At 43.8% G+C, this 72,089-nt stretch overlaps 1 protein-coding gene across 2 annotated transcripts; it reads right to left on the bottom strand.

Moving 5' to 3' along the window:
• Positions 1–2,070: 2,070 nt before the first annotated feature.
• LOC134572811 (P2R1A-PPP2R2A-interacting phosphatase regulator 1-like) lies at positions 2,071–37,378 on the bottom strand. Of its 2 annotated transcripts, XM_063432038.1 has the most exons (10): positions 37,048–37,378; positions 36,206–36,284; positions 21,807–21,863; positions 10,179–10,225; positions 10,017–10,071; positions 8,838–8,930; positions 6,453–6,541; positions 3,889–3,953; positions 3,659–3,755; positions 2,071–2,642 (listed from the first exon to the last, which is right to left on the bottom strand). In XM_063432038.1, exons 1-10 carry the CDS (start codon positions 37,146–37,148, stop codon positions 2,498–2,500), a joined length of 828 nt encoding a protein of 275 aa, XP_063288108.1. In that variant the 5' UTR covers positions 37,149–37,378; the 3' UTR covers positions 2,071–2,497. The 2 variants fall into 2 exon arrangements, with proteins under 2 accessions (XP_063288108.1, XP_063288109.1); XM_063432039.1 differs by lacking the exon at positions 8,838–8,930.
• Positions 37,379–72,089: the final 34,711 nt, after the last annotated feature.

A 72,089-nucleotide genomic window follows, 5' to 3' on the forward strand; every position in this document is an offset into this window, starting at 1 on the left:
TTTTTGGATATGTTGGTCCCCCAGATTGGGGCAATGACTTTTGTGGGTTTCCATGTGTTTGGGGGTACTTTCGGGGGTTGTTAAAATGTAAGTTTTCTGTGCTTGGAGATAAGAGTTTAGTACAGTTCTTGACTCCATTATCTCCCATGCACATAGGAGGGATTATCTTGTTTGATGTGGGAGTGTCCTGGACCTGAGAGCCAATGTAATCATGTGTATGTTTTTACTGTAGTCACTTAGGTTCAAGGGGGTGGGGGAGGGGGGTGCCCCAAGTGCCCCTAGCATGGGGACCTTAATTGGCAGCCAGTTGTGGCTGCCAATAATGAGTTCCTGCTTACCCTCAACATAGAGTCTCATCTGGGATTATAATCACTTGCTCTTTTAGGAGCATATTGCTACACCCTCTTGGAGGAGAGGTCTACCCACTGGAAGCTGGACCCTGTTCTTGGGTCCAGGGTGGGTGAAGGACAGCGAGACCCCAGCCAAGCTGTAACGCTTGAAGTAGGGACTACAGTGCTGATGGTGTCTGGTGGAGTACATGGAGTACTCAGTGAGCACTCTGAAGCATCGATTGGCAGAGGCACCTAGTTGGGGTGCCAGGCAGTCCGCCACAGGTATAATTAGGTTCATTTATAAAAGTGTACATTTATATTGAAATTTGCAAGCTTAAGTGCTTTAGTGGTCTGGATGATCCCTTTAAATTTGACAGGATTATTTACTAAAGTGAATTGTCAGGAATTCAAAGTGAATTTCAAATGTAAGGACAAAGTAGCTGAATTTGAAAAATTCTCCAAGCCAGCTATGTTTACAGATTGAATTTTAGACCCAAATAGCCCTTTTCACGATTCTCACTTTAGTGAATTCTTTAGTGTGATTCTGTTACACAATACCTAATCCTACTGGAAGCAGGAGGTATGGAAAAACTAAAATATTCGTGTAAATATTATTTTCAATAGGCCAAGGGGCAGTCATGAATTTGGATGACTGCCACTTAGACATTGGGAAAAAACAAAGCAAACCACTAGAAGGGTGAAAATGTGCAGTCTTTCATTGGCACTGCATAGGCCATATTAAATGACACTACAGTCACCCAGACCACTCATTATATATAGTGTTAGGGATAGAGATTTGTATTCATAACACTATAGAATTCCTTTAAAGTTTTTAACATATCTTACTCAGATGGCGTTTGGTCTTACCCATTAACCTGTATTCCTGAGGACATGCCAACATTGATAACAGAGACCATTTATCAGGTCCAGCTGCAAACTTTTTAATGGTGGAAATATTTTGATTCTCCTCTGATTTGTCTCTAGCAACAAACTACAAATGTGTTGAGAATTTGAAGAGAGTTTTTAGTATAACATTCATGGCACAATTTTGAAACAAAATGCATTTTTTTGCCTCCAGACCACTCATGATAGTGTGATTAGTCCTCTGATGGGTCATTAGCTGTAGTTCTAAATGATCAGTGATTCCATATGAAAAACTAATTTGGCAAATTAAGAATCTATTCTGTTGGATTACACTGCAGTTTGGCATTTCAATTAAATCTGCCTCTCCCTCCTGTCACTGATGCAGTCTTATTTATCAGATTCCCAGTTTCTCTAATACAATCGCTTAAAAAGGCACTAGAGGCACCCAGACCACCTTATCCCATTGAAGTAGTGTGTGTGTGTGTGTGTGTTACATATTACAAGGTTAAGAGGCAGGGATAAGACTGGCTCTACCAGTCAGCCATTAGGACGACACTTTTGTATTCCTACCATTAGAGTTCCTTTAAAAGCATAAATATGTACCTGCAGTGCTCCTGAACATGCATTCAGCTCTGTTCATATACAGGCAAGACTGGCTAACAAAACACATTTGCCAACTACACCCTTTTCAAACGTATTTGAACACTAAACTTGCATGCCCACTTTGCCAGCTACGTGTCTACATCCGGTTTTGATGTATTTTTAAAGTGAGGTATGTAAATTGTGTTAAAATATCCCTTGCTCCCCCCTGCTTCCCTCCAAATTAAGAATCCGATGTGCCATGTGGGTAATTTTATTAAAAACAGAATTCAAGCAATTTTCAAAAATTGTTATCCAGGTCACAACTTCAAGAGACTCAAATGATACAAATACTAAAATACAGGCTTCTGAACAGGAGAATCCAACAGTAGTAATATATTACAGTATGACAGCTTTTCAGGAACTGCCCCTATAAATAAATAGATCTTTGTTTTAGTGCAGGGGCAAAGGTTGCCAGCAGCTTAAACATGGCATGGTTTGCGATGTCACCACATAACACTTTGGAAAAGATTAAATTATCAGCTCGGTTAATGCATCTCACTGAAGAAATGACCAAAGAACATTTCAGCAAATTGTGACATGCAGAGATTCAGGATTTTCCTAGAGAGGTTATGTGTAATAGCTCAACAGAAATATTTATTGGTTTACAAGTCCATGTTTTTGTATGTCGAAGGGAGAAAAATAACTGCGGAGTAGCTCGCTCACTTAGGCAAATGATGGTCAACTGGCATGAAGAGCGAGCAGGAGTCGGATGACGGTGGAGATTCGTTGACGAGGGTTTTAGCAGGAGACTCGCATGAAGAACTGAGGCTGCTGCTACTGCAATCCAGAGTTTCGGAAGACAGGCTGCAGAAACAAGGAATAAAAAGATAATGCATTATTGTTTAATATCTTATTATATGGTCAGATCTGGATCGCAAACCTATTTTGTGCATTATAAAATATATATAAGAAATGTATCGTTTGATCGCGTACAATAATTATTCAGTACAACTATTTCTGTTATTCTAGTTTACAAATATTCATTTGTAAAGTAATATATATTTAAGATGGTCTATGTTACTATGCCAATAGTAAAGCTGTAATCTATAAAGAGGTAAAAATAACAAACCCAACTCCAAACACCAAAAACCAAACAAAAATAAAACAATTTGAACACTTCATGCACCATAAACATTTCTGCCTGTTGTAGTGGTTATGGTGCCCTGGAACCCCTTCAGAGTAATCTTTCAAACTATTTCAGAATGGTTTGACAATCTACCTGGGTCCTACCATCCATGACTGAAGTCCTACTTTCTGGATTCTTTGTGTATGTTGTAGGAGTATCTGGCTTCCTCCACTGAGCTAACCAGAGGCTCTCCTTGGCTGACAATGTCAGCCATGTGCTCAGCCAATGAACAGGTTCCTGTATTGGACCTCCATTGCTCAATTAAGACATTTGACTTCTCCTGGAGAAACCAGGTAAGTTGTCAAACATTTCTGAAAGCTACAAAGTTCTGCCTGTACTAATAATATTCAGTGAATAGCAATCTCCTCAGTATACGGACTAGTAAGTCCTCTTTTTTTGTTGTACGTGGAAATTCTCTCTATAAATCCAACAATACAACGTTTAGACCAAAATAGCCTCTTTTAGAAATTTGCTCAAATTCACATTTTATCAATTTATGACAACTTCCAGTTTAGAAGTGGACTTCTTCCAAATTTTAACATAATAAAAATACCATAAAAACATCCACTATGTGATGCTGATTTGACCAAAACCTATAAAAAGTTGAATTGGCATTGTGATATAAAAATATCAAATAATTTTTATATGCAACATTAGACAGGTGTGCATGACATTGACAGAAGAGGACACTTACCAAGCACCCAACTCTGATAAGTGAGCAACATCTGGTGAAAGGATGTTTGTAGTTCCTTGGAAAAGTCTCTTTGGCTGACTTTCAATCTCCATGTCACCTTTAAAAGAAAATGTTCTGATCAGTACACACAGGGAAACAGAAGTCTTTTGTTTCTCAGTAGGATCTGCAGAGTGAAAGATAAGGAACTTGTTGGTGAAGGAAACTTTTCAAAGGAAAATAGCTAGTCCTACCTTTTCGTTTAAGAGGTCCAAGTGAACTAGGTCGAATGCAGTTAATGGGACTCTGACTCCTCCTGCTAAAATAGAAAGACACTGTAAATCAGAGCTAGCAGTGCTAAGTGGTCAGTCAATGACAAAAGTGACGAAGGACGTGAAAGTTGATTAATGCTCCAGCCCTTGTCAACATTTGTTCACCTGCAGGTTATACATAAGGAAAAGTAGTCTGTATTTGGAAAAAAAAATAAAAAAAAAAATAAAACACAGAGCTGACCAGGGGGATATTCAACACAATATGATGAAATACATTTAAACAATAAATAAGTAAAATTGACAGAGTTGCTTTAATACTTTAATATTAACTATACATTCAAATGTGAATTCTGCATTCTACCAAATTTCCTTAGAGCTATACATGAAGTACACAATATCTACTATGAAGGATAAATGAAGCACACCATATCTACTATACAATATTGCATTTCCTATTGATACAAGGACTAATATCCCATTTACTTCCAAACAAATTTTGTTTGCAATATTTTTAGCATACAATTTGAAAGAATCTATACATCTACACCACCACCGCCAAGCCGATCGGACATGTGGTAAGCAGGCTCCGGCACTTTCAGCCTCAAACAGGGAGATCCATCTGGGCACTCAGCTTGAACACATCTACTTGTGCCCCTATCACCTGGGGGAGACCTGCTGGACCGAACAATACCACTCTTTGACTACTCCATGACGGAGAGCCTGCAACGGAGATCTGCGGCCTACCACAGACTGAGCTCAGGGGAGACGGCCGATCGCCTAGCTCCACAATCTACCTTGTGTCAGCCACGCTACAACCCTCGCCCCCCCCCACCCTTTGGACCAGTGGAGGTAATCCCTGTCCCCGATGGCCTGCTAACTGGAAGCTGTCAAGGCATGGAGGAAATTATCAGCCTCTTCAGCAAAACTTGCCAACTCCAAGATGGGGAACGTGCCCAAGCCTGAACCAAGCAACCCAATGCGGCAACAGACAGACAGCCCCGGCGGCCCTCACTGGAGGTTATGTTTGCCAAGTTCTCGGCCAAACTGAGGGTACGCATGGCAACTCCTATATACTTACCCGCGGTCCTGGAAAGCAGAACTGGGAAAAAAAAGCGGGGAGGGCCCCCTTCGGGCACCAGCTTCGAGCACACTCCTGTCTCCCCCAGAGAACGCCCTCCTGGATTGAGGGCCACCAAGGGTCTACCCCGGATGCACCGTCCACGTAAGCGGAGGCCCACCGGCGTCGCACCATCAGGACCTCACACAATCCTACTTGTGGGAAGGACTTGGACTTACAGAGCCCCTGAGTCCGGGGCTCAGTGGTGTTGGCCCCTACAATGATCCAGGGCTGGAGGGAAGCCATCCCCAGACACTACATGGCTACTCTCCTACAGACTATGCTTACCATGGAGAAGGACTCTCCCACAAAGCCTCTATGTAGAGTGGGATGAAAGTACCTAAAGGACACCCTAGCTGCCTGGTACCAGAGAGTTAGATTACTCCATGCCTACACTACCTACTCTAATGCAGTATTCAGTGGTACTTATAAGTTGTTTAGCATACTCTCTAATCGTAATCTTACCTATCACATAGTCATTTAACCCCTTAAGGACACATGACATGTGGGACATGTCATGATTCCCTTTTATTCCAGAAGTTTGGTCCTTAAGGGGTTAATCAGTCGCTCCAGCCTGTATTTCATCTGTTTATTCTTCTGTCTCTCCTCTGATTAACCCTCCTGTTTATAAAATTACTAAATTGTGCATGTCATATTGAATACCCCAATTGTACTACGTGATACTTAGCCTGAGGAATGCCGTTGGGGTACCTCAGGCCTGTGTGTACTTAACTTATGCACTGCAAAAATAATAATAATTTTAAAAAAAAATTATGATTAAACACCAATTTAAGTAAAGCATAAGAATAAAAAATATAAATTTACACTGATTTCTTTTTCATTTATTTGGTCATTTTCTTGTAAGAATATGGACAATAATAAAAGCTTTAGACTGTATACTGTATCTTGCAATATTTTACACAGGGTCTGAAAAATTAGGAATAAAGGGACACTGTTGGCACCCATACCTCTTCTGCTCATTGAGGTGGTCTGGGTGCTGTGTCCCTTTTGCACTTAGTGCTGCAATGTTACACATTGCAGTTCAAGAGAACTGCAATGTTTACACTGCAGCTCTAACTCTGCCCCCAGTGGCTCTCTACCAGACAGCCACTAGAGGGCTTCCGGATTCGAAACGGACTTTAGGTCCGTTAACTCACGCTGGACGTCCATAGGAAATAATTGAATAATGCTTTCCCTATGGGGAGGTCTAATGCGCGTGCGGACACTCCAGTAATGGCAAGAATGTTTGCATGTTTCACGAATGTAAATGAAGATGTTGAAAAGTGGGAGGAAAAAAAAAAAGTTAAATATAAAATGCATTATCAATTACTAAATACATTTTGATTAGTTGCATGAGTGAGTGTTATTGAAGATTTATTCTAAATAAATATTTCTTAATATTACGTGAAGGCACTGAATTAATACTTACTTTGCAAAACGTCTTGTTGGACTTGGAGTGGGGCTAGGAGGCAATCCATTACTGCTGACGAAAATTTGTAATGATGGCGAAAAACATTGCTACGGAGAAACCAAATATCTAAGTTATTCTCAGATCATCATTGTATACTCATGTGAGAAGTTGGATTTTTGCTTTTGTATTAAAAGGAGCACTATGACCACTTCAATGATTTACAGTGGTCATGGTGTTTGGAGTCTGGATGTGCAGCGTTTCTTACGAAAATGCTGCACATCCAGAGTGTTATTTAGTGTTGCTGCAGCAGCATCATTGGCAGCCCAAAACTCTCTGTTCATGTCAATTCTGGACATAAAAATTGTGTGGTGAACACGCATAGCTAGCTGTGGCAACGGACGACCCAGCCCCCCTTTGCTCCAAGTTCTCTCTTCGCCCAGCCTCAGGGACGTCCCTTTTCCTGCAGAGATTGGGAGTGACGGCACTTAACTCAGCACTCATGCTACATGGAGAACTTGGCATGGGGTCACAGTTTTCTGTTTTAACGGGAAAGCAAGCGTTAATGGTGTTTTAACCCCTTAAGGACCAAACTTCTGGAATAAAAGGGAATCATGACATGTCACGCATGTCATGTGTCCTTAAGGGGTTAATGAAACACTGTTTTTTTGTTGTTGTTGGAGTAACCCTTTAATCTTAAATGCAACAAATTTAAAAGTACAGTGTTGCTAAAATAATAATAAAATATTCTATGATCTAATTTTTAATCTAATATACTATCTATCTGCAATCTCATTGATGGGGATGCATCCAATAATTTTTTTGGAAGAGTTCTCCTCTATAAGCATATAATCATACCCTAAGAGTAATGAAACTAGTGGAACACTGCTTGTTCACCAAAGCTATTGCTGGGCAAGAATACTTGTTAGTAGCAATTAATTAATGATGTACAACAAAATGTTTGTGTGATATCAGGGAAATCAATTTTAATTCAATAATCAAACGTATTGATGTTCTTCTATTAGAGGTACAAATAGAGGGAGATAGCAGTGTGCTGACACTATCATAACAAAATATAGAGATATGTCCTTTTATTGTAATGGAATGCAACTTGTACATAAATGCATTCTTCTACAAGTTCTAAGGTAAAACTATTAGCAAAAAGGAAAAAACTATTTTCTAACTTTAACTGAAATTTTAAAAAGTTATTTTGTGGAAATATAAAGCAAAAACAAAAAACATAAATATTTCTAAGAAGCAGTTAAGGAGGTTTTGCGGACTAATCTTTAACATTTGTGTCTTTCCTGGGATGGGACTTGCAGGTCCTACAATGTCTTGAGTAACCCGTAAAAAACAGTCCCTGCTCAGGTTACAGAAAGCTTTAAGAACATAGTTTGGCTAATTACGAGGAGGATGGTTATGTGGTTATGGTGCCATGAGTTCCAGGTTAAAACCCCCTAATTAGTTTGAAATCTTAAAGGGACACTATAATTACCAGAACAACTACAGCTCAATGTAGTTGTTCTGGTGAGTACAATCATTGCCTTCAGGCATTTTAATGCAAACACGGTCTTTTCAGAGAAAAGGTAGTGTTTACATTTCCCCTAGGGACACCTCCAAGTTTGCACTCCTCAGATGGCCACTGAAGCTGCTTCCTGTCTCAGTGCTGCACAGTAGGAAGCTCTGCTGTTCAAAGTCCCCACGCTCGGCATGGGGACGCTGAATTTTCTTTAAAGAGATGCATTGATTCAATGCATCTCTATGAGGAGCTGCTGACTGGCCTAAACAGCGTTTGGCCCCGCCCCCTTGCCGATTTTAGCCAATCCAATGCTTTCTCTATGGGAAAGCATTGGATTGGCTAAAAATCAGCAATTCTGATGTCACCAAGGGGACGGGCCAGTGTGTGCAGACCCATGGAGAGCTGAAAATAAGGTTTGTTTTAACCCATTCTGAGGGGATAAGGGGCAGGGTGCAGGCCAGCTAAATGGTGGTTTTCACTATTGGGTCAGGAATACAGGGGCCTTAAGGCGCAGCTTCCACCTCCACTACTCTAACACCAAAGAGCAAGTTCCTAAGCAGGAATTCACATTAGCTGATCTGAGCTACCTTATTGGCTTCAGTTTGGCTAGTTTCAAATGTGGGTGCAGAGGGCCATGTACATCTACATCTGGGCCACGTGATGCATACCATATCACCTGTGGCTATGTGATGGGTTACATGTCTTGCCATTCAGGATTAAACAAGCAAATGCCTTAAAACGCACTACAAAGGGATTTCTAAATTTCATTCTTCTGTTTAGTAAAGCTATCAGCATAAAAAAGCCGCCGTAGAATCTTATAACGGCAGCAAAAAAAAGATCCCCCAGATTATATTGCTGTATTAGTGCTGAACTGTTGATATGATTACCTTTCCAATTCCTCTAGTGGGAGAAGGCGCTGGGGACACTGGGACAAAATCTATTCGTTTAGGAGAAAATGATTTTTCCAGATCATTGTCACTCTGTGAAAACATGACACGGAATCATTACTGGAAAATATAAGAGCACAGAACAATTGGAAGACATTTTCAGGTAATGACAAAAAATAAATAAAACAAAACATTACAAAAGGTGTCTGATAAGATGGAAAACATATTCTGGCAAAATGTTTTGCGATGAACAAAGTAACCAATCCTAAACCGGTCCAATTTTTTTTTTCACTTTGCAAACAATGTTATCCTATTGACACCTCAATGTTCCCTATATTTAACAGATATATATTTGCGACATGTGAAAAATAAAATGTCAATGATTGTTATAAGTGAGCTCTGTCCTTCCCCTGAAGTAACCATAATAAAAAATAAACATTATTTATTTTTGTCTTAATTTGTAATATAAGTTCTATGTGTGCCTGAATTAAAATGGATAGTAATGTAATTTGCTAAATCTTTAATACAAACTTAAAATAATACAGAGCATTCCATTAAAAAAAAAACCAAAAAAAAGTGTTATTTTCTAAGCTTTATTTAATTGTATAATTTCCAGGATAGTAACAATTCCACGTTGACATTAAAAACCTGCACATGTTCTCCTTTTTTTTTTTTTTAGAAGTACCATGACCATTATAGATGGTACATGCTAAGCATTTGGGCAGTTTGACAAAAATCAGGGGACTCCTAGTACCTGGGACAAGTGATCACAATTTTACGGTCTTATTGTTCCACATGCACTGTGTAATCTACCCTCATGCAAGGAAATATCTGTCATTCTTTATGTTGGGGCGCAATACATTTTAATTCCATCTGAATTAAATTCCTTTATACAAGTTAGATGTGTGTGTGGGGGGGTGGTATTGTTCAACCTTGCGATTTAGTAATTATTGCAGTAAATTCCCATAATATCCATGGATGGCAGAAATGTTTGGGATGTAATCCAGCAACAACTTTGATTTAAGATTAGTCGCACCTGTGCAGATTATATCGTACATTGTTTAAATGTATCCTAATGCCCTAAACTGCATAGGTATGTGTTTGAAATCCCCCATGTAGCTTAATATAGAAAAAAGCAACACCGTAACAGAAATAAATAAACCTGTGTGAAACAGTTACCAGACTCAGGCTTTCCTCCCAGGACTGGCTCATTTGCATTGCCACTTGTACCTCCCTGTAACAAAATTCACAGCAATAAACAAAATAAAAAAAATTAAAATTAAAAAATGTTCAAGAATGTGTGTGTGAATATCTACATTTTAATTCTCATTTGAGACTGACCTTTCATGTGCAGTCTCCCTGTTAATCATAAGGTCCACTCCTTCCTCCTAAAAACACAGAAAAATAAAATGAGTGCAAAAAAAACAAAAAACATACTGGGGAAAAAGTTATTCTTCATAGTTAGAGTAGTCACAACAGTCAATAACCAGAATTACGCAGTTTACATTTTATTGTGTCTTGTGTACCGTGACCAGGGGAGAGCTAAGAAAGGCACCTCAGGTGTTTTGCTTGACAATTAGGAAGCCTTGGAAGTCTATACACTTAGGGCACATTATTGAGTGTGCTACCCGTTCATATATGTGTCAGGCATTTAGGGTTCCCTTATAATTGAGGGGTGTTTATTATATTTTTTATTTGTTATTAGGGCTGCTCTTATTATCTAGGCATACCGCTTACAACCCTTATCCAGAACACGGTATGTTCATGTGACCTGTCTGATACCTCATACACTAGAGGTCTCAGCTGTTCTTATTCACTTATTACGTGCAAAATTATTGCTCTTTTGCACATGGGTATCTAAGAGAGGACACTGAAAACTTCTGAACAGGACCTCTCTCTAGGGCTATTATGTATCAGGGTATTAACCCATGATTGCTAATTAACAATCTGTCACCTTATTTATGGCTTTAGGGATCCTTTGATTGAGGTTTCTGTTCCCATGGCATTATTTGCCAATTTTTGCTAATATTATACCTGCTATTAGTGTTTGTCCTCCCTTTTTCTCCTTTTTTGTTATTTGCAACAGTGTGGAGTGGACTTCAACTCCCATCAGGCGAAACCCGGAGAGCTACTTAAGGTTTACTGGGATACTGCTGCAGCCCATTTTCCTCGTTATTACTAACGTTTGTGTTGATTTGGCTGCACCCAGTGTCTCCCGGGTATTTGCTGAAGTCTCTCTGTAACTTATCAGGAGTTTGTCACTTAGGGCACATTATTGAGGGTGCTACCCGTTCATATATGTGTCAGGCATTTAGGGTTCCCTTATAATTGAGGGGTGTTTATTATATGTTTTATTTGCGATTAGGGCTGCTCTTGTTATCTAGTCATACCGCTTACAACCCTTATCCTGAACACGGTATGTTCATGTGACCTGTCTGATACCTCATACACTAGAGGTCTCAGCTGTACTTATTCACTTATTACGTGCAAAATTACTGCTCTGTTGCACATAGGTATCTAAGAGAGGACACTGTAAACTTCTGAACAGGACCTCTCTCTAGGGCTATTATGTATTGGGGTATTAACCCATGATTGCTAATTAACAATCTGTCACCTTATTTATGGCTTTAGGGATCCTTTGATTGAGGTTTTTGTTCCCATGGCACTATTTGCCAATTTTTGCTAATATTATATCTGCTATTAGTGTTTGTCCTCCCTTTTTCTCCTTTTTGTTATTTGCAGCAGTGTTTTATTTCCAACAGGGTGGGGGTCTACAATATTGGGTTCCTATCCCTCACATGTTGGAACATCTGGCATATTATCCGTATAGACCCATATACTTAGCACCTATTTGGTGTGTGGGATACTGTATTCTATCGGAATTGTACAGATTTTATTTGTCCTTCACTTATTGGTGGTTTTTCACCTTATTTTTTACTATTTACTATTAAAAGTTATATTTTATATTGCAGGGCACTCATCCTATGTATGTTTTTTCTGTAACTACCTTGGTAGTTTTTTGAGGGTTATCCCCTACTGTCAGAGTGCCCGTCCAAGTCTTCCCTGTCCTCCCCCCTTTGTCTATACACTAAATGATGAACAGAGGTCGAATGGAATTTGGCTAATAAAATCTATATCTTTCGACCAAGAGTTTGCCAAGTGAAACACATTAAAGGACCACTATAGGCACCCAGACCACTTCAGCTTAATGCTTTTATAAACATAGCAGTTTCAGAGAAACTGGTATGTTTATACTGAGGGATAATCCAGCCTCCAGAGCCTCTAGTGGCTGTCTCATTGACAGCCGCTAGAGGCGCTAGCGTGCTTCTCACTGTGAAAATCACAGTGAGAAGACGCCAGCGTCCATAGGAAAGCATTGTAAATGCTTTCCTATAAGACCGGCTGAATGCGCGCGCGGCTCCTGTCGCGCACGCATTCAGCCAATGACGTCGCGAGGAAAGAGGAGAGGAGAGGAGAGGAGGAGGAAAGCTCCCCGTCCGGCGCTGAAGAAAGGTAAGATTTTAACCCCTTACTCTCTCCAAGGCCGGGCGGGAAGGGGTCCATGAGGGTGGGGGCACCCTCAGGGCACTATAGTGCCAGGAAAACGAGTATGTTTTCCTAGCACTATAGTGTTCCTTTAATCTGTTCACAAAAGGAAAATTTTGTTATTATTACAGATGCAATTGCCATTCGTGAATAGTTGAATTAGGAAGCTTATTTAAAGATTTGACTACTCTTAAAGGGAAACTATAGTGTCAGGAAAACAAAGTTAGAAAATATAAATGCGCCTTCTGTCACTTACCAGCACTGATTCAGGCTCCGCCTCCTCCCCCCGTCAACGTCAGCCAGCAGGGGAGACCTAATGTGCATGCTCGCCGATGGCCATGCTCGCATTCTTACTTCCCCCATAGGAAAGCATAACGCTTTCCTATAGGGTTTTACATGACGTTGGATGTCCTTATCCATAGCGTGAAGATGTCCAGCGCCAGTTAGGCGACCTAAAGTCGCCTGACATCCCTAAAGTCCCTCTAGTGGCTGTCTACCACATGGAGTTAACCTTTCAACTAAGTTATTGCAGCTTATTAAAAATTGCAATAATAACCCCTGTAGGGTTAAGGGACCTGGGACACTGCACCCTGACCACTTTAACCCCTTAAGGACCAAACTTCTGGAATAAAAGGGAATTATGACGTGTCACACACGTCATGTGTCCTTAAGGGGTTAATGAGCTGAAGTGGTCTGGGTGCCTATAGTGTCCCTTTAACAAACCAAACAGCCAAATGGCAACTAAATCTCTAATTTGTTTAATTAAATTGCATTGATAGAGAACCAACTAATTATAGTTGTGTTGCCAAGGTCACCTTTCTTCCAAATTATCTCCAGCCCAGAGATCCTGTAACAATATTTTGCTGTGGCTATTTGCAAATAAACCTCACTGCCATAATTAGGTCTATTTCAAAATATCTGGGAGCCTTTCAGTTCAGTCAGCAATACAGTAAAACAAAAGAGGAGTTACATCAGTTGAATTACAGGGAACAGAAATGAATAAACATGGCTGAACAACAAACGCATTCCTTTGCTACATAAAATGCAATGGGTAACGAAGAGTTGTGTTAATTCTTTAATCAGATTCCATTTCCCCTCCACTTCCTACACTGGAGATTCAATATCTAGGTTCTTCCAAAGCTCGTGCATGGCCCTGCTGGAATTCATCTTTAAACAGATTTGATTGACAGGATAACCTCAGTTTAATTGAAATGTAATTTACAGCAAAATCAAGCTATGTCAGCAGACAGACTGGGTTATTCACAAAAGTGAGAATTGTATCTAAAATATAAAATTACAAATTTAAGGTCAAAAGCCAAACTTGAAATAAAATCTCCGAGTCAGCTTCTTAGTCCTTAAATTAAAAGCCAACAATTCTTAGTTTAGTGAATAACCCAGTAGAGGATACGTGTATTAAAGAATTAAATTGTATGGTGTGTCAACAGAACGGGTTACTGGCTATTTACAAGCAGCTTGTACTCAATTGCCTGTCCCTGACAGGGCATGGCATCACCTGCTGCAAGTCAAGCTGTTATTTTCAGCAACATCTGAGCTGAAGGCAATCAGAAGATCTGATCTCACATTCCTAAACAGCCCTGTCACTACGCCCAGTGTGTTCTGCTCATTGGCACCTCCGCTGAAGGCGTTTACAGGATTCAATGAAACTGTACCAATTACTAGCATATGACGGGAGAACACATATCTATCTTATTGGCACAAGCTATGAGTGGTGCTGTTGCCCTGGCAAGTTACTTAATTTTAAATGATTGATCTTAAAGGGACACTATAGTCACCTGAACAACTTCAGCTTAATGAGGTTGTTCAGGTGAGAACTATAGCTCCCTGCAGCCTCTCATGTAAACACTGTAAAATACAGTGTTATCATTGAAAGCTAGGAACACCTCCAGTTGCAGTCACTCAGAATGCCACCAGAGAGCTTCCGAGTTGATTGAGGCATAAAACTCCTCAATCCACTCAGATCTGCTGTCAGCAGAGCACAGGGCAGCACTGTGTCTCCTCCCTCTGCATGCAGACACTGAACTTTCCTCATAGAGATTCATTGATTCAATTCATTTCTATGAGGAGATGCTGATTGGCCAGGGCTGTGTTTGAATCATGCTGGCTCTGCCCCTGATCTGCCTCTTTGTCAGTCTGAGCCAATCCTATGGGGAAGCATTGTGATTGGATCAGGCTACAACTTCTGATGATGTCAGCAGACTGTTTTTTTTTTTTAAGGCAAACAGCATGCAGAGTTACAGCTTCTGGCTTGAATACAGTAAGATTTTTACTATATTTATGGAGGCATGAGGGGTCCAGGGGGGTTAGATGGTGGTGTTAACACTATATGGTCAGGAATACATGTAGTTGCACTGGTGACTATAGTGTCCCTTTAACCCCTTAAGGACCAAACTTCTGGAATAAAAGGGAATCATGACATGTCACACATGTCATGTGTCCTTAAGGGGTTAATTAAGCAGTTTTGGTGTATATATTATGCCCCTGAAGTCTCACTGCTCAATTCTCTGCCATTTAGGAGTTAAATCACTTTGTACATGCAGCCCTAGTCACACCTCCCCTGGCTGTGACTGACACAGCCATCAAGAAAACAAAATGGTTTCATTTTCAATCAGATGTAAACTTACTTTAAAAGTTTTTATCTCCTGCTCTGTAAGGTGAACTTTAATCACACACAGGAGGCTCCTGCAAGGTTTAGCAAGCTATTAACAGAGCAGGTAAATAAACTAAATGTGTAATAAAGAAAGTGTAAAGATTAGAGCTCTCTTTACAGGAAGTGTTTAGAAAGGCTACGTAAGTCCATTCAGGGAGGTGAGACTAGAGTGCATAAATAAAGTGATCGAAATCCTAGATGGCAGGGAATTGAGCAGGTGCATGATCTATACAACAAAACTGCTTCATTAAGCTAAAGTTGTTTTGGTTACTATAGTGTCCCTTTAAGTCAGTCAGACACAGAATTACTTATCACACATGCTTGTTGAGAGTACAATAAATTGTTCCCAACACAATCCAAAATGTGGCTGAATTCAGGACAAAACCCTTACAGGACCCTATCCATGCCACTGGCAAATAACTGTGATGGACGGGGCTTGTGTGCCAGATCATTCAAAAAGGAGTTGAGTTGTGCGTCAGTTATAATATGTGGTTAACTTCTGCGTTAAACAGTGTAAATCAAGTCAGCCTAAGCACCATTAGCACTTTGCCTCATTGCAAAATGCATGTTTCTTAGAGCAACCAGAGCCAACTCATTTCTGAGCGTAACAAATGGTGGCAACAATCTCTAAATACAAATATAAAAATAAAAAAAACTGCTGCTATGAGACAGCTCACCCGGGCTGTCAATCAGGCAACCCAGAACATTTATTTGCGGATTTCCAGTGTCAATCTTGTCCCTATTGAGTGTGCAGCAACCCTATTCACTAAACTGTGAATCTGCCGGTGTAAAAACAGATAGCAGTTTTTGGGCTGATAGTTTAGTGAGCAGTTCCAGTCATCCAGTGTAATGATTGGAATTGCAATCTAGGGGATAGGTACTTATCTCATAAATCGCTGCTTGGCAGGAGATTATGAGATTTAGATCAGTCCCCATAGAACAGAGAGATATGATCCAGACTGTAGTCTCTGATCCCAGGATCAGGGGATCAACCTGCAGAAGACCGACAGACAAAGAAGAGCATGAAGAGAAATTTAAAAGAGGAGTAACTTTTTTTTTAAATTACGATTTCTGACAATATTTTTAATGCATTATCGATATAATGCATTAAAATAATTATGTTAACATTTTAGTAAAAAAACTTTTACAATTGGGTTAACATGGATTGACTATATGTTCATTTATTAACACAGCTAAGGCAACGCTGCAAAACAAAATGCAGGAAACAAACCTAGACCACAAGGGATTTTTTTCCTTTCCCAATTGAGAAGATATGCAAAGTCAACGAGGAACAAAACCATAGTTATTAGCAGTAAGAGAAAAGCCTGTAACATTTTAGAAGATATGGAAATAAGCTTCATTCTGCAAACTGAATTCACCCATTGAAGTCTACAGGAAGTTTGCTATTTAAATTGGAGATAATTTGTGAACAGAATCCAGCCCACGTTCTCTAACTCCTGGGGACATAGACCATCAACAAGAGACAACAGGTGCTGGGCACTTATATTTCTATCCATGAGAAGGGTCAAAGATATACAAAGCACTATTAAAAGGAGACTCTATGCAACTTAACCACCTCATCTGGCTGAACAGTGGATATAGTGCCTGCAGTGCCGTAGCAGCATTCCATTGTTCAATGTCAAACTGAGCCAGATTGGTTTTACGTTGAATGTGGGTCTCTGGGCACACGTGACTCAGCCCCCTGCTGGAGGTATGGTTAATGTGGAGTTGCACTCTGTATTGGCTATATCCACTCATACCATGGGTGTAAAACACATGACGCCTAACACTTTCAATAAATTGCCTCGTATCTGCTATAGGTCACACAATGCTTCTCCTGGAGAACTCTAGATTACTGGTGAGTTTAAAGGCTTTTAAAAAGAAAAAAAGTATATATATAGCCACATTGGCAACATTTTGAATACACTATTTTTATTTTTACTTAAAAATCCATTGAGTGCTCTCATCTTTGTCAATAAAATTATATATATATATATATATACACACACACACACACACACACACACACACTTTTAAAGGTGAGGCCCTGAATCATAACAACCAAAAGAATACTGGAAGGTTAAAAATATATATGTATATTTAAAGGAATACGCTTGCTGAATTGCTTTATGTGTCTGGAAATTTGTCTTATTTGTGACATTTTTCGATTTCCATAGAAACCAGCACACCTTTATATTTAAGTGCAGAAAGGACACGTTTCTCCTGCTTCCATTAGCTCTGTAGAGGCGCAGGCAAACTAAGCTAAAGCATGTCTGCCTTACTCCCTTGCAATACCACAAATCATTGAGAAGTATAGCAAACTCGGAAACCTATGAAAAGTCTGTCATGGGGAAAGAGGGGAGGGCAGATCTCCAGTCTTTGCAAGCAGTATTATTTTGTTTGTTTTTTTATATGCCCAAAATAAAATATTCAGATTTTTATTTTATTTTTATGCATATTTTCTTTGAAGGTACATCTACTAAAATATGAAAAAAAAAACAAAAAACAATGGAGTGTCATGTTAACAAAGTGGCATGGGTGCCATGTCTCCCCCCATTTAACCCTGCAAGTGAAAACACTGACATTCTGCAAGAAACTCTCCAAGCATTGGATAGGCTGAGCACATTGATTTCAATGATCTCAGCCAAGGAGGTGGGACTGGAGCTGCAAGGGAAAACATAAACAAACTACTTTTTTTTTTGTTTGTTTTTTTAATTCTGTGCAGGTGGGGGCAGGAAACCTAAATGGCCACCAGGGTACTAAAGCATAAAGGGGACACGATAGTCACCCGAACTACTACAGCTTAATGTAGTTGTTCTGGCGAGTATAGTATGCCCCTAGCAGGCCTTTTGCTGTAAACACTGGATATTCAAAGAAAAGGCAGTGTTTACATTTCTGCCTATGAACACCTCTAGTGGTTGTCACTCAGACGGCCACTAGAGGTGCTTCTTGGGTCAGTGCTGCACAAGATGCTGATAGATCTTGATAGAGATGCATCAATTCACCTCCTTGGATGAGATCATCAGAATTGACAATATCAGCCAATCTAGTGCTTTCCTATGGGAAAGCATTGGATTGGCTGAAATGGTCTATTCTGATGTCAGCCAATGAGGCGAATCGGGACCAGACCCAGCGGACCTGTGCAGCACTGGAATAAAGGGGAGTATTCCATTTATTTAAGAAGGATAGGTAGGATAAGAGGGGGCCATGGTGCTAAACAGTGTTTTAACCCTATAGAGTCAAGTAAACACATTTGTATTCCTAACACTTTAGAAATCCTTTAACCTTGAAGTGTTTTTACAAAATTATACAATTATTATGCTTTCCTGATTAAAACCCTTTGAGGACCAAGGGACGTATTTGTCCCATGTTGTTAATTGCCTGTATCATCTGATTAAGAACTTAAAATACTTTTTTTTTTTTTTGGTTTGAGTCAAAATATTAGTTCTGATCAACAAATGGATCTAGCTTTTTGCCAGTTATTTCATGAAATGGCTTAGTTACAGCAACTGAAGTGTACGAACTTAAAAAATAAATAAAAAAATTGCTTCTTTTGGCGTTCCATAAAAAGTGACCTAAATAGTCAGATGTAGCAGAATTTGACTCAATTTATTATGACCTTCTTTAGAATTCATTGTAAAATAAATTTAAAGTTCCAGAAACAGACAATGCTTGAAACCTTGTCTCGTGTCATAATTCCTCCCCCAAAAATGACAAGTGTGGAAATGGTTTTATTTATTGTTCAAATACATTCTTAAAGGGAAAAAAATATAATTATTTCTATATTGATGACGGTAATCTTATGGTCCTCAAAGGGTTAACAAAATGTTATTTGTTAATCTACTTTAATGATTTCAAAAAAAATCTGTCTAAATATGAATTATTTTAGAAAACAGCAGACACAAGAAAGTACAATTATTTAAAGGACCACTAAAGTCACCCAGACATCTTAGTGAAGTGGTCCTGTGTGTTTAAACGTTCAAGGTAAAACATTGCACCTTGGAGGGTAAAACATGCCTCACTAGAGACACTTCTGCTGAACTGACTGAGTGAAACTTGGTCAAGTAACATCGCAGATCATAGGAAAGTACTGGATGCATCAGTGGCTCTCGAGCACATCAGGTCCCCAGTGATTCTCTTTGAGGAGCATTAGTCTGGACCCTCACTAGAGGAAGTCACGACTTCTCGAAGACATTGTGGGACACAGACATGCCAGCAGGAACAAAGGGGTGGGCTGGGCTGAATATAACTAGTGACAGGGTCACTATAAAAGGGTGGACAGAATCGATTTTGGTAAATTCCATAATAACTACTTGGCACCCCTTCCCTTTTTTCCTGTAAAACTGTTCCTCAGCAAGGTTTGAAAAGATACAAATTTATGAAAATGACTGGGAACATCGAAAATAGTATAAGTATAAATTATTAACACCAATCAAAAAATATTGACTTTCAAATGCTATACACATGACATCCTTAAATAATGTACTAGGTATGGAAATAACACCTATATAAATTTTGCAAGTGGAAAATGGTTACCTGATCATTCTACTGTCCAAAAGATCATTCATAATATTTACATACCGTATATACTCGAGTATAAGACGAAAAAACCCCACTTGTCTTATACTCGAGTTAATGTCTGTATTATGGCAACTTATGGTACATTGCCATAATACAGACTAGGACCGCCGGGCTCATTACAAGCCCAGCGGTCCTGTTGGGGGCTGGCAGGAAGCTGTAACTTACCTTCACAGCAGCTCCTGTCAGCTCCCTTCTCTCTCCTCCGGTCCGCTCCCACTGCAAGTCTCGCGAGAGCCGCAGGGTCAGAGCGTTGCCACAGGTTACAGTGGCCACGCTCCGCGAGGCTGCAAGACTTACAGTGGGAGCTGACCGGAGGAGAGAGAAGGGAGCTGACAGGAGCAACTATGAAGGTAAGTTACAGCTTCCTGCCAGCCCCCTCCTACACAGCCCATCCACTGGACCACCAGGGAATGAAAGCCCCCCTCCCTAGCAATGTATTAAGCAGGGAGGGGGGACGAAAAAAATATAAATAAAATAAAAATAATATATTAATAGTAAAAATAATAATATAAAAATAATATATAAAAAAATAATAATTTAATATTAAAATAATAATAATTAAAAAAATAATAATGCCCACCCCTCACCAAAGCTCTGCATCAGACACACACACACACCGCATTCATACAAACACACACACACACACACTGCATTCATTATATACACACACTGTAAATAAATATTCAATTAATATAATTTTGGGGGGATATAATTTTATTTAGAAATTTACCAGTAGCTGCTGCATTTCCCACCCTAGTCTTATACTCGAATCAATAAGTTTTCCCAGTTTTTTGGGGTAAAATTAGGGGTCTCGACTTATATTCGAGTATATACGGTAGTTAGGAAAAGCTCTGCCTCTCGACTGGTTACCCTGCTAATCCTATACCACGTTCAGTGCTACCTCATCTGTTTTATCTGTCTATAGGGACACTATAGGCAGCCAACCACTTCATCTCATTAAAGTGGTTTACCCCTACCCCGTCCCCTTCCCCCTCCCGCCTCCCCCCGTTCCCGCTCGCAATGACATTGGAGGAGGCAGAGACGGAGCCAGCACTTCAAGGCTGGAATAAGGTGTTTTAAAATGTTTTTAACCCTCTAATTGCCGTGGGGGTGAAGGAGGGGGCAATTAACACTATAGCGTTCCTTTAATGGTGGTTTAAGGATATATATTACTCTCAGGTTTCACAGTATTGCATGGAATGGAGATTTAGACTGATTACGACTGTCCTGCCCATTTTGTTACACAAATTTTTTTTTATTTTTTTTTTATTATGTGCTTTCATCATTATTTAATCCTGTTTCAATTTCCTGCAATTATATGGTTGGAAATTTAATACACAACATACTTTATGTACTAGAATTATATTATAGAAATGCTCTGTTGATGCTTGTTAAGCAAATATTTATAAGGTCATTCATGTTTATAAGTGGCAGCAATGAGAATCAAGGGACTAGAAGTTGAAATTTTAAACCCTGCTAACAGAATATATCGTAAGAGTACACACAAAAAGAAGCAGGCTGCAAACTCTCATTGGTATTTCATTAAAGGGATCCCATAGTGCCAGGAAAACAGTTTTTTTCTTGGCACTATAGGGTTAATAGGCCCCTCCCTTCCTGCGGGGCTGAAGGGGTTAAAACCTCTTCATTAGATCTTCCCATAGGAAATAATTATTCAATGCTTCCCTATGGGGAAAATCTGACGCTGGAGGTCCGTGAGGATGTCCAGCATCAGATAACGGACCAAAATTCTGTTTGAATTCCGGAATCCCTCTAATGGAACTGCAATGTTTAATATTGCAGTACTAAGTGCAAACAGGTCACAGCACCCAGACTACTTCAATTACCTGAAGTGGTCTGGGTGCCTACAGTGTCCCTTTATGGTGACAATTGTCAGGAATTTAAAGTAAATTTCAAAATTAAACCAAAGAAGCTGAAATGGAGGCATTGGTGATTTGTTTAATTCTTCCAATTCAGTTGTTTTGGCCTTAAATTTGAAATTCACCTTGCATTCTCAACAACTCTCACTAGTAAATGCTTAATATTGTCTGTGTTACAAAGAAGGACATTTGTAAAAAAGAAAAACAAAATAACCCAAAAACTTGATTCAGCCACTTTGTTTAAAAAAATAAATAAAAAAAAAATAAATAAAAAAGGGGGGTGTTCACCGGTTGTACCTGCTTAATCTGGTGAAGACGACTGCTTGGGATACGCACAGGAGAAGATGGCACAACCTGTACATTAAAACAAAATACAAACAAACAAGGCGTGTGAGGTTACATAGTGCATTAGACTGATAGAGGGAGAGAGGAGGGAAAAAAAAATAAAAGCGCACACAAACAAAAACTAGTTACCTATACATCAGTTTATAGGCTGCTCTGGGTATTTATCAGACAGGAACAATGAAAATGTAGCATGCTTTAATACAGATAGATACTTTTTTTACTTATATATAGAATGATTCTACTCACCAGAACAAATACAATAAGCTGTAGTTGTTCTGGTAAGTATAGTGTCCCTTTAAAAAAAGAAAAGGCTTTAAAAAAGTAAATTGAATATAATTACAACTATTTAATTAGATCCATGACTTATGGAAGTAAATGAGCAAGAAATAACGTTAATAAAATAATATAATAGAAAGGTAGGGTACACAGTAGGGAAAGCATTAATGGTTTACCCCATACGGTTCTCATGGAAATTACATATTTATAGATGTAAAAGTGCATCTCCTTATTTCATCCATCAATTCTTACATAAACAGATAAGGCTCATCTCTCTCAAATTAGTTTCCATGGGAATGTAGCAAGTATAGCTCAGATCAGCCTTGAATGATGAATTGAATAAAATTCTTGTCAAATCTCCTGCCCCTGGTTAATGCTTAATAAAATCCTTTGAGCTACCTTGTCACATAAAAAAAAAATGTGTTCTACACAAAGCTTGTTCAGCTGTCACCTTGGTAAAGAAAGAACAGATAAAAATACCTTTGCAAGTCTGTAACCCATATAGCTTTCATTATATCTGTTGCAATAACAGTTCAAGCAGATAAAAAACAAACAAACAAAAAACCCCACAAGATGCACAATTTCAAACAAATGTGGGATATTATTTATCAGTCATCAGCAGGTTAATTGATTCCAGGGTCGGATGGGCCACATGAGATTTTTTATTTTTCTCCCTTAGGTGGCCATAAATTACACAAATGCCAACACGTGCTTCAAAAAACAGATACAGGCACATGTGTGTCTTTCTAGGTATTTTTCTATCAACATAAGTAACTGTTGCAGACACATAGGAAGACCGCCAGGCAGGTAAAAGCACACATATATTACACTGTGCGAGTTTTCACCTAGAGAGAGAGACAAAAATGGAAAAGGCCCCAAATTACTTCTTATCGGATGCCATAGAATTGGCCTTGCAGCTGTCTGAGTCAGAGGGAGGCAGGGAGAACATAACTCATTCTAGCAAGCCTCAGCAAAAACACTGCATCAGGATAATGGGGCAGTGCAGGTTACAGCCCACAGTTAGTAAACTCAAAAAAATGTTCTATACTATTAAATGTTAAATGAAATGCTAGCAGAATGCTTGGTTTTATAGGGAGAGGTATTAGCAGTAGAAAGAGGGAAGTGTTCATGCCATTGTACAGAGCACTGGTGAGACCTCACTTGGAATATTGGAGACCGTATTTCCGAACGGCACCCCCTACCCCCCCTATCCCCCCCCCACCCCCCCCAAAAAAAACTTTACTTTTTTTTTAAATGTTCTTTTTTTTACAATTTGTAAATTTTGCAAAACCCCTGTCAGCCCCTCCTACAAAACCCCTGTCAGCCCCTCCTACAAAACCCCTGTCAGCCCCTCCTACAAAACCCCTGTCAGCCCCTCCTACAAAACCCCTGTCAGCCCCTCCTACAAAACCCCTGTCAGCCCCTCCTACAAAACCCCTGTCAGCCCCTCCTACAAAACCCCTGTCAGCCCCTCCTACAAAACCCCTGTCAGCCCCTCCTACAAAACCCTTGTCAGCCCCTCCTACAAAACCCTTGTCAGCCCCTCCTACAAAACCCTTGTCAGCCCCTCCTACAAAACCCTTGTCCTTCCCCGCCCCCTCCTTTTAAACCCCTGTACTGCCCACTTCTACAAATCATGTACTGCCCCCATCTACAAAACCCCCGCAACCCCCTTCCACAAATCCCTTGCTTATCCCCCCCTTATAAAGACTCCTTTCCTTATACAAAACCCCTGCCCCCTTTTACAAAATCCCTGCAGACCCACACACACAGTCCCAGGCAGACAGTCCCAGGCAGACAGTCCCAGGCAGACAGTCCCAGGCAGACAGTCCCAGGCAGACAGTCCCAGGCAGACAGTCCCAGGCAGACAGTCCCAGGCAGACAGTCCCAGGCAGACAGTCCCAGGCAGACAGTCCCAGGCAGACAGTCCCAGGCAGACAGTCCCAGGCAGACAGTCCCAGGCAGACAGTCCCAGGCAGACAGTCCCAGGCAGACAGTCCCAGGCAGACAGTCCCAGGCAGACAGTCCCAGGCAGACAGTCCCAGGCAGACAGTCCCAGGCAGACAGTCCCAGGCAGACAGTCCCAGGCAGACAGTCCCAGGCAGACAGTCCCAGGCAGACAGTCCCAGGCAGACAGTCCCAGGCAGACAGTCCCAGGCAGACAGTCCCAGGCAGACAGTAACACGCACACAGTCACAGGCAGACAGTAACACGCACACAGTCACAGGCAGACAGTAACACGCACACAGTCACAGGCAGACAGTAACACGCACACAGTCACAGGCAGACAGTAACACGCACACAGTCACAGGCAGACAGTCATGCACACAGTCACAGGCAGACAGTCATGCACACAGTCACAGGCAGACAGTCATGCACACAGTCACAGGCAGACAGTCATGCACACAGTTACAGGCAGACAGTCACATTTACATTGGCACACACACGGCAACAGCAGACAGTCACAGACAGATAATCACACAAACGTTTACAGGCAACATCAAACAGTCACAGGCAGACAGTCACACATACATAGTCACATGCAGTCACACACACAGTTATAGGCAGACAGTTACACACACAGTCCGTTACATGTAGTCACACACAGTCATAGCCAGACAGTCACGCACACAGTTACAGACAGACAGTCACATATACAGTCACTCACACACACACAGTCACAGGCAGAGAGTTGCACACACACTTACAGTTACAGACACACAGTCACATGCAGACAGTCACACATACAGTCACAGACAGTCATGCACATAGTTACAGGCAGTCACATATACATTGACACACACACACGACAGCAGCAGACAGTCACAAGCACACAGTCACAGACAGATAGTCACACAGACAGTTACAGGCAACATCAAACAGTCACAGGCAGACAGTCACACATACATAGTCACATGCAGTCACACACACAGTCCGTTACATGTAGTCACACACAGTCATAGCCAGACAGATACATATACAGTCACAGGCTGAGAGTTACACATACACACAAAGTTACAGGCAGACACATACACACAAGATTACAGGCAGACACATACACACAAGGTTACAGGCAGACACATACACACAAGGTTACTGGCAGACACATACACAAAAGCCCCGTCCCCGCTGCCGGTTTGGCTCCGCCCCGTTTTATAATTAGCTCCGCCCCCAATTTACCTCCATGCGGCCAGTTCAGCTGCTCTTTGGTGTGTAAACTGTTCTGGTCACACAGCACCCTAACTGCCATTTGGGGGGGGGGGGGGGGTGGTACTGTGCAGCCACAGCTCACACAGCCCCCAGACCAGGGCCATGGCACTCCCCACCCTAGTGCACCCCCCCCTTAGTACGCCACTGCTTTAGAGAGAGTTCAGAGAAGGACTACTAAACTGGCTCATGAATTGAAGGAAAAAAACTTACAGGTTGGAGGAAAGACGAGACAGGAGGGATATGATAGAAACATTTAAATACATAAAGGGAATCAACACAGTAAAGGAGGAGACCATATTTAAAAGAAGAAAAACTACCATAACAAGAGGACATAGTCTTAAATTAGAGGGGCAAAGGTTTAAAAATAATATCAGAAAGTATTACTTTACTGAGAGGGTAGTGGGTGCATGAACTAGGCTTCCAGCTAAAGTGGTAGAGGTTAACACAGTAAAGGAGTTTAAGCATTCGTTGGATATGCATAAAGCTATCCTAACTATAAGATAAGGCCAGGAACTAACGGAAGTATTTAAAAAAAAATTGGGCAGAATAGATTGGCCGAATGGTTCTTATCTGCCGTCACATTCTATGTTTTTATGTTAAAGTAATGTGCTTTCTTTGCAAAGCATTTTCTACCATTGTAACTTTTTTTTTTTTTTAAAGGTTGTGAAGTGAGATTAAACTTAAAAGAAACCTATAGGGTCAGGAACACAAACATGTATTCCTGACCATATAGTGTTAAAACACTATCTACAAGACTTTCTAGCCCCTCTGCCCCCGTCAATAAAGTAAAATCTTACCTTTATTCCAGTCTGCTGCTGCCCCTTATCTGCCTCCATGGCGGACATCAGAAGTGATGATCTCAGCCAATCACAATGCTTTCCCACAGGAAAGCATTGAATTGCTGAGATTGCCAAGAAGGTGGTGCCAAACGCAGCCCTGGCCAATCAGCATCTCCTCATAGAGATTAATTAAATCAATGCATCTCTATGAGAAGAGTTCAATGTCTCCATGCAGAGGGTGGAGACACTGAATGTCAGTGCTGTACACTGTGCAGCACTGCCACAGGAAGCACCTCTAGTAACCATCTGAGAAGTTGCCACTGGAGGTGTCCCTAGGCTGTAATGTAAGACACTGTTTACTGCAAAAAGCCTGCAGGGACTGACAATACTCACCAGAACAACTACATTAAGCTGTAGTTTTTCTTTTGACTATTGTGTGCCTTTAACTTTACCTTCTGAATGGGTGCAAAATGTAAAACAAAAACCCCCTCCCACCCGACCCAGATTGGCATAGAACAACCCAGGACGGGACCGTCCCGCCACACTCTGCAGAGACGGACACACTCCTCCCACCACACACACATTCCCACGAGACGGACGATGAGTATGGGCCACGTCTACTCACCCCATACCCGCTCCACGCCCCCGTCACTCCAACATCACCAACACAAGCATCCAAGACTCTCACCATGAACCACGACACCGACCCCTACCCTCCAAACAAAAAACATGCTAGTCACACAAAGGGAGGAAGGGGGCGTCGAACCGAACATACATACTACCCACACATGCAAACCACACTGACTGCCGAAACCAGGTCCCATCTTACTTACACCGCAAGTAGTTCCTCCCATGTGGAGACCACCAGCCACAACCGCCTCACCAACGCACCAGCCTCTACACAAGCAACTACTACAAAAACACTGACAACCATACAACGCCACGTATAACACAGGGGGCCCAACGCTCCACCACGCACCCAAAGGCAGCCCTGGAGAGCAGCCTTTCCATTACTGAACAGACTCCCCTCTGACACACAAAACAAGAGAAAGCTTCCACGTTCAGTCTCAGACCCAGCTCCCACCTCACATACTATTAGTTCCAGATCCCCAAACCTAAAGCCAAAGTAGAATCCTAACATAAGCCCTACTGTTACCACTTGTTTACTGGGTACCCCGATGCTACGAATTGACCATTACCGCCCATGTAAGTACGGTATTCTAATATATAACGTTTATAAACTTCATTCCATGAGTCTCTACGTAAGCTACCATTTGCCTTTTATGACACTTTGATATATGGCACGGATGTGCCACCACGATAAGCTTCAGTTCATCTCATACCGTTACAAATCGTTTGCCATTGCCTATGTAAGAACTGTTCTGCAATCTAATATGTTTATCAAGTTTGACCAATGAGCCTTTGTGTAGGTGACCATGTGCCTTACGTTAAATCTTGCTCTGTTTGCATTTGCTATACAATCAAAATAAAAATCCATTTAACACAAAACGTGAAATAATACATCAAGTGTGGTAGAATGGATAGGCAGCTTTCCAGATAAATGGCATTTTATGGAAACCATCTAACATGACCGAGCTGGAGACATGTGACAGACTATACCACTGTGAATCTTGGACATATTAAGCATCATATCCACTACAGGCTATTGCAGCAGTTATGCTGTTAGGAAGATATTGGTGAAATCTCTTGTATTTGCCAAATCGCTTTCAAATGATTTTTAAATCCAGAGGAATCCAAAACACATCCCTTAACCCGTGGCATAATGGGAAAATGTTGAGACTGTGTCAGTTCCGAATAGGTGACGAATCCAACAGTGACTATGCAGCAGAAATTTGAATCAACAATTCTCCAGAAGTCACAGCATTCCGTGAAACAGCATAAGCATGTCAAAACCTGGGGTGCATAATGAGGAAATTACAATTCTAATAAAGTCATCACAAGTTAAAAGAGTGTGGCATACGGATTTAAGGGACTGAAGAATATAATGGCTCAGTAAAGACCTCATAGAAGGCCTACTATGACCAGCTACTCAGATATAAAGAGCATCATAAAGTACAAAAAGATACTTCCCTTCTCAGTACAAGGTACAGGCCATCTGGTAGGACCATGCACTATATTACAAAACCACAGCCCTATGACAACGAATAGCTTGTCTGGCAAAGAGAATGGGTTAAAAAACTTTGGGCAGGACAGGCAGGGAAATGGTGGTTGGACAGGCAGGGATGTCATCTATTTATGTGTATGTTGTGCGTTTATGGTCAATAAGTGTTTCATTGAATGTTTTAACAGTGTAGACAAACAAGGAGAGGTGCTTTGCAAATATAAAAACAAACATTACTGTGCCAATAAAATAGGAAAAGTTGCCTTGGAGAGAGTTGGATGCCATTCGGAGTAAATGCTTTTATTATGCATGGATCATGCATGGATTCCTAAAACTACACACAAATTATCAAAGCATTTTCTAAAGAGACAGTGACAACGATTGGTCTGCTTGTGTGAGTTTGATTGTGATCCCCTTTAACTACAATACCCATCTAGTAATAATTTGGGTAAATGGGCAATTCAACATTATACCATCTCATGAGACTACAAATCTAAATGAAAATGAAGTGTCATGATTCCCTTTTATTCCAGAAGTTTGGTCCTTAAGGGGTTAAAGTAACACAAACATGTATTCCTGACCGTATAGTGTTAAAGCCATCATCTAGCCCCCTCCCCCTTGCCTCCCTAAATATAGTAAAATCGTACTTATATTCAAGTATGCAGCTGCTGTCTCTGCCCCCGATTTGCCCCTGATTCTGTGAACCAATAACAATGCTTTGCCGATCAGGGGCAGATCCAGCACAAGTCAAACACAGCCCTGGCCAATCAGCATCTCCTCATAGAGATACATTGAATAAATGCATCTCTAGAAGGAAAAGTTCAGTCTCTGCATGCAGAGGGTGGAGATACTGAATGGCAGTGCTGCTCACTGTGCAGCATTACCCAAGGAAGCACCTCAAGCAGCCAACTGAGGGAAATGATTCTACTCACCAGAACAAATACAATAAGCTGTAGTTGTTCTGGTGATTATAGTGTCCCTTTAACAATGACCCAAACTACTGACAGAGCATGCAACATATCCCAATAGAAAAGCAATTTAGCTGAATGCCCAGATCCAGTCGAGTGGTAGCATATGTTAATGAGCACCATATATTCAACTTTGTGTCCCCTAATAAAAAGTTACTCTTTCCATTAATAAATTCCTCAGTGTATCTATATATGCATATAAAACACAACCTGTAGGGAGGCGGAGCCTAGCTGCGAAGCGGAGAGGTCGCATGGCGCTGAAGCTCCAGAGAAATTCTTACGGAATTAGCACAATCAGACCAGCAAAAACCCTTAAAATCGGCACAAAAACCGGCAAGTGGTGGCTGACCAGACATGGGTCGGAAATCTAAAAAGCCGAAGCCGGATCAGCAAGGACACAACCACGATATCGGAGCAATGTGGAGGAAAGCAAACGGAGCACCAGGGCCCAAGATGGCCGCCCTAGCCGACACTTACTCTGACTTCTCCGATGAAATCTCCCTGGAGGAGGACGAGCTCGTTATGCCGAAACCACCGGCTGCTACTACCACACCCCACAGCCCAGACGGGGCGCCGATTACAACCTCAGTATTAAAGTCTCTGCTGGCTAACCTACAGTCCACGCTACAAGGGGACATAGCCACCCTCCGGGTGGAGCTGCAAGGCATAAACTCGAGGCTGGGAGCCATGGAAGTCTCCTCAGCAGCTCACAGCACAAGTATCACCGCCATGCAGAAGGAGATCACGCACCTGCAAAAACAAAATGCAGACTTTGAACGGCGGTTCGCCGCTGTAGAGGATGAACGCCGAGCGACTAACATAAAAGTAAGGGGACTGCCCGATGACATACCTGCCGAGGAGATACCGCACTACACACGCAGGCTACTGGCTGAACTTCTCTCACCGAAAGCAGCCAAAGCCATCCAACTTGACGGCACATTTAGGATCCCAAAACCGGCTAGAGCCCCAGCGACGGCCACTCGAGACCTGATAATACGTTTTCAACACAGGAAGGACAGGGCCGCAACCCTAGCAGCGACCAGAAACCGGGCACAACTCACGTTTGAGGGCCATGCCCTGTCTTTCTTTGCAGATCTCACAGGAGGCAAATTGGCCTGGAGGGGGTCGTTAAAACCCTTCACCACGATACTCAGACAAAGGGACATACCATACAGGTGGCGCCCCGACCGCTCCCTCCTAATCCAGAAGGGCGAAGAGAAACATGTGGTCCACGACCTCCACGGGGCACGGGACTTACTTCAGGCTTTGGGCCTACCACAAGATTCTATGCACCGCACGACATCCCAAACTACCAAGAGGCTTCCACACAGCTGGGACCCTGAACGGGCAACAATATTTGTGCCGCGGCGTCCAAGGCAGGAGCCTTCTGAAGGAACCGGCACCTAAAGACCCAGAAAGACCCAAGAACTGTTTCCCGACACCACTGGGACAATGCACCTATTTGACATTTTGACTCCTCACTTGGACTTACCACTTACTTAATCCTTCCTCAGCCTCATTTATATTATTGTTTTATATTATTATTAGGGTTTTATATTATTATTATTGTTATATAGTATTATTCTACTTTACTATCTCTAATGAGCAACTGAAACACGTATTATTTTGCCAGGGCGACCGCACACGCGGCCTCCTCTCCGCTCCTATCACTCTCTGTTACCACGCTAGGCAACACTCAGACCCCCCCTCCTGTCGGCCCGGAGGACCCACGGGGTGACATAAGAGGGAATAGCGAAATGACACACCAACACCTCCGTAACCCAGTAGCTAAAAACGACTTGAATTAAATATAACTAGTTGCACGACACAGTCGCACGCAAATACTACTATAATCTGAGACACAGGACGTGCAGCACGCTGTCACTTTTTAGTCTGCACCACGACAACACCTAACATCGCCTACTGGTAGGAAGACTACCTCCTAGAAGCGGAATACATAACCCCGACGCGAAGCCCCAAACTTGGGTCACTCCGCTATTTATTAGACTACCCAGCAAAAGATTACACAACAAAGGGCACCTCCATAAGACAGGAGTAAAAATGCACTGATATAACTAATTTAGCCAGCTTCGCAACATACAAATGCCACGCAGGATAACACAACAGAATGTGTGAAATCAAGCTAAGACGCCCTATCTATACGTCTGAAATATTCAGGCATTGTTTACCTGTGTTTACTTGATTTTTGAACGAGGCACCAATATCTTAGATCTCATAATTTAAGCGGTCGACCCACCCGAGACCCAACAAAATAGAAGTATGACATAAACGAGTATTTACCATGTTTTTGTTTTTTAGTTTAACTCTGTCTACAACCTGTAGACTTGTGCAAAGTGTTGTTTGAGTTGATTCATCCAAATCAAAATTCCTTTTAATCGGGGGGCGTGGCCGGCAGAGTACTGAACCAGACGTCTATCTGTGGAGCTCCGGCAAAGCCCCACAAAAAAAGAGAGAAAAGTCGCTAAAAATAGAGCCAAAAAACAGCACAAGGACCACCAACCTCCAGATAACGAAATGGGGCGCAAAAACAAGCAAAGACAGCGCCCTGAGCTCCCTCGCACGCCAGATATCAGGCTCTCCTTCAGCAGGCCTGCACCGCGGCCACAGTCCAAGATGGCGCCCGAGACTCACACGGACCCAGAGGTCTCTGAAGATTCTCAGGAGGGAGAGGAATCGATTCCCTCCTTGGCACATGGGGAGACCCCCCACACCTCGGAGTCGGAAGAAGACTCATCCCCATCTACTAAAGGGGATATCAAGAGACTACTAACTGACCAAAGGAGGGTCTGGAAGGCGGACCTGGCAGAGGCCCAAAAAGAATTGGGGGTTATTCACCAAAAAGTGAGAGAGGTGGAGGCGAGAGAAACCGCTAGAGACAGCCACATACAAGGAAAAAGTAGCCTAATAGCGGGTCTCACAGCACAAGTCCGCCAGCTGCAACGGGCAGTGACCCTACTCGAAACAAGGCACAGACAAAGGAACATCCGAATCAGGGGCGTCCCAGAGTCTGTAGAGGGGGAGCAGCTGTTTTTTTTTTCCCCCTGTAGAGGGGGAGCAGAATTTACAAGAAACATGATTGCAGCTTTGGGAATTGAAAGTTGTGCAGCCTCTCCCATTATAAAGTCAGTATTCAGGGTGAAAAAAATCTGCTGCAGCACCTAGCAATGCCCCAAGAGATACTATTGCACTCACGAGAGACATAGCGGCGCGAGCCGCGATCATGGCCAGATCCAGGGCACTGCAAACCATACACTACGAGAGCAATGTACTGGCGATATGCAGTGATCTCCCTTTTGCAGTGCTGACAGAAAAGAGGAAACTAGCACCCATAGCAAGGAGACTGAGAGACAACTCCGTGAAATACAGATGGGGAGCCGACGGTTCACTCTTGGCAACGTTGGAAGACGGAACAGTCACCCTCACCTCCTCTGAGGACCCAGAAACGTTCCTCCGAAGCCTAAACATACTAGCCGACGGACAGGAGCACACACCATCTGTGTCCACACCCAAGAAGCAAGCTGACACCAAGGGGCATGACAAAACGACCTTAATGACTCAGAGACACACCGCACAACGGTGGCGAATAGAGAATTCTGAAATAAAGACCCTTCCACTGCAAAAACCACGGAGCTCGAGCCTCATCACCTGAGCTGATCCAGTGAGGATGCAACCCATGTCGAAGGCAATTCAGGCCTCCCATCAGAGACATGAGACCGCAGACAAAGACAAGAGACACTCTACTATAGTTTACGCCATTTTCCTTTATCCTAAATGCTTATAAGTTGTTTGTATTGTTTGAGATACCTACCCATGCACAGCATTACTTGATGCCTATACTTTATACTACCCATATATTGGTCACGTTGTAAGATTTATATGCAAAAGTAAAAAAAATACAAATAAAAAAAAAAAAATTCCTTTTAATCCAAACTCAAACAAGTTGATTTGTCCTGGATTTACTTGTGGAATCTCATTCATTCGATTCATTCGGGTGCGGATTAAACGGAATGTGATATGGAGAAACCAGCTCAAACTAATTTTTGCACAAGTAGAAAAACAAACACAAAGAAACATCACATTGGAATTTATTTTTCATTCTTAACTATGCCTCTCTAATAGCCACGTTATGAAAATAAATAAATCTATATATAATGATATATGTATAAACACATTTCAACTGTAGCTGCTGCTAGAACGGTTTTTCCCCTTTGCTTTACTCTGAAATCCTTGCTTGTTTGCAAACCATCAAAGTTTTTTCTGAGTTGATAAATTGCAGGATACAAGAGCACTATAAACATTTAAATGGCAAACATTTGTCTGTACTAGGGATGCACCGAAATAAAAATTCTGGGCCGAAACCGAAAATTCAGGATGCCCTTGGCCGAAAATGACTTTTTTCCCAAAATGATTTCAAAAAAGTTTTTTTTCCTATAATTTTATTAATATTAGACTTTTTAATGAATTTAATTAATTTAATATGTAAAACTTCCCTTCTCTTTTAGTGCCCCCCCTAATGTTCCTCTCCCCTCCCTCTTTTTTAGTGTTTTTCCTCCATCCCTCCCCCGTCCCATAGTGTTCTCCCCCGTCCCATAGTGTTCTTTCCCCGTCTCAAGTGCAGTATTCTTGACTTTTCATGTTATCATTACTATCTTTCATTGTGATATATAATCATCTGAATTGTTAATGCAAGCATGTCTGTTAAACTATGCACTACAAAAATAAAAAATATTTTTACAAAAATTATTATTTTTTTAATTTCGGCAAATTTAACCCATTTTCAGCCGAAACGGGATAGTCCCATTTTCAGCCGAAATTTCGGTGCATCCCTAGACCGTACAAACACTGCATAGATTTTTACAAACATCAAGGTTGGGTCTGAGATTCTAGATAGAATTTGTAGACAAGACATGGGCTAGATGCTCAATTAACGACACATCTACAAGTTTTCCTAAAGCTTCATTGAAACTTAGCTATGGAACTCAATACAGAGAAAGCTTGTGAAAGCTATTCTCTGCACTTAGCATTGAAGTTGCCATGGTTTAAAAGAAAGTACATTTCCTCGCTACAAAATGTATAGATTTTCAATCTATTTTCAAAAAAGCCAAGACTGACTAAAAGATCCAATTCTGCTTTAGCATTTTACCCTTGTTTGGATATTATTTATTGCTGAGTGTGTCAGCTGAAACATTCAGACAGACAATGGACAGTGTGCACCCAGGTAAGTTTTGGTTTTATGTCTTACTGCCTACGTTGGACGTGCATATTACACAGATGGCATTCAGCTACATCAGGCAGGTCAACCAACCATTTCCCTCCTCCCCTCCAACAGACTGCTGAGAGTTAAAAAAAACAAAACGTATTTGTATTATTCACAGGTTTTGATTGGATGACGACATGGGCACTTACTGCAGCTCTTTATTTGACAAGGATACTTACAGGTTTATTCACTAAAATGAGAATTCAACGTAAATTTAATTTTGAAGACTAAAATAGATGAACTTAAAAATTTATCTAATTCAGCTATGCTTTCTGTTCAGTTAACTTTAGCCTTAAAGGGACACTTCTGGCACCCAAACCACGTCAGCTCATTGAAGTGGTCTGGAAACACTGTCCCTATTCCCTTAACCCTGCAAAAACATTGCAGATTTAGAAAAACTGCATTGTTTACAATGCAGTGTTAAAGGGACACTGTAGGCACCCAGACCACTTTGGCTCATTGAAGTGGTCTGGGCGCAGAGTCCCATCACTCTTAACCCTGAGCATGTACTCACTGCAGTTTTTATAACTCCTTCTCTAGTGGCTGTCTACAGCTATGCATGAAGACTTCCAGCATCACCGGAATCCCCATAGGAAAGCATTGATAAATGCTTAGCAATTGGGAAATCCTAATGCATTAGATCTCCCCTGCCAGCTGAAGTTGGCAGGGAAGGAGGGAAGGCGGACCTGAGCCAGCACTAAGGGACACTGGCGCTGGAGTGGGGGAGGCTATAGTGCCAGGAAAAGCAGTTTGTTTTCCTGGCACTATAGTTTCCCTTTAAGACTGACTTTCTTCGTGACATCTGAGGAGCCGGACAGACATCGCACTGGAATCAGGTAAGTTTAAAAAAAAAAAAAAAAATACACTTTATTTTGTTTTGTCCTGTTACATTGTTGGGGGTGGCTGCAAGGGAGTGGGGGGTCAGGGTTCCTATAGTGTTAGGAATACAGCTTTGTATTCTTAACACTATTGTGCTCCTTTAAAATGAAATTCACTTTTAATTCTCACCTTGTGAATAACCCCATCAATATCGGTTACAACAAAGCAGAAAAATATTAGGATCTTAACCGGTAATTACAGTTAAACCTACTATGTCTTGGTTAGAATTGAATATCAATCTGTTGCTATGAGTTTTCACTAATATATGACAACAACATTTCAGGTGACAGGTCAATTTTGACCCTTTTGTGTCAACATAAAAAGTCTTTAGGCTCCATCGCCAGCTTCTGTCAAACCACAGAGGCTCCTCCTGTCAGCTACAGGTCAGCCATCTGGCTAATGCTGAATTGGATTTCCACATTAGTCCTCCTAAATTTGGTTGGCAATAATAGGATGAGACCTGATGGGGAGATCGAGCCCAGCGCTCTCACGCTATCACTACCTTCCAAACTGGATGAACTAATGCAAGAGTTTTCTTCCATATTAGCAGAGCAAGTGGTGAGAGGCTGGGAAAGTCACAGATTCTCAAACTGCTCCTATAGAGTTTAAAAGTAACGTCCTGTGTGTCACTTACAGTGTCCTTGAAACATAACCACTGCAACAAGCTTTAGTGGCTGTGGTGTCTGGAGTGCCCCTTTAAGACAAGAAAATTTTATTGACAACTGTGGAATGTTTAGTTGGCAAAAAGAGAATACATTTTTATTGAAAACCAATGTTTACAAAAGATGCACCACTGAGGGAAATGTACAGCAGATGTAAACAACTGAGGCAGGACTTACCAAGCATTGACGATTCACTACAGTTGTACTGTTGCGGCGGGCTCTCATAGCATCTGGCTGAAACACCTGCGAATTGTCGCTGAGAAGTAAAATAAAATAAAACGGTCATTTTCAGAAAATGTAAATAAAAGGAACAGCATGAATTTGTATTTGCGATAAACAGTTAAATTGTTAAAAGATCTACAGAGTTTCATTTGTAAGAAGCAATTAAAATCACTGATATGCTGATTACCAACAATGCCCCATACATGACTTGCAGGCACCCAGCAACCCATTGCTGATTGTTGGGAGGACACACAGAACAAGGTTTACCCTGCAGGCCCTCGCAGTACCCAGTATTGCTGCCCATGAGCTCTTAGCATCCATAGATTTTCCAATCCATCAATCACCATTTTCTAACAGAGTACTTATGTATTTTATCACAATGCACTACCAGCAGACAGTGTCTCCAAATCAGCCTTATATGCAACCAGTAGTTTACGCCACAAACTTCCTAAAGATAAACACCAATGTTTGACTCTACACGGCCAGTAGTTTTGCCCCATGTTTAAAGTCGCCTTGGCTGTCACCAGCAACTAGCCATCTAGCCAACATGCCAGTCTGTTTTTCTGTAAAGGAACTGATCTCATACACAATCATAAAATAAATGAATACAAAATATCAGTATATGCATGGGAGGATCTGCTCAAGCACTTTGGGATTTCACTGCCAATACAAGGACATAATCACCCTCCTACCAAGTGAACAGTCAAATGGGAGAACTTGTTCCTCCAATAGCTCCAGCCACACTTCTAGTCCTAATCTTACCCCCCCACCCAACGCCATCACTCTTCCTCTCTCACCTCAGTCCGTTGATAAGGGGAGCGCTGTTTGATCTCCTCAGACTCCCATCACTCGGAGCCCCCGGGATCTCCAGGTCCAGCTCCATTTTCTCCTGGGCCATGGTGGTTCTCTCCTATAGAGCTGGATCCGGGTTCTGCCTCCTCCCCCACTCCAGGCCGCGCTGTCTAGAGCAGCAGTGCCCGGCCTGAAGCAAGCCAGGCTCCCATGTCGTGCAGCGGTGAGCGGCCCAGCTCAGGATCCCTCGGTGCCCTGGATTAGAGCGGCAAAACCGGAGCTTTCCAGGCCCGAGTCCAGCAGCAAGCAGCACAGCCCGGGCCGCCTGCAGCAGCAGCAGCTTAGCCTCCTCTGCGCATGCGCTAAATGCGTTCCATCTCCCCTATTGTAACATTGTATCCTCACCACTGCCAGGGATTCTATAGCAGAACATTGTTGGGATCAGTCAGGGTTAGTGAAGTCAAAGGGAATTTCACATTTTAGTACAAATTAACTGAACTGGAAAAATTCTACGAGCTTGTTTTGTTTTCAGTTCAGCTGTTTGTTCCAAAATTTTAAATTCACTTTACATTTCTGACAATTCACACTTTGGTGAATAATTCTGGTAAACAGTTGGGTTGGTTTGTATATATAAAAAAATAAATAAATTCTTATTGTAGCGGATTGAAATCCAAATGGCAAAAATCTACACCAATACAACCAAGATAAATTGAAGATATTTTTTTCCAAATCTGCCATGTTTACCTAAATCAGGGGTATTCAACCTTTTTATACCTACCACCCACTAATGCATCTTTCTTGATGATAAAATTTCCTTACCGCCCACCAGTGCTCCAGTAACTCAAACTTTTTTTTTTTTTTTTTTAAACTTAACTTATGAGCCACTCTAAACACTGCTTTCTCTCCTTTATTTTATCCCCTTTTTTCTATTCCATTTAAAAAAAAAATGTTTTTTGATCTTTTCCTTTTTATCCCCTTTTTTATGCTTTTCTTTTACCTTCCTTATGGCAATTTCCAAAAGTAAGGCGAAGCTAGTTAGCCCACTTATTATTATTAGCCAACAACGATTCTCTCCTTCTAATGCCTATAAATTTTCTGCTATCGTGCATCAGCATCAGAAAATAATCCACACAGTGGTAGTCAGTGTGTGGTTCTTGGGTCCAATAAAAATTGCCTATCGTTTGGAACAATTTGGAGTGCCTGGATTATTTTCTACAATTATACTTTATACATGGTCTCTTTGGTACTGGGACTGATCCAGCAGCACCCTAAGAGTCCAAAGCGAAGGGTTGAGTACAGTTCCACCATCTATATATCAACACGAGTGAGTGTGGTTCTTGGGTCCAATAAAAATTGCCTATCGTTTGGAACAATTTGGAGTGCCTGGATTATTTTCTACAATTACACTCACTCGTGTTGGCACGCACGCACATGCATGCGTTCTCTTGTTCTCCCGAGTTTGCGCGTATGTAGATGTTCATGCGCGTTTTGTGCACTCGCACCCACCCACTCGATGGAAGGAGGATTCAGCTTGTTGTGCTGCTGAACCCCCTACCGCCCACTTGGAATCCCGAAACGCCCACTAGTGGGCGGTAGGGACCAGGTTGACGACCCATGACCTAAATTATGGTATTTGGACAATGGCAGAGCTACTAGGGTCACTACGGTTGCAACCGGCCATGGAGTTACACACGTCAAGGGGGGCCCAGAGTCAGACAGTGGCCCCTTTTGCAAAACTGATATTTTGTATGTTGTCAATTTGGCAATCTATTACATAATAAATAATCACAGGTAGCACATTAAGCGCTCCCTTGTGGTCCTGGCTGTCTGAGAATAGGTCAGAGTGCTGCCATGATGTTACCATGACAACGCTCTGAATAAATTCAAAAGAGCGCTTAGGGAAACCTGCAAATCCAGTGGAGCTGACCAATGGCCTGCTCAGACCGCACAGTACACCAGGAAAGCAATCAGCAGCACCAGTGGCAGAACCTGTTTAGAGAGGGCCCCCACTATGGCCCCCACTAGGGCAAGCAAGGCAAAAAGGTATATCCCCATGTTTCGTACATCTCCCACAATGCTTTTCCAGTTGTGGATCCACGAGTGGCCCAGCCTTGCAGAATTGTTTGAATGCAGTGTTTGTGTTTGAATGTATTTGTGTGTAGTGTTGGTATTTTAATGTAGTTGTATGTACTGTTGCTATTTGAAAGCAGTGTGCACTTGTAATTAGTGTTTGTATGTAGAAACAAACTAAAAACAAGCTTTTTATTAACCACTTAAGAGAGGCAGGCGTTCTATGCCATCCTTAAGGGGCTGGTCCAAAAACGCTGGCGGTCGCGATCCTGGGGACTGCCTGAGAGCCCCGGGCAGTCCCCCTGCGGCTGATCCGGCCCTCCCGGGTCATGTGATCGAGATGTTCTCCTGATCACATTGCCGGAATAGCTAGCTTGTACTTTGCCTGCAGGAGGAGTGCCTAGAATGTTAATGCCTGCACAAAAGTTTTTTAAAGTGTTAAAACAATGTATAAATTAAATAAAAGTACTTAGTTCATATATATATATGTATATAATTTAAGTACTTTTATATGCACATACATACACTATTATTCTAAGTATATTATAATATTAATATATATATATATATATAATTCTATTAATATCAAAGCACACTTATAATGAAGTTAAGTATATGTGTGTATATATATATATATATATATATATATATATATATATATATATATATATATATATAAAATTATATTTTTTAGTAGTCACAAATACTAGCCAAAGTTAGAGTTCATACTTTTTTATATTTTTTTTGCATTTTCCACACACAAGCAAATTGACTAAGTGGCTACTAAAAAAGACTGAACTTTTGCAATACTTTGGGTTGTCTAGTTTTGCAAATGGCATGCCATATTGGGGGTAATTCTCATTCCTGGTCTACCATACGTTCTCAAAAGCAACATAAACAATCTGGCAAATGTACAGTTTTATAAACTGAAAAAGGGAACGTGCTATATTTGACCCTGTAACTTTCCAAAACATCATAAAATCTGTACATGGGGGGTACTCCTGTACTCGCTGATACAAATATGTGTATTTTATTGCAGTAAAAGCTAACAGTATTTAGTATGATATTCATAGTATTTTATTATGTTCGATTAAAAAGAAAAATCAGTAAATCAAGATGGATACATAAAAACTAAAAAACAAAGAAAATCATCAAGCTGATTAGATAGGTGTCATAATTATAAAGCACCTCAATGTATCTATTTTCTAATAAGTATGTAGCAAAAAAAATGTAACAGAAGAAACACTGTGTTCAAGAGCACCTAAACTAACAAACGGTAATGAGTCAGACAAACCTAGGCAAAACTGATTAATTAGCCCGACGTCGTTCCAATGTGTGTCTCTGGCATATTGCTTGAATTCTATTATGTAATCCTCAACAGGTCTGCAGCCTTGACGTAATGCTCTAATGACAGTCTGAGCAGTATCCTGTCTATTAGGATCATCATGCATAGCAGTCATAATAGTAACAAAAGCATTCCATGTTTGAACGCTGGGATCATTAATGCGCAGGCGGTCATGGGCCCATTCTTGGGGTGGACCTGAGAGAAGGGTGATAATGGTGCCCACTTTGACAGCATCACAATAATGAGTCCTAGGTTTTAAATCAAAAAATAGTTCACACGCCATAATGAAGGAACAATATTTAGATCTGTTACCTGAGAAGCAAAGACACTTGTGGTTCTGGTTCTGGTGCCATGGTGTGATCTTCTGGCAGAGATATCAGGTGGGCTGCAGGCGGAGATTGGGGAGATCCAGTAACAGGGGAGGAAGCATGTGTCTGTAATTTTTGTACAGCCTGCGTTAGTGTGGATACTTGTCTGATCAGGGCGTTTAGCGCTTTAGATAACTCTGCGGGGTCCATGTTTGGCTCAGTTATTCTGTTGGGTCTTTGACAGGTGGGGCCCAGGTAGCAGTAGTGAGCCAAAAGTGAGGCACTAATTGAGAGTAAGACAGTCTCGTAGTCAGGGTAAGCCAAGGTCGAGGGCAGATAGCGCAGGTTCAGGAACGGTATAACAGGCAGATAGGATAAGGACTGGATAAGACAGGATTCACAGAAGTGTATAAACTGAAGAGCACAGTATAACTTTGCAGTGTTCTATACCATAGGGTCAAAACTTTGTATGCCGTCTCCTGGGTTTTACTTGCCAGTGCACAGTGGTGTGTAAGGTCGCATATTTTTACCCATTGTTGTTCTGTGAAAGTGTCTACCGTCATCGTTTCCCATTTTCCCATGTAAGGGAGACACTTTCACAGAACAACAATGGGTAAAAATATGCGACCTTACACACCACTGCGCACTGGCAAGTAAAACCCAGGAGACGGCATACAAAGTTTTGACCCTATGGTATAGAACACTGCAAATCTTGCACAAAATGATCCCAGACTTGAGTGACAGGTGCTGGCGATGCCACACAGGAGTGGGCACATTTCTGCACATATGGTGGGAATACCCAAAGGTGGTCCCCTACTGGAGAACGATCATCAGGGTGCTACAAAAGTTCTCAGACAACCCACCCCCCTTTAAACCTACTGCATACCTCTTACATCACACTACGACCCCGACAGCCAACTATAAGAAATCCCTGACTATACGGATTCTGAACACAGTAAAACATATTTTGCCCCTATACTGGAAGACAGACACACCCCCTCCATTAACGACCTGGTTTGAGAGATTGGAGGAGCTACGTGCACTTGAAGACTTGACGTTCACAGCAAAGGGTCGCTCACAACGTACTGGACACATTGGCTAGTAGAAGTCTACCGCACAGATTTTCGAAGCATGCTGACATATAGCCGACAGGGGGATGACACGGGTAATGGGGAGGGTGACACTTTGGTTCTGACCTAGACTTAAACAGGAATCTTGGGTCGCTGGTCCATTCAAGCTGGGGACTGGCACTCCTTTGCCCTGGCCCATTGCTTAAGCCCGGAGGACAAGAGCCAGAGGCGGGAACAAGGGGTCGTAGTGTGATGTAAGAGGTATGCAGTAGGTTTAAAGGGGGGTGGGTTGTCTGAGAACTTTTGTACCTCTCAATTCTATGTGCTGGATCATTCTGTAATCCTGACAATATCTGGGTTTCTCCTAATTGCCTGCAAAAACAGTTCCAGGGTCAAAACAAACAGCAGAGGCGAAAGTGGGCAGCCTTGTCTGGTCCGGTTATGGAAGTGGAATGCTTCCGTGTAAGCTCCGTTAATGCATACCTTTGCCGATGGGTCAGCATACAGTGCTGTAATCCATTTATACATATTCGGTCCCATCCCCAGAGCTAGGAGCGTGCTGGACAGGAAGTCCCAGCTTACTCTGTCAAAGGACTTCTCCGCATTGGTCGAAAGCAAGAGAAGGCCTGTGCTTGTCTGCTGAGTGTGGTGAATCAGGGACAAGGTCCTGGCGGTGTTGTCCCTCGCCTCCCTGTGTGGTATGAACCCCACTTGGTCTGGTTTTTACAAGTGACGGCAGGAAGGGTGTCAGCCTGGATGCCAAGATCTTAGCGAAAAGCTTGTGTCATAGTTCAGTAGTGAGATAGGCCGATACTTAGCGCAATGCTCCTTGTCCTTTCCCTCCTTAGGTATCAGGGCTATGTTTGCCTCGAGCGTCTGGGAGGTAAGCTTCTGTCCCTGTGTCAATGAGTTATAAGCAGACACGAAATGTGGAGATAGGACACCTGAGAACAGTTTATAGTATCATATCGTCAGTCCATCAGGATCCAGACTCTTGTCCGGTTTCGACGACTTGATTGCCAGTGCCAATTCCTCCATAGTCAGGGGGCTTCCAGCCCCTCAAATGCTGCCTCCGGGATTTTTGTGTGAAGATTATCAGCCAGGTAAGTTCGTATGGTGTCGATGGTCTGGGGTGTGCCTGTAGGCGAATTCTTTGAGTACAGGTTTTTTTAAGTAGTAGCGTGCTACTTCGGCGATGCATGTTGGCATTCTCTGTTGTTGTCCCTGGGTGTCATGTAGGCCGGTAATATAAGTCTTGTTACCTTTCTTATTTATGAGTGTGGCAATAAGTTTACTGTATTTATAACTATTTATGTAAAGGAATGCTTTAGTGTGCTGAAGAGAGCATTGGAGACGTAGCCCCCTCACTTCTGCTAGTTCTTGATATGTGTCTAGGGTGTGGGCAGTTTTGTGTCGGGTTTTCAAGTCCTGGATTTTGTCTGTGAGGTCTCTAATCGCTGTCTCCCTACTTTTCTTCAGCGCAGCGCCCCTTGCCAAGAAGAATCTCCGTATCGTGCATTTATGGGCCTCTCAGATAATAGGAGCAGGTGTGTCGTCCGTTGTGTTTTCCATAAAGTATTGCGTCAGCGTTGTGTGTGCGTCTTTAACCAGGGTCATGTCTGAGAAGAGAGTTTCGTTAAGGCGCCAGTGGGTGGTGCGGGGTCGAAAGAGAGGGGAGGTCACAGTCCTTGTTATCGGTGCATGGTCCGACCTGGTCATGGGGCCTATGCGTGCCTGGCTGACCAGGGAGAGGTAGTAGTATGATACGAAAGTGTGTGATAGTGTGTGTAGTCCCTGTCTGTCGGGTGCATGGCCCTCCAGCAGTCTATGAGGCGGTTGGTTGCGAAAGGTGTGCCTGATTGTCAGAAGGATCTGCTACGGCATCGCTGACGTACCTGTCGAGGTGTCAGCCCGAGGGTCAAGGGCAATGTTATAGTCACCCCATAGGATTAGGAAACCGTCTGTAAAGGACATATGTGTCTTAAGTGTGGATTTCAGAAACTTTCCTTGTTTGGTGCTTAAAGGTTGGCTAGTGTGATGTTCTGGCCCAGTAGTGCACCCTTAACAAATATGTAGAGGCCATTGCCATCTGTTTTGGTCTCGGTCTGTAAGAATGGGATCGATTTGTGTATAAGTATCACGGTCCCCCTCGTTTTGCCTTCAAGTTTGTTCCTATAGTAGCCTTATGTATAGATATGATTGGTTAATTTTGGTGCGCTGCCTTCCCGGAAGTGAGTTTCCTGTATATAAACTATATGGGCTTTTGAGGCGTGGCTAGCTGAGCAGCTAACAAGACGTGTTGGTGTGGAGCTCCGGCTGAACACACTGTTTTAATCGACGAATCGCCACGAAATTCCAACAAACACACCAGACAAACAGCCTAATACTGACCCAGATACCCCCAACCTCAATATGGGGCGAAAACATAGGAAAATAACCTGCCTGGAGGGCTCATACACGCCTGACATCAGACGGTCCTTCAATAGGCCGCAAACACAGACACAAACTAAGATGGCGCAAGGGGATAACCAAAGCTCCAGTGACTCAGAGGCATCGGCCCGAGAAAGGGGCCCCCCGACCATACAGACCGCCAACGCAGTATACCAGACGGAAGACTCCGACTCTGACAACTCGCCCTCGACAAAAGGAGATATTAAAAAGTTATTACTAGACCTACGGAAGGTATGGAAGTCGGATCTGGAAGAGGTGCGGTCCGAGATGACCGGGGTCACAGCACGCTTGGGAGCAGTGGAGACAAGAGAAGGGGACAGAGACGTTCTCATAGCTGAGACTCAAACCCAAGTGGCCTCCCTGACCCAGCAACTCCAACAACTTACCCGCACGGTGACCGCGATGGAAACCAGGCACCGCAAGAGAAACGTCCGGGTCCGCGGAGCACCGGAAACAATAGGCCCAGAAGCCCTGCTAGAGTTTGCCAACAAAATGGCGATCGTGATGGGAGCAAAGAAAATCGGCGAAGCATGGCCTATTACAGCGGCATTTAGGATCCGGAAGGCCGTGGCCGCCCCCGCAGACGCCCCCAGGGACATCATTGCACTCACCCGAGACATAGCGGTAAAAGCGGCAATTCTGGCCCGCTCAAGGAAGACGCCCACCATCACGGTAGATAACCTTCACATCAAAGTATTTGATGACTTACCATTTGCAACGCTGCTAGAAAGGAGAAGATTCATGCCAATCACTCGGCAGCTGAGAGACTGCGGTATTAGATATAGATGGGGGACGTCTGGCACACTGGTGGTGCCGCATGGGGACAGAGTTCTTTTGCTGTCAGCAGAGGAAGACCCCACGGACTTCCTACAGGAGCTCCAACTCCCTCAGCCCGGACTCCCTGGACAGGGGAAAAGCAAGACCCCCAGCTCCACCAGCGACAAAGCAGCACTGGAGAAAGGCTCTGAGGAGACAGGAGCACAGAGAAGGCCACGTCCACAGAACCCTCCATAGGACTGTTAGAACGCTAAAGGACTGGACATACACCTGCCTAATGGGCAAGTTGGGGACATTCGGGCGAACCAGGCTCTTCACAAGCCCCCAAGTATCTATTTTGCCATGTATCCCTGTTTTTACTATACTTCCACCTTTTTTTTTTTTTTTTTTTTTGCTTGTTTGTTAGTTCGTTTCTTCCCAATGTGTTTATTTTGACTTCATTAATCTTGCCAACATGTGATAACAAAGAGTCCACCCCACACGAATCGCCGAAGAGGTCGGCCAATGTAACATGTACTACCATCACGAGAGTCGTTCACATATGGTACCTAGGTGGTTAGTTTCACCCCACAAGAGCCAGCAACACGCTCCACTAATGGGATCATGTTACCTACATATGAGAAACTAAAACGTATTATAGAAGTATATTGTACAACTCCACATGAGTTGCTAACTCGTGCTGTCCGCGAGCCTATTTTAACCCCACGAGAGTAGCTAACATGCACTGCCAACGCACTCACCCTTACTCCACTACAGCTACGAACAGGCGATCTCACTGAGCGTACGTTACCTCCACTAGACACGCTGATGTGACCTGCCAATGTGTACATTTTGCCTTCCCAAAAACTATTACCAAATGTTCCCAATGTGCTTAACATGACCCCACACGAAGTGCTCCGTTACACCATCAATGTGCTATACACTTAACGTTACAAAAGCCATTAACGGGAAGTAACAAAGTGTCCCCTTTTTTTTTTTTTAAAACCCACATGAGCGGCCAGTATGTCTCAACCCCACATAGGCGGCTAGCGTGTTATATCGTATGGCTCGTATTGGGCCCGCCTGAGCTGCTAGCATGCTGGACTGAATAGTTAGCTTTAAATCCTCATGAGATATCAGCTTGATATACCAAGCTACACACTTTAAGCCTGAAAGAGCAACTGGCAGGTTACACCAATCTTCAATAAGCTTAAGCCCTCATCAGCCACTAGCATGCTATACTATAGTGCACACCTTAAACCCATTGGCGCTACTGGCGTGCAGTACCAACCCGTAAATCTTAACCTTGAGGGCAACTAAAATGTTAGACTGCCATAGCATATTGTACATCTCGAGGCCGTGAGAAAGGCATGCACAATGTACAGACCTGTGTGCTTATTAACTCCTCAAGAGGTTTGTTTCAGTAAGAGAAGGCTAGAGCAATTATCCCAGAATGTCTCATGTTAACTATTAACCAATGTTAAATTTGCTTTTTTTGCCTTTTATCCTTTTGTATTGGATGATTGTATGTTACCTCGAAAAATAGTGGAAACTACTCCACAACAAAAATAAAGAATTATAAAAAAAAAACTATATGGGCTTTTAAATCTTTCAGACAAGCAATCATTTCTCAGGGGTGTTAAGCCCTTGGGCGTTAATCGAGAGGAGTTTGAGGTCTACTGGAGAAAAGGGGCTTGGTCCCGGGTGCCTTCTGCCTGTGCTCAGGGGAGATTGTTCAGTATGGTCTGGGGTCGCTGATTGTTCTAGGTCTCTAGTCCACATGTCTGGCTTGGGGTTGAGTGCAGTGTGTTAGCGAGGTTGGGGCAGTTTCCAATAGGCAGTTACAGAGCGCGATAGAGGCTAGTTGTAGTTGAAATCTGTGTCATCATGTGAATGACGAGTGTAATTGAAACCTGTGACAGTGTATGTGTATGAGATTTTTATTTATATGGTGCAATACGTGTGTCTCACCGGAATGTTTCCACAGTATCCCCTCTATTGTCACCCCACTTGTGTCTTTTACACATTTCTCTCCACGCGGGAGGGCAAAGATGAGACCTGGCAGAGAAAGCAGGTGCTGCCAGGTCTCACCTAGCGCAGAGTGGGGGGGGGGGGGGGGGGGCAAAACGTTTTTGAGGCCCTGCAAGTCAGAAGCATAGAATAGATTTTTTTTTTTACATTTTGCTTTAACAGTCGGAGAGATCTCAGATCTCCCCAGCTGAAGCATGACTGTGTGGCTGGGCCCCTGGCTGTTTTGGGCCCTCAGTCTATGACTGATGTTCCGGAGCAGAATGTTCAGTCTGCTCTGCTGTCAGACACATACACAAAATGTCAGACACACACATACAGATCCCCAATCATTATTACCCTGTGTATCCTTGTAACTTCCTTTCTCCCCCTGTTCATTCCCAGGCAGTAAGTCCATTGTTCCCTCCTCACCCTCCCAAATCCTACCTTAATCTTTTTGAAGCAGTTAGTAGTGAAAATATGTAGCCCAGCCTCCACACAGGCTCCAGAATGTGTCAGGCCTCTTGATATTTCCCGCCCTTTCACTCAGATTCCTGATCAGACACTCACTATGCTGGGAGCACAGATTAATGCTGTCATATCCTCTCAGCTCTGCTGCACCGAGGAAGCCAAGAGACTCACTCTTACTATATATATATATATATATATATATATATATATATATATATATATATATATATATATATATATTAGATGTCTGCTGAGGAGATACTTTTATCTCTTTAACTGCAAAATGTTACAGAGCCCATCCAGGCCCATTACTCAATTGGGCCCTAAGGGGAGTACTGGCTGTACCCCGGGCCAGCTCAAGACATTGTGCTGCCTGGGTCCAATGATGAAATGCTGCCCCACCAGCACCAAAAGCACGCCAACATCTATTATGTTAATTAGTATGCGTAATGAATGCAATGTCGGTTTGTGTAGTGGATGCAGTGTGTGTATTGTATGCATTGTGTGTGTAGTGAATGCAGTGTATGTGTGTCATGGATGTATTGTGCATTGTATGGAGTGTGTGTGGACTACATTGTCTGTGTGTGTAAGTGGATAGAAACGTAGAATGTGACGGCAGATAAGAACCATTCTGCCCATGTAGTCTGCCCAATTTTCTAAATACTTTCATTAGTCCCTGGCCTTATCTTATAGTTAGGATAGCCTTATGCCTATCCCACGCATGCTTAAACTCCTTTACTGTGTTAACCTCTACCACTTCAGCTGGAAGGCTATTCCATGCATCCACTACCCTCTCAGTAAAGTAATACTTCCTGATATTATTTTTAAACCTTTGCCCCTCTAATTTAAGACTATGTCCTCTTGTTGTGGTAGTTTTTATTCTTTTAAATATAGTCTCCTCCTTTACTGTTTTGATTCCCTTTATGTATTTAAATGTTTCTATCGTATCCCCCCTGTCTCGTCTTTCCTCCAAGCTATACATGTTAAGTTCCTTTAACCTTGCCTTGTAAGTTTTATCCTGCAATCCATGAACCAGTTTAGTAGCCCTTCATTGAACTTACTCTAAAGTATCAATATCCTTCTGGAGATATGGTCTCCAGTACTGCGTACAATACTACTAGTGAGGTCTCACCAGCAGGGCCGCCATCAGAAATGTTGGGGCCCCTAACAGAGCTCAAGGTCTGGGCCCCTGGGGGCCCGCCTCTAAGCCCACCCCCAGGGCCGGCCTCCAAATCCCGCCCACAGGAATACACACACAGACACACACACACACACACATACTAACAGAAACAAATACAGAAACAGACATACACACATACAGGCATACTGACACACACATACTAAAATAGACACACACACATATACAGACACATACTAACTAACATACATACAGACACACATACACATACATACTGACATACAGACACACACACTGACATACATACATACTCACATACTGGCACACACACACATATACATACAGACATACATACTGACAAACAGACATACATACATACACATAAATACATACTGACATACATACACATACATACTGATATACTGTACATACATAGAGACATACATAAATACTGACATACACACACATACATACTGATAGATATATACATACATACTCACTTACATACTGACATACAGACACATACATACAGGCATACATATATACTGACATACACACACACACACACACACACAGACATACACACATACATACATACGGTAGATAGATACACACTGACAAACAGACATACATACACATACTGACATACATACATACATACATACATATTGACATACATACATACATGCTGGCATATATACTGACATACATACATACATACACAAACAGACATACATACATACTGGCATACATACAGACAGACACATACATTTATGCACACACCTCATTTTTCAGCCACCCTCCTCTTCCTTACCTTTTCGTTGCAGGAGGGTGGCTCGGGATGATGGGAGCAGATGCCTCTTCTCTCCCAGGCTGTCTCTCCCCCACGCGGAGTAAGCTGTGCAGCCACAATTTTTTTTAAGGTGGCCCGGGAGCGGCAGAACTGCTGCCGGTGCAAGCTTTTATGGCCACCCGATGAGCCCTATATCTTCAGGGGTCCGGTCAGCGCTGCGGCCGTGTAATAGCATGACCGGGCCCCTGAAGATATAGGCCTCATCGGATGACCATAAAAACTTGCACCGGCAGCACTTCTGGCACACACCCGGGGCCGCCGGGCCCGTGACAAACGTCATGGTTGTCACCCCCTGATGGCGGCCCTGCTCACCAGTGTTCTGTACAATGGCATGAGCACTTCCTTCTTTCTACTGCTAATACCTCTCCCTATACAACCAAGCATTCTGCTAGCATTTCCTGCTGCTCTCTTACACTGTCTGCCTACCTTTAAGTCATCAGAAATAATCACCCCTAAATCCCTTTCCTCAGATGTTGAAGTTAGGACTCTATCAAATATTCTGTACTCTGCCCTTGGGTTTTGACGTCCAAGATGCATTATCTTGCACTTATCCACATTAAATGTCAGTTGCCACAACTCTAACCATTTTTCTAGTGTCTGTGTTTGTGTAGTGTATGCAGTGTGTATATGCCGGCATATACATGGCCGAATTGGAAGAAAACACCATCTACAAAAATTATTTATTTCACAGACATGCCCTTAAATGGTGACGGTATATTGATGCTGTGCTGGCTTTGGGGTGTGGCCCATTGGATTCCCTCGAAGAGTTTTTTTGAATGGTTGTTCTGAAACAATTAAATTCACTATGACTGCAGATTTTGATTCTATTCCTTTTCTTTATATCCTCGTCTCCAAGTTGAATGGTAAACCGGAGACCAGCTTATATAGAAAACCCCTGGATAGAAATACAATTTTGCATTATAGCAGTATTCATCCTCCATCTATTTATAAAGCTTTACCCAAAAGCCAATACATGAGAGTCAAAAGATTGATTTCTCGTGGAGAGTCAGTAGACCATCATCTGAAAGAAACGACTGAAAGATTTTAAAAAAAAAAGAGGATATCCCTCAATTGTGTAAGAGGATCAACTAGATTCTGTGAAAACTCTAAGTAGACAGAATTTATTTACATCAAAACCAAAACGGGATATAGGCAATAGGATAAAATTAATGTCTCGCTGTTGTACCCTATCCTCTGACAAAGAAAATTTGTAAACAAACATTGGAATGTGTTATCGGAGTGTCATCCGGATAGTGAAGAATTTTAAAACAAGCCAATGTCTGTCTACAAACGAGCTCCATCATTATGTGATAAGTTGGTAAGGGCTGAGTTACCTATGTCACCCACACAAGGATCACATAAGAGTGGTAATTTACCTTGTTACAACTGCATATGTTGCAACTCCATGATCAAAGGATCAGTGTTTTTATCATCCACATATTGGTAAAAGTTATTCTATCAGACAGTTTGTGACATGCACCACTTCATTTGTAATATACATTCTCAAATGTCCATGTGGGTTGTTATATGTGGGGCAAACCACTCAAAAAATGAAGGACAGATTCTCGAAACACAAATCAACGATAAGGACGGGTCTTTTAGAATGATCTAAATTGTCTCACAATTAAAGGGAAACTCCAGGCACCCAGACCACTTCTGCTCATTGGAGTGGTCTGGGTGCCAACTCCCACTACCCTTAACCCTGCAAGTGTAATTATTGCAGTTTTTTTTAAACTGCAATAATTACCTTGCAGGGTTAAGTCCTCCCCTAGTGGCTGTCTATTAGACAGCCACTAGAGGGAACTTCCTGGTCCCTAGCACAGGTTTTCTGTGCTAGAGCGTCGCTGGACGTCCTCACGCTGTGTGAGGACCTCCAGCGTCGCTCTATTCCCCATAGGGAAGCATTAAAATTAATTTTCAATGCTTTCCTATGGGGTGCGCTAATGCGCATGCGCGGCATTGCCGCGCATGCGCATTAGGTCTTCTCGGCCGGCGGGCGAGATCAGTCTCGCCCACCGGCCGACGTAAGCAGAAGGAGGAGCGGCGGGGGAGGAGGAAGCAGCTACGTGGGACTTGTCGCTGCCTCTGGTAAGTCACTGAAGGGGTTTTCACCCCTTCAGCAACTGGGGATTGGGGGGTGGGAGGGAGAGGGACCCTCCAGTGCCAGGAAAATGGATCGTTTTCCTGGCACTGGAGTTTCCCTTTAATTGTCTCCCGATTAAGAATCCAGATTATTAAACATATTCAAGAAAATCTAAGGCTGTGGGATAGACAAAAGAGATTACTGTTGAAAGAAGCATTTTGGATTAAAGAACTAGATACTCTTCACCCTAAAGGCCTAAATCAAGAATATGATCTCATCACGTTTATTTGAAACTTAATATTAATATGTACATTTTCTTTTTTACAGATTCTCTTCAATTTGGTGTGCTGGTGTTGGTGGTAATTTTTCAGATACACTTCACTTCTTTGATTCCCAATGGTGCATTTTGTACAAATATTCCTTTTAAGATACGTAAGAAACAAGTAACTTTTTCTGTCCAAATTAAAATAATAATAAAAACCCACTCCCATTTAGCCCAGCAGACCTGCTCTTACACCACACCAAGGTCTCCCGGACCCTATATAAGAAATCAATGACGATACGCATACTAAACATAGCTAAAACAATCATTCCATTACATTGGAAACAACAGATCACTCCTCCGTTGAGAACCTGGTTTACTCAAATGGAGGAGTTGAGATCCTTAGTAGATCTCCACACTACCGCAAATAACACACACCAAACTTACCTCAACACATGGACGCACTGGCTGCTGAAGGCAACAAAACCAGATTTCCTGGGCGAATCCTAGGCCCAACGACAGGGACAGAACAAAAACCCCAACACACTGTAGACCCCAGTCCCCAGACCCCCCCCCCCCCCGACGCTTTCCCACTACGGCCTACCCCTTCTACCCCAGTCACCCCTACCTAAGGACCACGATATCCGCGAAACGACAAGGACCACCTGAACCTATGGGAGTAAGGGCGACCCGGGAGACACACATAGAGGAAGCCCTCCACATAGACAGGTATTCAATGACCTCAGTGGAGCAGGGGAGACGTCAGACAACCGCCATGGATCACTTAGAGACGGGGGCACCTCATCACCTAACAGGGTACAGACTGAGTAGAACACACTGATAGACGAGATCAGAATGGTACCAGCTTCACACAACTAGAAGGACGGTAGCTTTCTGTCACAACTCATAACGCCTTGATGGGACCTGCGAGTCCGCATAGTACATGGGGCCTGCGAGCCCACACTGTTATATACCTTTGCAACGATGCTGGTTATTTCCCTTGCTCCTCATACCTACGAAAATAATAAAGTAACCAGCGAGTTCATCCACAATGCGGGCCTGCGAGCCCAAATAATGATTGTTCGCATTTTCCAAAACCAATACTCGCATTCTTAAAACCAATTCTCACACATGTTGTGCACTTAATATCATATTTGATTTGACAAGGGACCTGCGAGTCCATCCACAACGCGGACCTGCAAGCCCAAATATTGATCATTCACATCTACTAAAGCCAACCCTCGAGGTTGCTAAAACTTACTGTTCATTACTTCCCTATCCTAGCAAAACAAATAAAAATTATCTTTGGGGGGGCGGAGCCAGCTACCGCACTGACAAGACGCACCCAGAGAGAGCTCCTGACAAAATCAGCAAAATACAGCCTAAAACCTTATTTTTCAGCCCAAAACAGCGCACTGCTCGAGAAGACTTCACCTACCCAAGATGGGGAGAAAATCAAAAAAATATAAAGCGGACAAAATCCCGACAACAGCCGACATCGGGGAACTTCTGAGGAGGCCTCAGGGAACCATGAAGCCTGTCATGGCGCCCTTCTCCGACGAGCTATCCTACTCCTCCAGTGAAACATCACTCCCTGACCTGGAGGAGCTGGCCACCAACGCCAGGAAACAGAAAGTGGACATGCCGACTAAAAGGTCTGCAGACTCCCCGGTGACAGAGGGCACACTGAAGGCTATCTAGACGACCTCAGACGCAATCTGGCTGCCGACATTAACTCCTTCAAAGAGGAGATTAGTGGAGTGTCGAGACGCCTCCAAGAAACAGAGATATGCACTGCCGCACACGCAACCCGCTTAGATAAAGTGGAACAAGAGCTCCGTGAGCTGAGACGTGAGCAGGCCCAGACCCAGAATCGCATGGCACTGATGGAGGATCGGAGGAGATGGAAAAATGTTAAAATAAGGGGCATACCAGCCCAGATAAGCTCTGCTGAACTCCCACACCTCATTCGAAGGCTACTTACCCACCTCTTTTCGGCCAAACAAGCAAAACTGATGGCCTTGGACGGGTGCTTCAGGCTACCGACACCCACAGCGCGCTCCACTGAAATATACGGAGACGTTATCATACGGTTCCAGAATGGACCGGACAGACAAGCGCTACTCGCAGCGCTACGGAACAAAGCACCGTACGACTTTGAAGGCCACAAGCTCACGTTTTACCCAGATCTTTCCAGAGCTACTTTGGGGTGGAGGAGATCTTTAAAACCACTAACGACAGAACTGATTCGGCACCACATCCCCTACAAATGGGGCTCCCCAAACTGCCTGATGATACCCCGAGAAGCAGGAAACTTAAAAGTCCAAGAGGCCGTGGAAATAAATGACACTCTGCAATGCCTGGGACTGCCCGTGATACAGGCAGGTTCGACACCGGAGACTCGAGAGCCTCAACCTCACACTTGGGACCCAGCCAGGATCCGATCCTTTGTACCAGCTGCCAAACGATCCACTTCGACACCGGCAGATACCACCTGAGGGACTGGCCAGATTACACTACCTCTCTACTCCAGGACTGTCTAACGCTATGTTTTATCTGCAATGTTGATGTTTTAGTTCTGTTATCTACATAAGGTTTTAGAGTAATAACACTTACGCTGATACGTAAACCCCCTTAATAGCTGAATTATTAGCTGAACAATTAGCTGAATTATTAGCTGAATTATTAGCTGACTTATTTGCTGACTTATTTGCTGACTTAAGGGCTGCACCTCGTTCTTCCCTCCCCCCCACCACTTACTCACCCACAGCTTGTACTCTATGCCCATTGTGTTAACTAGAGGGTGATAGCCTCCCCCCATGCCTAGTTCTATGCCAGCCCACTAGCACCTGACCGGGAGACAAAAGGTCTGACTCGCCTCCAATCGCACATACCTGTAACAACATAATCCCCCCTGAGAGGTGAGAGACCGCCCAGCCACTACCGCAGACCACACAGCAAAGCTCTGTAGTTTCCAAAGCTGACAGTCGCTCAATAGCCTGCAAACTTGCTGTGTGCTTGTTTTTGTCTTTACTGTTTGATTTTGTGTTTTATTTTTAATATAAAATATGCTGTATCTCACTGCCCACCTTTGTTAATACCATGTTGAACCTGAAGTACTGCACCTGCTGTTGGGGCAAAGAAAGTACTACTGTTATACTCTGCATAACAAAAATAAAGAATTACAAAAAAAATTATCTTTACAAAAAAAAATAATAATAATAAAAACTATTTTAGATCCAGATTAGAATGACAGTCTTACTAATTAGAGACTTTTTTCACTTTTTTAAAATATATATATATATCAATTAGATTGATAATTAACAATTATATTTATAAATAATCATCAACCTTTTAAGATGTTTGTTTTGTTTGTGCTTTAATTAGATGTGGATACCAGTCCCCCTTTATTAGATTAACCAATTGTTTATGCACTTTAAGATTGGTTTATTTATACACAATTATAATATATGCACTTTAATTCGTTTGTGATGCACTTTAATGAAATTGGTACACTATAAATTACATTTATCATATATGCACTTTAATTCATTTGAGATGCACTTTAATAAGATCAGTGCACTTTGATGCACTTTAAATTACAGATATTGCACTATTAAGTATGATACTCCATTTTTTTTTAAAAAAAAGGTTCTTTTGTACTCTATGTACACTTTATTATAGTATACTTTATTCTTCAACATGATAATATTTATTTTTATATATGTAAAAGTTGTGTTACTTTGGGCTTCAATAAAATTGCCATTTCTGGATCTTGGAGTGCCTGAACGATTTATTTGTATTTCATGCTATTGCCACTGGGACCTGGTGCTTGGTCCTGGTTTGTTGCACCCTGACTCAGATTGATGGAATTGAGTGCAGTTCCTTATGTTTATTGGAATAGACCGAGGACCTGACAGGTCAGTCTGCCTTAACGATTAGAGAGCCGCCTTTGCTGCATATATATATAGCAGCAGAGGCGGCCCAGGCTCCTAACGGCCGGAGCAGCAAAATGTCACCCCTGATAAAGTGCCGCCTGGAGCCATGGCTTCAGTCCGTCCTATGGACGGGCCGGCCTTGGCTTTACCTTCCTGATAGAGACCCTGGATCTGGGTGCCTGTAGTGTTCCTTTAAGCTCTATTCCTCGTCAAGAGTTTGTGCCAGGACAGTATACCAAGTGTCCATTGAACGGAGTATGTGCGTATTGAGCACTTCATATGTGCTCAATGTGTGCTGCCTTTAGAATGTTTATGTTTTCCTCTGGTCACTTCCAGGTGGGTTGGGGTGCTCAACCCTAAAGGAATCTGGTCTGCGTTCCAAATACACACAGAAAAAAAATGGGAATTGGGAGCACACCCAGAACATGCAATTCTCTTTAGTGGTGCTATCGTAAAGACCAAAATATATGCAGATTAATGAACAGTGCACACACACAACTTTTTATATTTTTTTTAAATACAGTTTTAAATTTTACAAAGCTACTTAGATGTACCTAAAACAAAAATAGGGCATTCAGTTACACCACATGGCCATATCGTGTTAAGCCCACCACTATGTCACAGTACCCTAATATTGGTGGTGGGTCCTACACTAATATAATAACACACTAATATCATATTTGTTTGCCAAGATAGATCATTTTCAGTGGCCTTGTAAAAATTAAAGCCATTTTTGTGTGTTTGCTGTTCCTTAAAAGTATCAAGGATGATTTTAAAAGTCATCTTTCAAAATGACAGAATTTTAGAATGAGCGTAACCAGTGGTTCCCAAACCAGTCCTCAAGGCACCCCGACCAGTCCAGGATTATCCGGTTGTCTCCAAGGCGTTTTTTTTTTTCTTTTTAAATCACCTTGGACAGAACTGGGTAATCCCTAAATATTGGACTGGTAGCGGTACCTTGAGGACTGGTTTGGGAACCACAGGAGTAACCTGAGAATTGATGGGAATTCAAAGCAAATTTTTAATTTTAGACCAAAAATAGCCATGCTGAAGGCATATGTGGCAAACCTAGCCACTTCCAGACACTAAAGATTGGGTGAATACATTAATTTTGCTGTTTTCTTCTATGTCTGAGATTGAGAGCATTCGTATGCTAGCAGCACGAAACCGCGGGCATTCATATGCTAGTTTCACGAACAGTATTGGAATACACTGTTTGTGAAATGAATAAAACCACCGAATGGGAGATCACACAAGGGAGTCGTGTGTCTCTCATTCAGGGCCGTCTTTAATATTGATTGGACCCTGGGCAAGCATCTGCTTGGGCCCCCTGGGCATGCAATCACTCCCTCCACCCCAACCTAGAGGCGAAACTAATGTAGAGAGTGCCTTGGTGCAAAAAAAATATTCAGGCCTGCCCTGTAGCACAAGAGTAAATAAAAGATAGATCCCCATCTGTCATACAACTCCTGCGATGCTATGCCAGCTGGGGATCTACCATCCTTGCAGGGTTGTATTTTTTAGCAGTGTTTGTGCAATTGAATGTCAGCATGTTATTGTATAGAGTGTATGTGTGCATGCAGGGGTGTATTTGTATGTACTGTTACCATTGGAATGCAGTGTTTGGATGTAGTGTTGTGTTTTAAATGCATATGTACATTTGTGTGTAGTATTGGTGTTTCAGCAAACTGGTGTGCTTGTATGTAATGTTTGTGTTTGCAGGGGTCTGTTTGCATGTTGTGTGATTTCTATAACACATATACATATACACATTAACACGCAGATACACACATAAGCACACTGACACATGCTCACACCTTGACACATACTGGCACATACATACACACACACACACACTCAGATACACACCCTTTGACAAACAGATACAAGCACTTTGATACACACACACACACACAGACATTGACACAGGTATGTACACACACACTCAGATACACACATACATAAAGGTATAAATGCAGGGGTGCATATGTGTACAGTGCTAGTGATGGAATATAGGAGTGTATTTGTGTTGGCATTAAAATGCTGGGATGTATGCATTACCACACACTCAGATGCACACTTACACACACCGACACATACATACACACACACACACACACACACACACACACAAACACATACACAGGAACACATACACACTGACACACAAGTACACATACACAAGTATACATACACACAGAAACACTGACACACAGACAAACACAGCCAGATACACACACTGACACAAACGCAGCCAGATACACACAAGGACATAAACACAGCCAGATACACACACACACATATATGTGTACATTTACATATTTTAATCTCTGCCTTCTAGCAGCTCTTGGACAGCAACTCCCAGCAACCTTGGCCAATATAATGTCTCAACTCTGTTCTTACATACCCTGGTCCAGAATTTGGCAAAAGTGACATTTGGAAATGGTGTACAGCCTTTGATAACACTTGATGGCAATAATATTTTAAAATAAATACTTTTTCCATTTATATTTAATAGGGAACTGCCAGGTTCTTCTAGGATTTTTAACATGTACTTATTCCCTGTGTGTTACATTACAAATACCAACACTTGAATAAAAGTGATATCATAAATTAGCATAACAAAAGAAACTAAAACATTTTAGCCACCTCCTGTCTCCTTACCTTTTGGGTACAGAGGGGTGGCTTCCCTGGGGTCCAGTGGGAGCTTGCTGGCCAAGGCTGATGGGAGTCTGCCATCAGCTTTCTCAGTCCCTCTCCCCCACAATGCTTGCGTCCTCCATGTGGTATGTGCCCCCTCCCCAGCGGCACTGAGGAGGAAGTGATCTGTTCTTACTGGGAGGATCTGACCTCACTTCCTCCCAGCATGCCACGGAGAAGAAAAGGGATCACAGGGCAGTGTGTGAGGGGGCTAGCTGTGAGTATGTATTCAGCCACCCCCATATTACAGGGGCCAGGTCCAGAGCAGTATTTAAGGGCTGTGGCCCCTGATTACCTCAGGTGCTGCAGGGGGCCCATGGGGCAGCTCCCTTAGGGCCCCCAGGAGTAACTGGGCCCGGGGCAGCTGCCCCTTTTGCCCCTCCTTAAAGACGGCCCTGCTCTCATTAACGAAATGGCAACAATGTAACTGCAGATCACAGTGGCCGCCGTTCGTATAACTGAACACGTGGCGGCAGCCATCTTTGCTCACGAAAGCCCAGCGGTGTTTGGTCGTCGAGTGCCTGGAACTAAAATTGGCTACTCGTCCACACGAACACCGCTGGACTTCCATGTCATTCGTACAACTTACCCTTTTGTATAAATAGAGCACCGTTCGACAAACTTTAAACTCACAAATGTTTCTGTCCCAACAGCCCACCTTGCACTGTATAGTGTCATTCGAATGGCTTTACTATTCTAGTGAATGGATCTGAGCGGTATTTCGCCAGATGGTGCGCTCAGATCCCAGTTATTCAATGAAGTGTCGTTTGGCTAATTCTGAGTAACATTGTATCCGTTATGCATTTTTATGTGAAATGGTATATTTTGCTGTACGGAGAGATAATGTAATTAACAGTATATTCTTGCGCAATTATCTCTCCAGTACAGCAATGTATGATGGGAAATAGCAATGCAGGTTAAGTTTTCCACAGAGACCCCCCAAGGAAAACCCTTGCAATGCCAGTATGGAAACCCCTTGCATGGGGACTTGTATAAATATGGTGACATTGGAATAAAGGCTCAGTTGACTCCCAAACTATGTGTCGTCTAGTTCTTGGAAAAAAGGGATTATTACTACGCTACCTGTGTTTTACATGTTGAACCCTGACTACCAGCGGAGATACCGTGGATTAACCTACTACTCCGCTACAGCATAGCTGACCTTTTGTTTACTAAGATTTTTTTTCAATTTAGCTACTTTGGCCCTAAATTTGAAACTCACTCTGGATTTACAACAACTTTAACTTTAGTAAATAATCTTGTATGCCTCTGCTCCCTGACATGGTTTACAGCTTTTAGATTCGAGGACGGATGAATAAATGATGCCATATTCCTGAGTAAGCTGGGTTAAGGGTCCAGACGAGCCAAAATAAAGCCAAAAAAACAATGTAAACACTTACATTTCTGTGAACATATACATTTTCAGTAACACCATTTTAGATCAGATCTGTCAATTTACATATTTCACAAAGACCCACAAAAGTGACAAAAGTGATTCCGTGTGTGTCCGGTGTGTGGAGTGCAGGGGAGGCGAGTTTTACTTACCTCCAGCTATTCCTCACAGCGGACACCATCTTCATACCGCAGGTCTCTGCTGGGATTGGACAAAAGTTGACAGAGGAGTTCCTCCTTTTATCAACTTTTGTCAATCTCACGCTTTACCATAAGACAAAGTAGCCCTTACATTTTCTTATGATATCTTTGGATTGCAACGGAATTTCATTGACATTCTTTTTTTTTTTTAATTCTTTTTTTTTTCACTCAATAGCAAGTACAAGTGCACATCAGCTTATGGGCTTACGCAGAAGCCAACTTTGTAGACATTGTGACATAATACAGTGTGACAATCACAATATAATGAGCCTCAGCTCTCTTATTGAAACCGATGGCGCCTGCCATCCATTGAGGTATTTTGTAAATTTTAACTTCTCTGTACCCCTTGCTAGTATGTACATCATTTTACATTTGACTTGAAAGTTAAACAATCGCCGTCGGGCTAATAAGGAGGCCAAGTAAATTACAGACCCTCATATGGAGACCTTAGTCCTAATAAACAGTGTAAACGTGGGTCATAACCTAGATTTGGCGCTCGCCATTTGTTGGGGAATCTTATTTTAGAGGAATACACAGGCTATATGTGCCAGTTAATCCCCTAACTGTGCTACCTAGTTCCTCCGTTCGCTAGATCTAGCCTGAGGAAACAGTGCGAAGCGTAGAGAGGAAAGAAAATGAAAATAGAGATGAACGAAGAAAGGACGTAAGAAGTACGTAGTCAGGTCAGAAGGAGGGGAAGGAGGGGACAAGAAGTGGGGGGGGGGGGGAAGGGGGGAGGGCGGCAGGTCCACAATCTCTTCATGTGCAGCGAAGCCTATTCTAGCGGGTCAACATGCTGGTCCGGAATCACAGAGGTACGCCTCAAGTGCCGCTCGAGCCTATTGCGCTATCATCCCAAGGCTCCCAGAGTTTCTGGAATGTCGCGGTCGTCCCTCTCACCCTCGCCGTCAGATCATCCATGATTCTACATTCTCTAATTCTGGATATAACTCCAGTGAACTCTGGTCCCTCCGGAGTGAGCCACGCTGTCGCTATCGCTCGGCGTGCACACAAAGTAATCTTGTGTACTAATTTCTGTTCCCGCGTTGTCTATCCTTTCACCGATCTGTTTAATAGGTAAATCCACGGATCTAATCTCAGAGGTCTACCAAAGAGCTGCAGCATTAGGCCCTCTACTGACTTCCAGAATCCGCGTATCTTAGCACATTCCCACCACATGTGTAAATACGTACCTTGGGTTCCGCACCCCCTCCAGCAATCGTTGTTCACCAGTTTGTGCATCCTATATAATTGGATCGGGGTAGTATACCAACGGAACATAGTTTTCCAGGCCTGCTCCTGTAAAGTGATGCACATTGAAACCTTAGAGTTAGCCTCCCATATCTCCCGCCACTCTATCCCCTCCAGTGTCTCCCCGAGGTCGCTTTCCCATTGAGCAGTATATGTCAATCCCCCCCATTCTCTATTTTCTTCACTGATGTGGGCGTACAACAGCGTGATCAACCCCTTGGGGGCAACTCCGTCAGAGCATATCCTCTCATAGAAAGTGCGTGTCTCCAGGGCAGCTTTTTTAATATGTGGCTTTTGAGCGAAGTCCCTCAATTGGAGATACCGGAAAAAATCTGCCGGCGTTAGATGGTAACCCGACTGTAGATCTGCAAATTGGACGACCTCACCATTATGAAACAACTGATGCAACCGTTGCAATCCAGTTCGTTCGATTTTGCGGAAGTCCCTAGGGGTCATACCAGGCGGGAATTCTTTGTTTCCATAAAGTGGGGTCAAGGGGGATGGGGACGATGCCAGCTTATATTTGGCGTTACACAAGTCCCATATCCTAATCGAATTGAGGATTGCTGGGCTTGCACTGCTGACCGTATCTCCGGTCTGTGTTCCCTAGGGACCCACATCGTAAACTGGGGTACTACGCCGTCCACCATCAGGGATTCTATGTCCACCCAACGCCTCTCCTCAGGGGCAGAGTGCCACATGGCTACCTGCGACAATTGCGCCGCTAGATAGTAGAAGAAGAGGTTTGGCAGACCCAGTATTTCATTGACATTCTAACAGTCTTTATTGGTATTTTTATAAAGATCATATCTTTATGAAATGCTGAAAGGCAACAGATTAATTCTAACACCTTCAAGACTAGGGTGGTCTGATTCATCATGTCCTCCTGGAAACACATCTTGTATGTATACTGATGGGAAAGATATAAAAAGTGCAGGCCAGAGATATGTAGAATTCAAACGTAGCACCGATATCATAGTGATTGAACCTACCTCAGGGCATCACTTTTCATGTGCTTCCAATCAACATGAAGAAAACATGTTGGACCTGGCAAACCTACTCAATACTTTGTTATATAGACAAAATATGGCCTTATCTAGTCTTTGAGGTTTTCTTAGATGTGATTTTGTAGCTATAGCTAGTCAGCTGCATGTGTTTGCCCATGCATGAAAAATGCTCCCTCAACTATATATGTCTAAGATTCACATGCTGCAAATTATGAATCAATTAACTAATCATGGGATCCATCATTGATTAAATGCTGCATATGATTTCTATACACTGTGAAGTGGATATCAATCCAATTGATTGATTATTTTGTGTATCTGCCCCTGGCCAAATTAGAGAAACAATGCGTGCAAGCTCCCAAAGTAATTCACACCAGACACAAGTTTTAGGTTAATGAAAAACTTGAGGAATGTTTATTCAGATGGGGTGGCATGCCCCTTATAAAGCAAAATTACATCATATGCTTTGTCAGAGATAACATGGAATAATACATCAATAATTGGTTAGGGGTTAAGTGGTTGATTTATTGCTCTTCCTACCGGGTGTGATGTCACTGGTATCTTGCGGGTCTCCCCCAGATTCCAGCGCCATCTTGTTAATGAGGGTGTTAGTCGATGACAAAGGGAAACTCCCTGGCCCTAGCGGCCATTTTAGGTAAATCACATATAAATTGATTAATACTGATTGAAACTATATTAAGTAAATAGACATTTTACTAACTTGAATTAGGTTAATATTTTTTTTTTTTGACAATCTTTATTTAGTTACATTTCCGTTTCACAGGTGGGTAATAATAATAGGAGTGTAACGTTTGCTTTCATCCACACGCAGGTGGTATAATTGGTGAACAAAGTGGAAGCATCAGAACAATAACAGTAAATGTCTGGTATATTCCAGAATGGTGACATGCATCGTTGCTTAGTAGAAAGACAATCATCTGCTTGCTAAACGGTTGTTTTTGACAATCTACAGTTATTTGTATTATAGATTATTATTATATATATTTTTATATTATTTTCTATTGTACAAAAGGTAGTGTACTTTTCGTCAGTCAGGGAAAATAAATTTTGCATGATTAGATAGCATAACCCTTACAAGGTTGAACCCCTGTCATAGCACAGATCCGGGGAAAAGTGCCTTCCCGTTGGGCCCCCAAGCTTGTGAGGCTAGCGCCTGCATTTTCTCAGCCCTCTAACGAAGTCAGGATAGTGTCCCAGGTCTGTGCGATGGATCCCGCCTCAGCTCCATCTGGTAAAGGCTATGGATCTAGCTGACCTTGGTCAGTATGTTGTCTCTGGGTCACCGTCCTAGCCTCATCTGTATCCGTCGAGGGTTATCCCTTCGGTGCTCTGAGCTTATCTAGGTTCCCGGCACCCCTATAAGGGTCTGTCGTCTTAAGGTGTACCTTCCCCTCTGCAGACTACTGAGAAACGTGTCGAGGTAGACTTATGGGAGGTCATCTGAGCAACCCAAGGTCGGGGGAGAGCCTCTGTTTTACGTAGTATCATTCTGCCAACTGTGTATGCGCTATGTAGGGCAATTCACGTGAGCTTCGGGGTCCGGCTATGTACCGGGGACCTAGTGGTTCTGTTTCTCAAAACCTGTGCTGTGCTACCGGTTGATTCAGGTTGTCAGTCCTGGACTGTTCCAGGTCTCTGCGGTATGGGTAATTAGGTCAAGTGGGGGTTAAGTCGTCTCGTTATCAGTCTAGATCGTGGGGGAGACTGTCGGTTGTCAGTAAGGAATAGGTGGTGGGTGTCTATGTCCTTGAGTGGCAGGGTAAGTGTTGTGGTGTACTGCAGGTTTCAGCTAAGTTGGTGTGGGGGCCACCGTTCTGTCAGCCACGTACGTGGTCCATGGATACCAGGTCAAGGCACACTGCTCCGGTCTCCCGTGTAGGTCAGCTGTCAGGGACTCCATTGTGTGTATGTCTTCTACCGTCGCTACCCACTGCCTCAAGGTGGGCGCAGTTGGCTGTTTCCACATCCTAGGGATGAGGGATTTGGCGACGTTGAGGAGGGGCAATTCCAGGGATTTTTTGTATGCTTTTAGTGGGCTATGGGTGTGGTGCAAGAGCATCGGTAGGGGTGCCAGGGGAATATCGGAGCCTGTGATGTTGTTGATCTCCCTTCTAATTTGTTCCCAGTAAGGGGCGATTACTGGGCATGACCACCACATGTGGATGTAGGTGCCAGGGTGTGTACCGCATCGCCAGCATACGTCTGACGTGGCGCAGTGCATGCGGTGCAGTGTGTCTGGCGTTCTATACCAGCGTGTGAGCACTTTATAGTTCAGTTCCTGAAATTTTGAGCTAATTGAGCATTTGTGCGTGAGGGTGAGAATCTTGTCCCAGTCTTGTGTAGTGAGTGTCACTCCCGCATCTCTTTCCCAGTGGTCTTTGAACCTAAGCTCAACATCCCTAGTCGTCCGGGCCATGAGTAACGTGTAAAGAGTTGAGATACCCCTGGTGATGTGTGTGCGGTGTACGCAAAGGGTCTCGAAGTCGGTTAAGGGTCTGTGTATGTGCCCCCGTCCCGGCAAGGATGAGTAGTATGATTTTATTTGGCAGTATCTGAACTGCTCTAGGAATGAGGGTGTTCTGTCGTGGGCAAAGCTCTCCGTGCGTTTTGAGACCGTTGGTACTGAGCCACTGGTGTAGATATGGCCGGCCCACGGCTGAAGTCCGGCTAGGTCCCCGCGCGTCAGCGTATCTGCCAAGTCCGGGTTATGTGTGAGTGGGGTTAGGGGGCTGGGTGCAGTGGTGAGTTGCAGACAGTATCGGGTAGCCGTCCAAACCCTCAGGGTTGCGTCTATGAAGGGATTCTTAGTTTGTAAGTCTGTGTGTGTGGCCGTGTGTAACCATAATTTAGAGGGTATACGCCCCTCCGACTGTTCTAGAGTGACCCATTGTTTAGTGGGATGTTGTGCGTGCCAGTCTATGAGTCTGTGTAGGTGTGCCGCTTGGTAGTAGGTCTCTATTGAGGGCAGGCCAGTTCCCCCCCGCGGTTTTGGTAGTTCCAGTGTCGTTCTTTTGGTGCGCGTAGGGCGTAAATTCCAGACAAATTTGCGGATGGCGGTCGCCAGGGAGCGAAAAAACGCTCTGGGGACTGCGATCGGCACCGTCTGGAATAAGTAAAGCAATCTGGGCAGTAGGTTCATTTTGACGGCATTAATGCGTCCAAACCAAGAGATATACTGTGGGGCCCATTTTCTCATGTCTGCCTGTATCGTTTGCAGCAGCGGATGGTAGTTTTGGTGGTACAATTGGGTCATGTCTTTAGGTAGCCAGATGCCCAGATATTTCAATTTGGCGGGACACCACTTAAAGCGGAATTGGGTATGCAGCGTCGAGGGTGGGTCCTGTGGGGCAGGCAGGTGGAGGGCCTCCGATTTATCTGTGTTGAGCTTAAGGTTAGATAAAAGGCCAAACCTGTGGAATGCGGCCAGAAGATTAGGGAGTGAGACCCGTGGCAGGGTGAGAAAAAACATGTCGTCCGCGTAAGCGGCCACCCGGTATTCTCGATGACCAACAGTGAATTCCGTGATATCCCTATCCCGTCAGACCGCCCCCAGGAAGGGTTCCAGGGAGAGGGCAAACAGGAGGGGGGACAGTGGGCAGCCTTGGCGGGTTCCATTTCGAATGGAGAAGGGGGCGGACAATGCTCCATTCACCCGTATCCGAGCCGTCGGGCTCGTGTACAGGGAGAGAACCCAAGATCGCATGTGTGGGCCGAATCCCATGTGTGTGAGTGTTTCCTCTAAGTACACCCAGTCTACGCGGTCGAATGCGTTCTCTGCATCCGTCGAGAGCAGGAGTAGCTCCCGACGTTGCGACCGGGCCTCTTGCAGAATGTTGAGGGCTTTGATGGTATTATCCCGTCCCTCTCTCTCGGGGATAAACCCAACCTGATCCGAGTGTACTAGGTGCGGCAGGTGTTTCGCAATTCGGAGGGCTAGGGTCTTGGCGAACAGTTTGAGATCAGCATTGAGCAGGGATATGGGGCGGTAACTAGCGCAGTGCGTTGGATCTTTGCCTTCTTTGGGAATTTCCGTAACTATGGCCGCTAGAGTGTCGGTGGGAAACCGCTCCCCGTTATGTAGTGTGCTAAGACCCCGTAGGAGGTTCGGCAGTAGGATATCGCGGAACGTCTGCAGGTATGCCAGCGGGAGGCCGTCTGGGCCAGGTGCTCTGTGGGCTTTGGTGACTTTTAATGCCGCTGCTATCTCTTCTATCGTGAGGGGTCGTTCTAAGTCCTCTACCATCTCGGGGGTTAGTTGTCGTACTATGTGTTGGTCCAAGTACTCAGCTATTTGGTTGCGGCGTTGGGCATGTGCGGCGACCGATGCAGGCTGGGGGATGTTATACAAGTCAGTGTAAAAGTCCACAAAGGCACGTTGGATACCGTCGGGTAAGCTGATTCCGGTTCCGTCTCTCATTTTAAGTTTGTGTATGTGGTTGGACCTACGTCTGTCCTGGAGTTGTCGGGCTAAGAGCCTGTCGCTTTTATTAGAGTACTCAAAGAAGTGCCGAGCCGACTTCCTCAGAGTGCGCAAGAGTCCCTTAGCTAGAATGTCCCGTCTCCGCCTCCTAAGTTCCGTCAGTTGGTGGAACTCATCTTCCCTCAGATTTTGTTTGTGTGCCTGTTCTAAAGTGGCGATTTGTGCGTGTAGGTTGGTCAATTGTTGTGCGAGCTCCTTTTTGCGCTGCGAGCATATTTTAATGTAGTGGCCCCTAATGACGCATTTATGTGCCTCCCAGACGGTGAAGGGGGGGGGGGGGGGTATATTATTGGTGTCGAAGTATTGGGTCAGGACTTACCTGGCTTGCTCCCTATCCGCCAAGTCAAGCAGTAGGTTTTCGTTCAACTACCATTGCCGTTCTGCGGGTTTATGTAGGGGGGACTGGATGTGTACTGAAACAGGGGCGTGGTCAGAGTCCGTTATAAGCCCTATGTTAGCTCGCTGGAGCAGTGGCAGGGCCTCCTGTGCCATTAGGATATAGTCAATTCGGCTGTAGCGCTGATGAACAGCCGAATAGCAGGTGTAATCTCTGGCATCTGGGTGCGCCACCCTCCAGCAGTCAGCCAAGCCACAGCGGGCCAGCGCCCTCCCTGTTGAGGGTATGCAGTGACCTGGTATCGAGGTTTCACCCCTGGATGTATCTAACCTAGCGTCCAGGGGAGTGTTGAGATCCCCCGCCACTATCAGGAGGCCGTCCCTGAATTTGTTTAGTGAGGCAAGTGTTTTGGCAAGGAAGACGTGTTGGCGTCGGTTAGGTGTGTACAAGCAGGCAAAAGTGTATGTGGTCTGTGCGATTGTTTCCTTAATAAAGATGTACCTAACCCCTGGGTCTGTCTTCTGCTCTAAGCAGACGAATGGGACTGTGCTGGAGAGTAGGATTGCTACCTCGGCCTTTTTCCCGTCTGGGTGATTGGCATAAAATCCTGTGGGGTATCGGCCATTTCTCACGGTCGGAGCGTCCGCGCCATGGAAGTGGGTTTCCTGTAGAAACGCCACTGAGGCATGTTCAGTCCACAGTGTGCGGAGTAGTTGGGACCTCTTTTCTGGGATATTGAGGCCTCGCACATTGTTGGACCATAGGGTCAGTGGCGTCGGCCTATAGTTCGAGCCCATCGCTAGCGGCGTGTAGTGTGAAGTGTGTGTGCGGGTGTGTGTGCGTTGGTAATTGGGGGAGGGAAGGAGGGGTAGGGTTAGTCCGAGGTCTGGGAAGGGGAAAAGTCTGTCCGAGAATAGGGCAACTGTGACTCGTCTCGGGTTTTGTCGCCTTCCGGTGTCAGGTCCCTAAGGGGAAAGTCACCTCAGTGGCCGAGTATATGTACAAGTGAGTCCGTTACGTGGGGTATGTGGTCCCTCTGGTCTGGGTCGTCTGTAAATGTAATGGCGAGCCCTTCCCTTGGCTCCCAGCTCACCAGTCATGTCAGGCGGTAATTCTGTCCGAGTATGCACCCGCCCCCGGGAACCCCACCCACCCTAGTCGTCCCCCTCCTCCGCTGCCCATGGGCGAGCTATCATGATGACAAGGGCCTCTGTGTTCACGTCAGTGTGCTACTATGTCTAAACATTCCGTACACTGCCTAAACAAACATTATCAAACATATTAAAACCATATAACAGGTACATTAAACAATTGTGGAGCGCGGGCCCCCAACCCCACCTCCCCGTGAGCTCCCCGTATCCCCACCCCAGTGCCACCACCCCACCACGGAGACACCCATAGCAGACCAGAAGGTGCAGGAGTCCGGGCTATCGAACAGGCCCAACCGGCTAAATCTTTGCTAGTTAATCTTCTCGGCGGGCCGCAAAAAACTTTTGCTTGGTGGTAGACCCCCGGATCCCACCCTCACTCCCCCTCCACCCAAAGTTAGCTAGTGATCCCGGGCCGTGGCAACTGGGCTAGTCTTAGCGTGGCATGTTCAGGCAGAGTCTATCCCAGGGGGGTACCCCCCATGGATGTGAGGCTTCGGCTAGGCCACCCCTTGCTAGTTTGGGTCATAACCCCGGGTTACGGGCGTGGTTCAGGGGATAGAGTACATACCAAGATGTGCCGCGGCTTCTGTCAGACCAGTGGAGGTCTGTGACCGTACAAGGCGTCCAACTCCCACAAGTGCTTCCGTAGGTTGGTGGCCAGGCCACCAGAGTCGTCTCGTGGTTTCTTCCTACAGTGGCTGGGAGGTCACCGACGTGGAGGCAGCTGGGAGGGTGACTAGGGGCTTGTAGAGTAGGGCTTCATTATTCTTCGTGGCTGTCCGGGCCGCACTGCCGGAACCCGCTGCCTGTGAGGCCCGTGCCCGGCCTGTCGTTAGCGGACCATGGATGCTGTGGTTGTCGCTCCAGGACCCAGTTGGGGACTGCCACCGCGGGTAGGCCAGTGGCTCGTATGAAGCGCGGTACGTCCGCGGGCCAGCGGATGATATGCCAGGTAGAGCCTACCTTCGCCTGCAGGCTGAAGGGGAAGCCCCATTTGTAAGGGATCCTCCGTTCTCTGAGGATGGCAGTTAGCGGGCGTAGCGCCCTCCTGGCCTCCAGCGTGAGCGCGGAGAGGTCTTGATAGAGCGATATCTGTCCGTCTCTGAAAGCGATGTGCTGCTGATTTCGCGCCGCTCTCATGATGTCGTCTTTTAAGGCGTAGGAGAGCAGGCAGCAGATTACATCTCTCTGTGGTCCCTCAGAGGACATAGGTCTCAGCGCTCTGTGGGCTCGTTCGATGCCATACTCTACCGGGGCTCTGTCCCCCAGAATATGGGTGAACAGGTCTGTTAGGAGTGCGGGTAGCGTTTCGTCTGCGTTTTCGGGTAGGCCCCTTATGCGGATATTATTTCTCCGTCCGCGGTTGTCCAGATCTTCAAGCTGTCTCCTCAGGTCCAGGAGGATATTGCCCTGTCTGGAAGTGGCTGTGTCTGTGGCTTGTTGGCGCTGTACAGTCTGGGCTCTGTCTGCTTCCAGGGCCTCAACCCGGTGTTCAAGGGCTGTCAGGTCTCTCCTCACCTCCATAACTTCCTCCCTGATTGCAGTCCTGATTTCAGCCAGCATGTCGGCCTTGTCCGCCCGGGACAGCATATTGGCAGTGATCTGGGCCACATCTGATGCGATTTGAGCGAGGGATTCTCCTCTGGGCGAGCCCTGCGTCTGGCTGTCTGAGCTGCAGGCTCCTGGGGATGCCGGCGCCAATTTGGCTGCGGCCGGTGCGGACCGCATGTCTCGCGGCGTGCATATATAGCCGTCCATGGGGCCCGAGGTGCGACCCGGGGAAGCGGCTTGTGAGGGACCTGGCGTGTGGGGTCTCTGGGATTTACCCATCCCGGCTCGGTTAGTGCTCGTTGATGGGTGCTAGTGTGAGCTGGGGCCGCGGAGCAGGCTCGAGATGCGACCTACACCATTCCCGTTCAGGCCACGCCCCCAGGTTAATATTTTATGTCTACAACAGTCCCCCCTTAAAATGACTATTTACTAAAAAGACAACTACAAACTGTCCCTAAAGTGTCCCTAATTGGCTGCAGCTCATCTGTCTGAACAGGCCTCGAACACTTCACTCCGTGGGTATCCTTTAGTGGCTAACCCACTACTTCTCCCACAACAGACTTTTGCCCGTAAAGACAAACGCTATCCCTATTCTGTCCCTTAAAGATATGCAGTTGTCTGCTTGAACTGGTGGGATTGGAAGGGTGTATGTGGTGTGTCACATTCTGTGTCATCAAGGTCTTGGTGTAAAAATGTGGGGGTAGCATGATCAATGGTCTGCCCTACAGTCTTCTGTAAGTATTTCTGTATGCATGGCAAAACACAACAAGTCAGGAAGAGGAAGAGGATTGTCACGGTGAGGACTGCCATCCCTACATGGAATAGGATTTTCTGCCAACCATTCATCCATCCAAACCATCTGTCCCATGTATTAGGGACCCCAGAGTTTCTTTGCAACTCATCAGAAAGGCTGTCTAATTTCTCTATGGCCATGGTTACCTTACCGTTGGGTCCGGTATTGTCTGGAATAAAGGTACAACAAGTCATAGTATCGGAGAGTATTTTCCATACACCCCCTTTCTCTGCTATGATCACATCCAGGGCCATCCTATTCTGGAATGTCATCTGGGAGGTAGCTTGCAGTTGTTCTGCCAAGCCCTGGAGGGCATCTCTAGTGTAATTAACAAACCGCTGTTGGTTATAGTAAATATAGTTAATCCAATTAACATTCTTGTTAGCAGTGATTAGCGGAATCAAGGATTCCAATCCTGCCGCCACCTCATCTCTGGCCTTGAATTCATTAGGGACCCCCCTTGGCACACCTATGGCATCAATATAAACATGTGGGTCGAAACTCCCTCGGATGGGGATTTCTCTTTTTACTCGAAAGTATGTATGTGGAGAATCAAGTGGCCCTTGGTGGTCATCAGAGATAATATGGATGGGCATTATGGCTTTAGTCAAGGTACATTCTCCCCACCATAGGCCCGCTAATTGGGATCTTAGTTGCATGTCGCCACATAACCAATAAATGTCTCCAACGGATTTGGCATGATTTACTAGCAATGCCATGGGTGGGTCGTGATATATGGCGCAATAGCCAGACGGGAATTTGCCTACAAATTTACCAGTGTTTTTATTTACTGTGTAACAGGTGTAATTACCTGGGTTTGGGTACACCTTCTTCCATGATTCACATATTGACGAATTAGTGGTTGATTGGGCATAGAGACTTAGGAAACACAATTCAACATCGGGAGGTAGATTGAAGGGCACCGTACCCAAATGGGGTCTAGCCCCACCACAAACATAACAGTTAGTCTTGTTGTGTGAATTGGCATTATGCCTCATCCATTTAAGCCATAGGTTAGTATCTGAAAACCCCGTTTCTACTGCCATAGTGTCTTCAAACGTGGGATTGGCAATGGCAACCATGTCTTTGAAAGTCTTGATGTGAGGTTTTAGAGGATTAACAGTCATGTGGGTAGAGCCCAACCAGTCAGATGATGTGAGCATGTTTTGTAAGTAAAAGGTTCCCAACTTATTGTGTGAGCCACCTCCCTTCCAATACATACCCATTACATATTCTCCAGCATATATATGTTCTATATTTAAGGAAAGCTTCATTGGGGTTGACCCTGCAGGCTTACACAGGGTCATTCTGTACAACAGGGGCTTCCCATTTCTGTCCACTCGGTCCAGGGCACATTGGGGTTTACATGGTCAACCAGTGTTCCATCCCGCAGCTTTCCAAAAACTACAGT

Source organism: Pelobates fuscus, chromosome 9 (genome assembly GCF_036172605.1).
Source record: "Pelobates fuscus isolate aPelFus1 chromosome 9, aPelFus1.pri, whole genome shotgun sequence".
Taxonomy (NCBI): domain Eukaryota; kingdom Metazoa; phylum Chordata; class Amphibia; order Anura; family Pelobatidae; genus Pelobates; species Pelobates fuscus.

Excerpts from the sequence above, each read along its gene's own strand:
- LOC134572811 (XM_063432038.1), bottom strand. The coding sequence starts at position 37,148 with ATGGCCCAGGAGAAAATGGAGCTGGACCTGGAGATCCCGGGGGCTCCG. Across the intron at positions 36,285-37,047 it reads CCCCTTATCAACGGACTGAG|CGACAATTCGCAGGTGTTTC; the intron begins GTGAGAGAGGAA and ends TTTACTTCTCAG. Across the intron at positions 21,864-36,205 it reads TAGTGAATCGTCAATGCTTG|GTTGTGCCATCTTCTCCTGT; the intron begins GTAAGTCCTGCC and ends TTTAATGTACAG.